The 71422-nt window shown below is 47.3% G+C and overlaps 3 protein-coding genes and 1 pseudogene across 3 annotated transcripts in view; 3 read left to right on the forward strand and 1 right to left on the reverse strand.

Annotated features, from left to right (window-relative positions):
- Window positions 1–12793, forward strand: part of LOC124005932 — a 28194-nt pseudogene extending 15401 nt beyond the window's left edge.
- Window positions 12794–23380: 10587 nt separating this feature from the next.
- On the forward strand, window positions 23381–23572 carry LOC124005933 (cortexin domain containing 2-like). The gene has a single exon (XM_046315576.1). It carries the CDS (start codon window positions 23381–23383, stop codon window positions 23570–23572), a length of 192 nt encoding a protein of 63 aa, XP_046171532.1.
- Window positions 23573–25805: 2233 nt separating this feature from the next.
- Window positions 25806–57177, forward strand: LOC124005934 (histone-lysine N-methyltransferase SETDB1-B-like). Its single transcript, XM_046315577.1, is given in 27 exon segments — window positions 25806–25947; window positions 26923–27126; window positions 29248–29417; window positions 29562–29605; window positions 31929–32034; window positions 32188–32361; window positions 32487–32691; window positions 35565–35638; window positions 35798–35988; window positions 36233–36362; window positions 36560–36713; window positions 39535–39678; window positions 39998–40334; window positions 45397–45658; window positions 46170–46260; window positions 46422–46538; window positions 46629–46798; window positions 51849–52106; window positions 52265–52426; window positions 52948–53120; window positions 53345–53364; window positions 53527–53651; window positions 55827–55994; window positions 55997–56085; window positions 56692–56780; window positions 57010–57095; window positions 57098–57177. Coding segments are annotated over 27 exon segments (3852 nt in total). The 5' UTR covers window positions 25806–25918.
- An 8407-nt stretch (window positions 57178–65584) lies between these two features.
- Window positions 65585–71422, reverse strand: part of LOC124005877 (NADH dehydrogenase [ubiquinone] flavoprotein 1, mitochondrial-like) — a 7057-nt gene continuing 1219 nt past the window's right edge. The window contains exons 4-11 of the mRNA XM_046315509.1: window positions 71369–71422; window positions 68797–68980; window positions 67797–67986; window positions 67262–67474; window positions 67018–67184; window positions 66840–66921; window positions 66507–66652; window positions 65585–65941 (exon numbers count right to left, since the gene is read on the reverse strand). The exon at window positions 71369–71422 is cut by the window's right edge and continues 117 nt beyond it. Coding sequence (XP_046171465.1) covers window positions 65846–65941; window positions 66507–66652; window positions 66840–66921; window positions 67018–67184; window positions 67262–67474; window positions 67797–67986; window positions 68797–68980; window positions 71369–71422 — 1132 coding nt within the window. The 3' untranslated portion in view covers window positions 65585–65845. The remainder of the gene's footprint in view (window positions 65942–66506; window positions 66653–66839; window positions 66922–67017; window positions 67185–67261; window positions 67475–67796; window positions 67987–68796; window positions 68981–71368) is intronic.

Consider the following 71422-nt stretch of genomic DNA (forward strand, 5'->3'; position numbering starts at 1 on the left):
CCATTCTGACTCCATCACTAACAACAGATAGGTAAGTACAGTAACCATGCTGACTCCATCACTAACAACATACAGGTAACTACAGCAATCAAGCTGACTCCATCACTAACAAAATACAGGTAACTACAGCAACCATGCTGACTCCATCACTAACAACATACATACAGGTAACTACAGCAACCATGCTGACTCCATCACTAACAACATACAGGTAACTACAGCAACCATGCTGACTCCATCACTAACAACATACAGGTAACTACAGCAACCATGCTGACTCCATCACTAACAACATACAGGTAACTACAGCAACCATTCTGACTCCATCACTAACAACATACATATAGGTAACTACAGCAACCATGCTGACTCCATCACTAACAACATACAGGTAACTACAGCAACCATGCTGACTCCATCACTAACAACATACATATAGGTAACTACAGCAACCATGCTGACTCCATCACTAACAACATACATACAGGTAACTACAGCAACCATTCTGACTCCATCACTAACAACATACATGCAGGTAACTACAGCGACCATTCTGACTCCATCACTAACAACAGATAGGTAAGTACAGCAACCATGCTGACTCCATCACTAACAACATACATACAGGTAACTACAGCAACCATTCTGACTTCATCACTAACAACATACAGGTAACTACAGCAATCATGCTGACTCCATCACTAACAACAGAAAGGTAAGTACAGCAACCATGCTGACTCCATCACTAACAACAGATAGGTAACTACAGCAATCATGCTGACTCCATCACTTACAACAGATAGGTAACTACAGAAACCATGATGACTCCATCACTAACAACAGATAGGTAACTACAGCAACCATGCTGACTCCATCACTAACAACAGATAGGTAACTACAGCAACCATGCTGACTCCATCAATAACAACAGAAAGGTAAGTACAGCAACCATGCTGACTCCATCACTAACAACAGATAGGTAACTACAGCAACCATGCTGATTCCATCACTAACAACATACATACAGGTAACTACAGCAACCATGCTGACTCCATTACTAACAACATACAGGTAACTACAGCAACCATGCTGACTCCATTACTAACAACATACATACAGGTAACTACAGTAACCATTCTGACTCCATCACTAACAACAGATAGGTAACTACAGCAACCATGCTGACTCCATCACTAACAACAGATAGGTAAGTACAGCAACCATGCTGACTCCATCACAAACAACAGATAGGTAACTACAGCAACCATGCTGACTCCATCACGAACAACAGATAGGTAACTACAGCAACCATGCTGACTCCATCACTTACAACAGATAGGTAACTACAGAAACCATGATGACTCCATCACTAACAACAGATAGGTAAGTACAGCAACCATGCTGACTCCATCACGAACAACAGATAGGTAAGTACAGCAACCATGCTGACTCCATCACTAACAACAGAAAGGTAAGTACAGCAACCATGCTGACTCCATCACTAACAACAGATAGGTAACTACAGCAACCATGCTGACTCCATCACTTACAACAGATAAGTAACTACAGAAACCATGATGACTCCATCACTAACAACAGATAGGTAACTACAGCAACCATGCTGACTCCATCACTAACAACAGATAGGTAACTACAGCAACCATGCTGACTCCATCAATAACAACAGAAAGGTAAGTACAGCAACCATGCTGACTCCATCACTAACAACAGATAGGTAACTACAGCAACCATGCTGACTCCATCACTAACAACATACATACAGGTAACTACAGCAACCATGCTGACTCCATCACTAACAACATACATACAGGTAACTACAGCAACCATGCTGACTCCATTACTAACAACATACAGGTAACTTCAGCAACCATGCTGACTCCATTACTAACAACATACATACAGGTAACTACAGCAACCATTCTGACTCCATCACTAACAACAGATAGGTAAGTACAGCAACCATGCTGACTCCATCATGAACAACATACATACAGGTATCTACAGCAACCATGCTGACTCCATCACTAACAACATACAGGTAACTACAGCAATCAAGCTGACTCCGTCACTAACAAAATACAGGTAACTACAGCAACCATGCTGACTCCATCACTAACAACATACATACAGGTAACTACAGCAACCATGCTGACTCCATCACTAACAACATACAGGTAACTACAGCAACCATGCTGACTCCATCACTAACAACATACACATAGGTAACTACAGCACCCATGCTGACTCCATCACTAACAACAGCCATACAGGTAACTACAGCAACCATGCTGACTCCATCACTAACAACATATATACAGGTAACTACAGCAACCATGCTGACTCCATCACTAACAACATACAGGTAACTACAGCAACCATGCTGACTCCATCACTAACAACATACATACAGGTAACTACAGCAACCATTCTGACTCCATCACTAACAACATACAGGTAACTACAGCAACCATGCTGACTCCATCACTAACAACATACAGGTAACTACAGCAACCATGCTGACTCCATCACTAACAACATACAGGTAACTACAGCAAACATGCTGACTCCATCACTAACAACATACATACAGGTAACTACAGCAACCATGCTGACTCCATCACTAACAACAGCCATACAGGTAACTACAGCAACCATGCTGACTCCATCACTAACAACATATATACAGGTAACTACAGCAACCATGCTGACTCTATCACTAACAACATACATACAGGTAACTACAGCAACCATGCTGACTCCATCACTAACAACATACATACAGGTAACTACAGCAACCATGCTGACTCCATCACTAACAACATACATACAGGTAACTACAGCAACCATGCTGACTCCATCACTAACAACATACAGGTAACTACAGCAACCATGCTTTCTCTCCATCACAGTGGTGGTTCCTCTCCCAGGCTGGATGGGTTTAGGGGGGCTGCCCTGGCAGTTCACGGCCGTCCAGATGCACCTGCACTGGGGCAATGGAGCCCCGGAGGCCGGGGGCAGCGAGCACACCATCAACGGTCAGAGATCCGCAGCAGAGGTGAGGGACTGTGTGTGTGTTTGTTGAGGGACTGTGTGTGTGTTTGTTGAGGGGACTGTGTGTGTGTTTGTTCAGTTGAGAAACCATACTATAATCCCATTAAATATTATACAGAAACACTAAACAGCAACCTCTTGGCTCATCTGGTTAACACTAGTCATAGTAGGAGAAAACAAACTATAATCCCATTAAATATTATACAGAAACACTAAACAGAAACCTCTCAGCTCATCTGGTTAACACTAGTCATAGTAGGAGAAAACTAACTTGAAAAGAAAGGTTATTGGAGAACAAGTGTTTGAATGATGTTAATCAAATGGGGAGTGGAATTAAATCTGATTGAAATTGTTGTAAAGATTTCAGGATTAGAAAGCATGTCAAATAAAAGCCTCTCAAACACCTACAGTATACATACATAGGAAGGGGAACCAACTTTCTCAGGTTAGCAGTGTATTTACTGTACCCCAAAACACACACACACATACACACTTTTGGAACTTGAAACACTGTCCAATTCTCTGTGTGAAGGGAATGTAGAACATGCAGTGGATCTGCAAAAATGGGTATATGAGAGAGAGAGAGAGAGAGAGAGAGAGAGAGAGAGAGAGAGAGAGAGAGAGAGAGAGAGAGAGAGAGTTAGTGAGAGTTTGTGAGTTTGAAAACATGAAGGAGACGCTCCATGCTCTGGTTACACACTATTACGTAAAGACAGACAATTCGTGTTTATCTCTCCACCCTCCCCTACTCCTTCCCTCTCAAAGAGTTTCAATGAGCCAGCATATCCCCCTCCCTTTCTCTATCACTCTCTCATTCCCTCTCCCTCACTAACTCTCTTTCGTTCATCTGAACGCTATGTAAATGAATGTAGCAGCACTTTTCATTCAAACTCAAGGGGATTTTCCAAAAATTAGACACTGCCACACACACACACACTCTCTCACACACACACACACACACACACACACACACACACACACACACACACACACACACACACACACACACACACACACACACACACACACACACACACACACACACACACACACACACACACACACACACACACACACACACACACACACACACACACACACACACTAACCATGTTCCCTCTCTGTGTAGCTGCATGTGGTGCACTACAACTCAGACCTGTACCCTAACATGTCAGTGGCTATGACCCAGCAGGATGGACTGGCAGTCCTGGGAGTCCTCATAGAGGTAGGACTGTTACATCATAACTGACAATCACATCAACCACTGGATACATTACATACTTCAAAAGAGTTGTATTTTTACAAATTCCCTTTATTTACGTTTTATTTCTTCAGTTGTAAAATGTACACATCACCAGATTAGTAAGAAAGGCTTTGTGAATGTATAGTAAAGCCTGCACACTTGACCTAAAGGGAAGATGTGTGATCTGTCAGACAGGTGAGGAGGCTAACCAGGCCTTTTGGAACATTCTCAACTACCTGGGTCGCATCAGACATGCAGGTGAGACAGCTGGTAATTATTATTGACCTTTATTTAACTAGGCAAGTCAGTTGAGAACAAATTCTTATTTTCAATGACAGCCTAGGAACAGTGGGTTAACTGCCTTGTTCAGAGGCAGAATGACAGATATTTATTTACCTTGTCAGCTCGGGGATTGGATCTTGCAAATGTTTGGTTATTAGTCCAACACCCTAACCGCTAGGCTACCTGCCGCCCCAGGTAGCTTAATCAAAGTACACCTTAGCCAATCAGCATTATTACTACAGCTACCTTCTAGTAATGTTACCACGACTACAGTAGTTTATGGGCATTCTCTGATTTCTTATGCAAGTGCCAAACAGCACCACTACATGCCCCCAGGAGTCAAACCCTGTACATCTCCTTTAACTGTCATCTGTCCATCCACCCCTCCATTGTCAGGTCAGAGTGTGTCCATCCCAGCCTTTGATGTCCAGGCCCTCCTGCCCTCTGACCTGGGGCGGTACTACCGATACAATGGCTCTCTCACCACTCCTCCCTGCTTCCAGAGTGTCCTCTGGACCCTCTTCACAGAGACTGTCAAAATCTCACACACACAGGTGAGGGAAGGTGTGTGGTGTGTGTGTGATGGTTATTATATTATATGCCATTTAGCAGACGCTTTTATCCAAAGCGACTTACAGTCATGTGTGCATACATTCTACGTATGGGTGGTCCCGGGGATCGAACCCACTACCCTGGCGTTACAAGCGCCATGCTCTACCAACTGAGCTACAGAAGGACCATGGTGATACACTTATGCTTGAATTCAAAGCATCACTATGTCCTCCTCTTCTTTTCTCCCCCTCTTCCCTCTTGTCTTCCTCCTCTTCACCATCTTTCCTCTCTTCCTCCCCTCTTTACTTCTCTCTTTCCTCTTCTCTTCCTCTCTGTCCTCCCTTCTTCCTCAGCTGATGAAGCTGGAGACAGTGCTGTATGCCAGTAAGGAGGACGCTGACCGCGTCGTCATGCAGGACAACTACCGTACACCCCAACCACTTAACGACCGGACCATCCTCTCATCCTTCCCATTAGGTCGGGGGGGTTCTCTAACACAACCAACAGCCTCGTAGCTAACAGCAGCATCAGCAGGAAGGGCATGGGGCGGGCTAGCCTCGTAGCTAACAGCAGCATCAGCAGGAAGGGCATGGGGCGGGCTAGCCTCGTAGCTAACAGCAGCATCAGCAGGAAGGGCATGGGGCGGGCTAGCCTCGTAGCTAACAGCAGCATCAGCAGGAAGGGCATGGGGTGGACTAGCCTCGTACCTAACAGCAGCATCAGCAGGAAGGGCATGAGGCAGGCTAGCCTCGTAGCTAACAGCAGCATCAGCAGGAAGGTCACGAGGCAGGCTAGCCTCGTACCTAACAGCAGCATCAGCAGGAAGGGCATGGGGCGGGCAAGCCTCGTACCTAACAGCAGCATCAGCAGGAAGGGCATGGGGCGGGCTAGCCTCGTAGCTAACAGCAGCATCAGCAGGAAGGGCATGGGGCGGGCTAGCCTCGTAGCTAACAGCAGCATCAGCAGGAAGGGCATGGGGCGGGCTAGCCTCGTAGCTAACAGCAGCATCAGCAGGAAGGGCATGAGGCAGGCTAGCCTCGTAGCTAACAGCAGCATCAGCAGGAAGGGCATGGGGCGGGCAAGCCTCGTACCTAACAGCAGCATCAGCAGGAAGGGCATGGGGCGGGCTAGCCTCGTAGCTAACAGCAGCATCAGCAGGAAGGGCATGGGGCGGGCTAGCCTCGTAGCTAACAGCAGCATCAGCAGGAAGGGCATGGGGCGGGCAAGCCTCGTACCTAACAGCAGCATCAGCAGGAAGGGCATGGGGCGGGCTAGCCTCGTAGCTAACAGCAGCATCAGCAGGAAGGGCATGGGGCGGGCTAGCCTCGTAGCTAACAGCAGCATCAGCAGGAAGGGCATGGGGCGGGCTAGCCTCGTAGCTAACAGCAGCATCAGCAGGAAGGGCATGAGGCAGGCTAGCCTCGTAGCTAACAGCAGCATCAGAAGGAAGGGCATGGGGCGGGCTAGCCTCGTAGCTAACAGCAGCATCAGCAGGAAGGGCATGGGGCGGGCTAGCCTCGTAGCTAACAGCAGCATCAGAAGGAAGGGCATGAGGCAGGCTAGCCTCGTAGCTAACAGCAGCATCAGCAGGAAGGGCATGGGGCGGGCAAGCCTTGTACCGTGACCATTAATAACATTTCACCAAACAGTATTAGTGGACACGGTGAGGGGCTCTCGGGGTGGACATGTGGAGGAAGGCTAGCGTTAAACACTAAAGAGAGGAATGTGGTGAGAACTGTGGGAATGTCAAGGGTTACTGACTGTGAAAGAGATAGAGAGGGGGATAGAGGGGGCAGGAGATAGGAAAAAGAGAGGGGATTTGAGGGAGTGATAGAGATAGAGAGAGAGTGGTAGTGGGGAAGAGAAAGAGGAGCTGTAAATGAGGGGGCGGTCTGTTTACGAGATGGCTGATTCGTTTTTGCAACATCTCTTCTCTAAACACTGACACTGTTGTTGTCACATGACAAGAGAGGAAGAAGAGAGAGGGACTGAGAGAGAAAGAGAGAGAGGAAGAGAGAGACAGAGAAAGAAAGGGAGAAATGGAGAGAGAGGGAGAGTGAGAGAGAAAGAAAGAAAGAAAGAAAGAAAGGGAGAGAGAGAGAGAAAAGGAGAGCGAGAAAATGAGAAAGGGAGAGCAAGAGAGAGAGAGTGGAACACAGACAAAGGAGAAAGAATTTGTGAAAAACTGATAGGGTGGCCTATGACAGCACCATAGGAGGCTGGTGAGAGGAGGACGGCTCATAATGATGGCTGGGGTGGAGTGAATGTAATGGTGTGTTTGATATCATTCCATTCCGCCCATCCTCCCCAATTAAGCTACCACCAGCCTCCTGTGGACAACACTCATTCCAAAGACTACAGAACACACTGTAGACTTATGATCATTTCCCTGTAGTTCTACTGGTAGACAACACTCATTCCAAAGACTACAGAACACACTGTAGACTTATGATCATTTCCCTGTAGTTCTACTGGTAGACAACACTCATTCCAAAGACTACAGAACACACTGTAGACGTATGATCATTTACCTGTAGTTCTACTGGTAGACAACACTCATTCCAAAGACTACAGAACACACTGTAGACGTACGATCATTTACCTGTAGTTCTACTGGTAGACAACACTCATTCCAAAGACTACAGAACACACTGTAGACGTACGATCATTTCCCTGTAGTTCTACTGGTAGACAACACTCATTCCAAAGACTACAGAACACACTGTAGACTTACGATCATTTCCCTGTAGTTCTACTGGTAGACAACACTCATTCCAAAGACTACAGAACACACTGTAGACGTACGATCATTTACCTGTAGTTCTACTAGATGTTGATTGAACATTAATTCCAACTGAATTATCGACTGCATAAACAAAGTAGCAGTATTTTTACATGAACCCTCTGTCATGACATCACGATCATGTCAAACCGTTATGATCATGTCAAGCCTGTTATTATGTAGGCCTTATGACAGACGTACAGGTAATAAGACAATCTCTAAATAACATGTTCCTTCTCCCACTTGCAGAATCAGTGAAGGTGTACACTGCCGGTAAGATGTGGACCTTCATAGCTGATTCATTATTAGAGTAGGCCTCTGGTCAATGGCTATCTCTTCATGTTTGATGTACTAGTTGGAATATTTCTCTGTCTGTCTCAGGAGAGATCACAGCGATAGTAATAGGAGCTCTGTGTGGCTGTGTTGGTGTGGCTGTCATCATTCGCTTCATAGTGAAGACTATACGGTAAGGCACTGAGCTGTTAAATGGGGTTTCTTAGCTTACTAGCCTGCCTGAGGGCTATTCTGTTTCTGATTAAACCAACTACTGTTACGGCCGTTAAAAGAAGAGGGAGTGGACCAAAGCACAGGGTGGTAAGTGTTCAACTGTTTAAAAAAAAAAAATCATGAACAAAATAACAAAGAGCAAAACAACAACGAACAGTTCTGTCAGGTGCAGAAACACAAAACAAAAAATAACTACCCACAAACCCAGGTGGGGAAAAGGTCACCTAAGTATGATTCTCAATCAGAGACAATGATAGACAGCTGCCTCTGATTGAGAACCACACCCGGTCAAACACAAAGATATCGAAAACATAGAAATAAAGAAACTAGAATGCCCACCCTAGTCACACCCTGGCCTAACCAAAATAGAGAATAAAAGCCTCTCTATGGCCAGGGCGTGACAACTACAGAGTTATCTGAAGTAGAAAACAGTATGGTCAACCAGATTTCTGTTGTGCTGGTTACCTGGTTACCTGTGTTTATCATATGAAACTGTGGTATGATTTGATCCAAAATGTCCTGGGTTTCTTTTTGTTCTTGGTGTCTCAATCTTCACATTTCTCTGGGCAGATTTTTCAAACACCTGCTTAATGAAAGGGTCTTGGTAAACAGGTGGAATCCTCCATAATACCTGATACCTACTGCGTCCATGTCCAATACTACATGTTCATAAACCAAATGAATACTACTGCCAGTGTTCTCTGTGACAGGGTTCTAATTACAGGGATGTCTGGAGATGCTAGCCATGCCTATACTAAAAGTTTCTCCCCAAAGTGTTTTGGCACCCCTTGAATTGTAAAAAAAGAAAACATCAACGTGGGCATCAGTGTACCTCCTAGAGTCAATGTGTAATTCCAACCCTGATCAAAAATAACATTACTATGTTAACCACCAGTGATTGGTAGATTCCTTGGCCTATGTGCTCATATCTAGGATCGGTTTGTTACTCCAATCCTAACCGTTAACCATGAGGTAAAAACAAAAAACTGACCTTAGATCAGTGATCAGGGGCAACTTCATCCTCTACCATCTGATTGTTGCTCTGACTGTGTGATAATTGCTCACTTCTTAATCGACCCTTTGTCCCTACATTATGCACTTTAGATTTAGAACCAACAGCCTCGCTTGCCAGGATTAATGCTAAAGACACATGGTTAGGAATGAGACTAAAGAGCTGAGATGATTGGCTAGGTGTAAGGAATATGGCAAAGGTTCAGCCAGCCCACACCATACTGCCAATAACTATCTCATTATTTCACATCTAGAAAACGTGCAGAGGAAAATGATAAAGGGTCGGTTCGGGGCATGATTGTTGCCCTTTTAACATGATTGTGTCTGTCTGTGATGTGATCGTTTGTGTTTCCTGGTCACATGACACTGTGTTTTCATCACAACAGCTCCACCTCTAGCTGGGACGTCCTGCCCAGTGTCCGGCCCGCCCCCGTGCCCAGGTCACCAATCAGATTATGACCTTTGACCTTCACCCCTTTAACCCAAATCCCTGATTCTACTCCCCATCATCTGCCTTCTGTCCCTGGCTAGAGATAACTCCTAGCACCCCTAAACGTAGGTGTGTAGCCTCCAGATCTGAAGAAAGCGCGTAGATGTATCGTTAAAATCGGGCTCAATTGAGCTCATTTTACTTTTAGCCATTTTACTTACTAATCTAATTCCTTAAGATCTGCAAACACCAAGGTGGTCTAGGAGTTGTTTTTGGACTGGGACTCTAGAAATTCCAACATCACGTGTTATCCTAAAGAATCCTAATCCATTCCTGTAATCCTGTTATTCTCTGAAATTTCACAACTCATTTGTTTAAAGTAGATTGTTGTGTCTTTAAATCCAGTGTTGTACTAATATAGCACATTTTCTCCCTCTCAATAGATTTTTAATGCTGTAACTTCCCACTGGGCACACACTGGTTGAATCAATGTTGTTTCCACGTGGACGTGGAACGTCGTCTGTGCCCAGTGGGTTTCTACGTCACACTCCTCTGTTGAGTCATTGATCTGTTCACTCCATCATTCCCTCCAGAACATTCACCAGGCATTACTCCTCGCTTGTTGTTTACTTGGACTTTTACTGTACTTTGAAGCCTATGAATTATTATTATAATAGATTATGGCTTTATTTCATTTGTTGACTTTTCTTCATTTTATTTTTAGTCTGTCTGTCTCTGTCAGTCAGTCTGTCAGTCAGTCTGTCTGTCAGTCAGTCAGTCTGTCAGTCTGTCTTTCAGTCTGTCTGTCAGTCAGTCTGTCAGTCAGTCAGTCTGTCTGTCAGTCAGTCTGTCTTTCAGTCTGTCTGTCTGTCAGTCAGTCTGTCAGTCAGTCAGTCCTTCTGTCAGTCAGTCAGTCAGTCAGTCAGTCAGTCAGTCAGTCAGTCTGTCTTTCAGTCAGTCAGTCAGTCTGTCTGTCTGTCTGTCTGTCTGTCTGTCTGTCTGTCTGTCTGTCTGTCTGTCTGTCTGTCTGTCTGTCTGTCTGTCTGTCTGTCTGTCTGTCAGTCAGTCAGTCTGTCTGTCTGTCTGTCTGTCTCTGTATGTCAGTCAGTCAGTCTGTCTGTCTGTCTCTGTATGTCTGTCTGTCTGTCTGTCTGTCAGTCTGTCTCTGTATGTCAGTCAGTCTGTCTCTGTATGTCAGTCTGTCTGTCTGTCTGTCTGTGTATGTCAGTCAGTCAGTCAGTCAGTCAGTCAGTCAGTCAGTCAGTCAGTCAGTCAGTCAGTCAGTCAGTCAGTCAGTCAGTCTGTCTGTCTGTCTGTCTGTCTGTCTGTCTGTCTGTCTGTCTGTCTGTCTGTCTGTCTGTCTGTCTGTCTGTCTGTCTGTCTGTCTCTGTATGTCAGTCTGTCTGTCTCTGTATGTCAGTCAGTCAGTCTGTCTGTCTGTCTCTGTATGTCTGTCTGTCTGTCAGTCTGTCTCTGTATGTCAGTCAGTCTGTCTCTGTATGTCAGTCTGTCTGTCTGTCTGTGTATGTCAGTCAGTCAGTCAGTCAGTCAGTCAGTCAGTCAGTCAGTCAGTCAGTCAGTCAGTCAGTCAGTCAGTCAGTCAGTCAGTCAGTCAGTCTGTCTGTCTGTCTGTCTGTCTGTCTGTCTGTCTGTCTGTCTGTCTGTCTGTCTGTCTGTCTGTCTGTCTGTCTGTCAGTCTGTCTCTGTATGTCAGTCAGTCTGTCTGTCTGTCTCTGTATGTCAGTCAGTCAGTCAGTCAGTCAGTCTGTTTGTCTGTCTGTCTGTAAGTCTGTCGTCTCCCTACCTTTATCCATTGTTGTCATTTGGTTCATTTACACATAGACCTACCATTGGGATGTTTACCAACAAGAACAAATCCATGCAGTTATTTAGTGTATCACTCTGCTGGATGGTTGAGTAAACTTCTACAAAATACAGTGCAAACAGGGAGAGTATGACATACAGCAGGATCAATGAGCTTTTATGCCATGTAGTTCCATTGATGAGTCGGACTGCCTGTGCCCTCTGACATGTAGGACTATGGAGCCAGGGAAGGAGCTGAAACAGGACGTGGCCCTCAACACGACCACTGAACCAGGAAAAAAAGAAGATCCTGTCCCCCCCTCAGTCTGAGACCAATCAGGAACCTCCATGAACGAACCCCCCCCCCCCCCCTCACCAACCACACTCCACCCTCCCTGCCAATGGGCTTGGATGAGTGCCTCTATGGCTCTGGTCCAGAGGAGGCTGGTCGGAGGAGCTATGGGAGGACAGGCTCATTATAATGGGTAGAATGGAATGATGGAGCGGTATCAAATGCATCAAACATATGGAGACCACATGTTTGACTACGTTCCATTTATTCCATTCCAGCCATTACAATACGCCTATAGCTCCTCCCACAAGCCTCCTCTGCTTTGGTCCATGTGTTTGTCTGCATGGCCTTTTGGGTGAATGCATGGTCTGTTATGGTCTACCTGTATGCTTGGTACTCTTTTCCATCCATGTTCTGCCCTTCCTGTCCTAACTTCAGGGCCTCATGGGCACAGCTGGACTGCGTTCAGGATGACATCATCACTTGCAACTGCCATGCGAGACACAACTCCAAACGAGAGGAAGGAATAGTAGAAACATGTCACACAATTTGTAATTGAAGACTGTATAGTCCAAACCATGTGATTCTGAAATCAGCCCTGCACATTCCTTGCCATTGGAAGGCCTGTGTGTGTGTGTGTGTGTGTGTGTGTGTGTGTGTGTGTGTGTGTGTGTGTGTGTGTGTGTGTGTGTGTGTGTGTGTGTGTGTGTGTGTGTGTGTGTGTGTGTGTGTGTGTGTGTGTGTGTGTGTGTGTGTGTGTGTGTGTGTGTTGCTTGTCTGAATTCAGCTGTAAATACATTAAGCATCAAAATAAAAGAGTTGAATGATGATGTTGCTTGGGTCAGTGTGATATTCACACTGGTGTAGTACACATGATGAACACTAGACACTGCTGTAGGACAAGTGGTGTAGTACACATGAAGAACACTAGACACTGCTGTAGGACAAGTGGTGTAGTACACATGAAGAACACTAGACACTGCTGTAGGACAAGTGGTGTAGTACACATGATGAACACTAGACACTGCTGTAGGACAAGTGGTGTAGTACACATGAAGAACACTAGACACTGCTGTAGGACAAGTGGTGTAGTACACATGATGAACACTAGACACTGCTGTAGGACAAGTGGTGTAGTACACATGATGAACACTAGACACTGCTGTAGGACAAGTGGTGTAGTACACATGAAGAACACTAGACACTGCTGTAGGACAAGTGGTGTAGTACACATGATGAACACTAGACACTGCTGTAGGACAAGTGGTGTAGTACACATGATGAACACTAGACACTGCTGTAGGACAAGTGGTGTAGTACACATGATGAACACTAGACACTGCTGTAGGACAAGTGGTGTAGTACACATGATGAACACTAGACACTGCTATAGGACAAGTGGTGTAGTACACATGAAGAACACTAGACACTGCTGTAGGACAAGTGGTGTAGTACACATGATGAACACTAGACACTGCTATAGGACAAGTGGTGTAGTACACATGATGAACACTAGACACTGCTGTAGGACAAGTGGTGTAGTACACATGATGAACACTAGACACTGCTGTAGGACAAGTGGTGTAGTACACATGATGAACACTAGACACTGCTGTAGGACAAGTGGTGTAGTACACATGATGAACACTAGACACTGCTGTAGGACAAGTGGTGTAGTACACATGATGAACACTAGACACTGCTGTAGGACAAGTGGTGTAGTACACATGATGAACACTAGACACTGCTGTAGGACAAGTGGTGTAGTACACATGATGAACACTAGACACTGCTGTAGGACAAGTGGTGTAGTACACATGATGAACACTAGACACTGCTGTAGGACAAGTGGTGTAGTACACATGATGAACACTAGACACTGCTGTAGGACAAGTGGTGTAGTACACATGATGAACACTAGACACTGCTGTAGGACAAGTGGTGTAGTACACATGATGAACACTAGACACTGCTGTAGGACAAGTGGTGTAGTACACATGATGAACACTAGACACTGCTATAGGACAAGTGGTGTAGTACACATGAAGAACACTAGACACTGCTGTAGGACAAGTGGTGTAGTACACATGATGAACACTAGACACTGCTGTAGGACAAGTGGTGTAGTACACATGATGAACACTAGACACTGCTGTAGGACAAGTGGTGTAGTACACATGATGAACACTAGACACTGCTGTAGGACAAGTGGTGTAGTACACATGATGAACACTAGACACTGCTGTAGAATTATTTCCCTACTCCTTCATTTTCTCGGTCTCTCTCTCACTTTCCTCCCTCTCTTCACCTCTCCTGGACACCACTCCCAACCCCCCTGGGGATGGACACCAGTGTCCCATGAATAGTTAAAGAGGGGTTTGGTGACTATCAGGCCGTAACTGAGATTAGAACAGCCAGCAGGACACAGTCCGTGGCATGATGTCTACCCTGTGGTGGAAACGTAGACTTGGGTGGAAGGGAGAAACAAAGCAAACAACACATGACTGTACATTAGACCTCTGTGCCTGTGTGTTCATCCAAAGGGATGTATATGTATATACAGTATGGAGAGGAGACGTTGTAGCTGTGTTGTGTGTTTTGCTGAGGTGTTTAAACACTGAAATGCACCTTCACCTTCCTATAGATATACCATTACCTGACACAGGTGTGAGTACACGTGTCCTCTGCATGCTGAAGCCCGTAGAATATCTGGCCTACGAGTAGAGTGGATTGGGTAGGGTGGTAGGGACATTGGGGAATAAAGTAGGGGCCATTGAGTAGGACTAGGGGAGAGAGAGAGAGAGAGAGAGAGAGAGAGAGAGAGAGAGAGAGAGAGAGAGAGAGAGAGAGAGAGAGAGAGAGAGAGAGAGAGAGAGAGAGAGAGAGAAAGGGAGAGCGAGAGAGCGAGAGAAGGAGAAAGGGAGAGGGAGAGGGAGAGAGAGAGAGAGAGAGAGAGAGAGAGAGAGAGAGAGAGAGAGAGAGAGAGAGAGAGAGAGAGAGAAAGGGAGAGCGAGAGAGCGAGAGAAGGAGAGAGAGAGAGAGAGAGAGAGAGAGAGAGAGAGAGAGAGAGAGAGAGAGAGAGAGAGAGAGAGAGAGAGAGAGAGAGAGAGAGAGAGAGAGAAAGGGAGAGTGAGAGAAGGAGGAGGAGAAAGGGAGAGAGAGAATATAGACTTAGTTTGACAACAAAACAAAACAATCAAAATGAAAGAAAAGCTGATCAGGACAAAATAAAGGCAGAGGAATTGAAAAAGGATATGATGCCTTGGTGGCAATTCACTTGAGACGGTGGTGGAAACTGATCCTGACCAAAAAGATGCAGATTGCTTCCTGTACTCTGATGCCACTAGAGAGACACTCACAAAAGTGGAGAGTACATCAACCCTATGCAAATAAGAGAGAGAGGGGGGGAGAGAGCAGAGAGAGAACGAAAGAGAGAGAGAGAGAGAGAGACAGAGAGTGAGAGGGGAGAAGAGAGAGAGAGACAGAGAGAGAGAGGGGATAGGAGAGAGAGAGCAGAGAGAGAACGAGAGAGAGAGAGAGAGAGAGAGAGAGAGAGGGAGAGGAGAGAGAGAGCAGAGAGAGAACGAAATAGAGAGAGAGAGAGACAGAGAGTGAGAGGGAGAGAGAGAGAGAGACAGAGAGAGAGAGAGGGGGATAGGAGAGAGAGAGCAGAGAGAGAACGAGAGAGAGAGAGAGAGAGAGAGAGAGAGAGGGAGAGGAGAGAGAGAGCAGAGAGAGAAGAGAGAGAGAGAGAGAGAGAGAGAGAGAGAGAGAGAGAGAGAGAGAGAGAGAGAGAAAGGGAGAGCGAGAGAGCGAGAGAAGGAGAAAGGGAGAGGGAGAGAGAGAGAGAGAGAGAGAGAGAGAGAGAGAGAGAGAGAGAGAGAGAGAGAGAGAGAGAGAGAGAGAGAGAGAGAGAGAGAGAGAGAGAGAGAAAGGGAGAGCGAGAGAGCGAGAGAGAGAGAGAGAGAGAGAGAGAGAGAGAGAGAGAGAGAGAGAGAGAGAGAGAGAAAGGGAGAGTGAGAGAAGGAGGAGGAGAAAGGGAGAGAGAGAATATAGACTTAGTTTGACAACAAAACAAAACAATCAAAATGAAAGAAAAGCTGATCAGGACAAAATAAAGGCAGAGGAATTGAAAAAGGATATGATGCCTTGGTGGCAATTCACTTGAGACGGTGGTGGAAACTGATCCTGACCAAAAAGATGCAGATTGCTTCCTGTACTCTGATGCCACTAGAGAGACACTCACAAAAGTGGAGAGTACATCAACCCTATGCAAATAAGAGAGAGAGGGGGAGAGAGAGAGCAGAGAGAGAACGAAAGAGAGAGAGAGAGAGAGAGACAGAGAGTGAGAGGGGAGAAGAGAGAGAGACAGAGAGAGAGGGGATAGAGAGAGAGAGCAGAGAGAACGAGAGAGAGAGAGAGAGAGAGGGAGAGGAGAGAGAGAGCAGAGAGAGAACGAAATAGAGAGAGAGAGAGACAGAGAGTGAGAGGGGAGAGAGAGAGAGAGACAGAGAGAGAGGGGATAGGAGAGAGAGAGCAGAGAGAGAACGAGAGAGAGAGAGAGAGAGAGAGAGAGAGAGAGAGAGGGGAGAGGGAGAGAGAGCAGAGAGAGAACGAGAGAGAGAGAGAGAGAGAGAGAGAGAGAGAGAGAGAGAGAGAGAGAGAGAGAGAGAGAGAGAGAGAGAGAGAGGAAGAGAGAGAGAGAGAGAGAGAGCAAGAGAGAGAGAGAAGGAGAAAGGGAGCGAGAGAGAGAGAGAGAGAGAGAGAAGGAGAAAGGGAGAGGGAGAGAGAGGGGAGAGAGAGAGAGAGAGAGGAGGAGCAGAGAGAGAACGAGAGAGAGAGAGAGAGAGAGAGAGAGAGAGAGAGAGAGAGAGAGAGAGAGAGGGGGCTGGACCCTGAGCAGTATGGTCCAGAGGGAAAGGCGTTGAAGCAAGAGGAGATTCACACAACTTAACTTAAACTGAACAGGAAAACAGATCCTAACACGACGTAGATAGAGAGTGTTGATAAAAGGATATGTAGAAGGGTGAGCCGGTTAAGGATCGATTCAGACAAGGTGGTAGATTGTACGACAAGCGACAGATTTATTCAGAGTGAGAATATCTGGTACACGTATATACGGCTCTCCCATTCGCTCGCACAGAACAGCAGGAAAAAAGAGAAAGAGTGAACCGTTACAATACAATTTATACAAAACAGAAAGTAGGTTGATCCTGGGAGATCGGATCTTTTGATTGGTTCAGCTGGGCCGTCCGTCTGTAGTCTTCCGCCATTGGCTCAGCTGGGCCGTCCGTCTGTAGTCTTCCGCCATTGGCTCAGCTGGGCCGTCCGTCACTCTCGAATCCCGCCGTCACATCCGTTCAGCTAAAGGGGACTGTGTGTGTGCTGGATGGGGGTGTGTGTGCGTGAGTTATCCTGTAGGGGGCCCCACATCCTTTACTGTGAGTTGTAGCCATGCATTTAGCAGTAGGCTGATCACTTGCATAAGAGAATAGCAATTCTTTACAAAACCCTCTCTTCACGTCTCACCAGAGACGTGACACAACCTAACTAGATCCAGACACAAAGAGAAACTTCTCCCTAATGGACTAAGAAATAAGGCACGGTATTAAACAGAAATAGACATATGTATATTACCATCATGTTCTCCATTCAATCCCACTATGTACTAAGTTGGCTACCAGCCACCTAGGAACTTACAACCCTCATTCAACAGAGCGGAGAACATCTCAAAATAAAAGTAAAATGATTGTCCACATATGCCAACTTTTTTCCAGCGGGAAAACGCTGTGATTCCCTCTCTTCACATCTCCTAAGAGATATGATATAGTCCAGAGACATTACTCCAAGCAAAACGAAAACATAATCCAAAAAGGAAAAATAGCCTATGCTAGGTAAGTCTATACGGAAATGGCCCACAAAGAAAAAATAATTTCCCCCTCTTCCCATCCCAGATGGGACACGACATACAATGGAGAAGCTTAATCAATATAAGCAACTGGATCCCCCTCCTAAAATGGCTGCAAACTGAAAGATGGGTCTCATGCTCCATACCATGAACAGCTCATTCAAAAACTGAACAAAAGAAAATAGTGTGAAATCTAAGTCCCCCTTTTGACACCCGCTAGGGTGTCACTCACTATCCTTTATTTCAGTAGTCATAGCATTTCATGAAAATAATAAAAAGTGTATTATTAATAAGAAGTGATATATGCCTTTGTTGTATGCTTTTGTTTCCCCCTTTTGTCACCCGCAAGGGTGTCACTTATCAAAAACAGGATAAAACTTTATTGTTATTGACATGTAAGATGTAGGATAAAACTTTGGTCATGGAAAACAGAGTAAAGAATTATTAGAAACCATCTGGTCCTCTCAGCTAATCCTATCCTGTACCAGGTGGGCTCCTTGCCACCCAGGGACTCCAAACCTTCACAACAGCATATCATGTGTCATCCTCAGTCAGTCCCATCCTCCCTGAATCCTTCATCACATCTGTAACAGACTTCTTAAAACACAGTATGATACAAGCAGCATATCAATAACAAATAATACAATAATTAGGGTCAGAAATCCAGTAACCATCATACCAGTGTACTTACCAAACCAGGCCAAGAGAACAGACTCCTCCACCCCCCCCGTGGACCTCATCTTAGCAGATAGTGTATCAAGCCCGCCTTAGATATATCACCATCTGGACTGGTATTATTATGAATATACGTGCAACATTGTTTACCGAACATCTTGCAGACGTCCCCTGACTGGCAAGAAGCATATCCAAGGCAAGTGTATTCTGTCTGGAAACCCCAAATGTGGCCTCAAGCTGTTCAGACATACCAGTGAGTGCATCACGGAGAGTAATTCACCAAACGCTGTTGATTATAGTAGATATAATTAATCCATGCAGTCTGTCTAGCATCCACCATGGCTGGACCCATACTAGGTAGTAAGTGCCAGAGTCCATCATTCCTACCCAAGGCCTGAAACTCATGAGGAACCCCCACTGGCACTCCCAACAGGTTAGTGTATGTCAACTACATCCTCTGTCCATGGAGCACTACGTCTATGTCTCCCATGGGATGGAATGTTCTCAGGTCCCCTGGATACAGAACTCAGCAGCTGTTCAGCAGTAACATCAACAATGGTCAGTGGAATTATCAAACTGGTCAGACCACACATACCTTGCCATTCTCCTCTAAGAATGGATCTCAGCACTCTTTTGGCTCCACACATCATCCACAAGTGGAATTAATGGTTATGTTACTGCTGCAATCAGCTCCAGGCAATCTCCCATAATCAATGCCATTACCTGTACCCGTGATGCAACTGTAATTGCCCCCATATGCCCCAACACCAAATGGGTGTGTAGCCAGAACAGGTCTAGCATGACTACAAATAATGCAGTCCTTTATTGTCAGGGATTTAGCTGTGTACCTCATATAAGACAGCCACAAATTGTCCCTACCATCAAAACCAGTCCCAGTTCCTAATTGATCAATAGCCGAATAGTCTCTAACATTAATTATCTGAATGGTATTTTTAACACAGTGGTGGTAGAGGAGTGTGTCCGATTACCTCTGGTCTTGGCAGTACCTTAATAGAAAACACACCCATCATGTCTGTCCTCGTCCTTTGTAGTCCGAGGTGTGAGTGCCTGCATCATAGAGCTTAATATTTTTTATGGTTAGTAGGATTTCATCACCTTTACAAAGTTCAACATTGCTCCCAGGTTTCCCCATATCATGGAAAACCTATCCACCCTTGTGGGACCCTCTATGCTATAAGGATACCCTCTTCTCCAATCCTAGAACAGTCCGAAGTCGGTTATCATGTAATCTCTACTCTAATTTCCTGTCTACCCAGATCTAGGGATCTCTTATGTTCATTTTGGAACAAAATACACATCACTTAGCCAGAGCCAGACACATCCTCACTCCTATGGACAAAAACAGGGGTGATAGGACAGGTAGGGTTACTTCATTCGGGAGTTAGCCCCCGGAATTCTGTTAATTCCAGTTCTTCTCCCGAACTCTGTTTATTGTCCGACAGTGATAAAGTGTCTTACCCTTCCGCCGTGCGATATGAATCTGGGCAGCTCTTTCAGCTAGCTGTCACCAGGGGTCTTCTATGGTCCCCAAGCCTCTGGGACTGGATTGAGTGACTTCACCTGTAGTTCACCTGTAATGCATAAAATCCTGGACATACAGGCTTGGTTAACAAACAATTTCTCATATGTTTTATCTGATTACATCTTTAACTTCTATGCCCAATTGTTAGCTTACATTTTTATTTTATTTTTTATTATTAGTTTCTTATCCAATAGTCCCCATTTTATTTTTTATTATTAGTTTCTTATCCAATAGTCCCCAAGCCTCTTTCATACCGATATTAGTCCCCGACTGAATATCAAACGTATTTCATGCACACGATTTGAGTCTCACAAATCTTCATTTACGCCAGTAAAAAACTTCAATTTACACCAGACACACACAGATCTTCATTCTCCCCAGCAAGCAGACCAGTAGGAGATGCAATAGCCCCACCTTCTGTCCATTCTCTGTACAGCTTCTCACCCAGTCTCCTCTACTCTTTGCCCTCTCTGCCTTTATTTAAATCTAGAGTGGACTTCGGCGTTCTCTACACCTTTTCCATTTCCAACGATATTGCATGTACACTACAATACTGCCAACAACCAATGTCTTTACTGAAACCCAAGTGATACCCTTTCCCTACGGCTAAATCGATCTCAAGTCCGAGTAATCAATTTAAATATCCGTCATTCACACTTGGCCCTGCCTAATACATCACGTTCGCATCATATGACTTTCTATTCGCACTTTGGCGATCACTCGTTGCTCACCACTCATACATGTAGTCCCAGACTATCCATTCAAGCTTTGGTGGCCACCCGTTACCCATCATTCATACACGTGGTAAGTGATCTCTGTTACCACCTACCAACCAGGCATACTAGTACATCCCATACACAATGCACCATTAAGTATGGTTGATCAATAATAAAATTGCTGTTGCCTATGGAGATATTACTTTCTCAACTATTTTCCAATCTCACACATCATAATAGTTTAAATTTAGTAACTTACATCAAACAGGTGTCTCACAAAACTAAATTTGTATAACTCCAATGTGCAGAACTTTAGTTTTCCACAACAGGTGTCTGCTTACCCTTTTTTAGTTGACCGGTCAGGATTTGTGAGACACACCGTCCAACGACAGTACTGGCCAATCGGCTGGCACACCAATGTCCAGCGATATCTTTTTACCAGACCACGTCAGGGTCACCGTTTGTCATGTATTGTATGTTTTAGTAATTATACATGTAGAGGGATTTGGCGCCATCTCCTGGTGGTAGCTCGTCTGTTCATCTGCCCCTCGTGGGGGAGTGGCAACCCCCATCATTTCAGGATATTTTTTTTAGTTGTGCTTTCTGCGCTTCTTCTATGGCCCAAGTTCCTATCTTTAGTTCCTCTTCTGCTCTCTCTCTCTCTGTTTGGTCCCTTGGTTCCTCAATAAATGGGCCTTGTTTCTTCCTATTTCCTTGTCTCTAGCTTCCTGCAACGTCTCCCTTAACCCACATTCCATTGTTTTCAACTGGACCCCGGTTGGCCGTCCCCCTCCTAGGTAACCTGCTTGCGTCCATCTTAACTTTACTCCCTCCCAGACTTTCTTTATATCCTTCCACTGTCTCTTTCCCCCTGATCTATATTCTATTTTTTTTTTATCTAGGAACTCATTAAACTTCAGCTTTGGAGTATTGGGGGTCGCCATTGTGAATTTTAAATCGTAATTCAATTTTAATTCAATCGGAAATTAATCGTAACTTAATCGGAAATTTTACCAGACTACTTGAATATAATTAGAATATGCTTAGCCCGTCGTTAGTTAATAACAACGATGTATTCGAGGAGACACTATTGCTCACACTCTGCCTTATCTCAGAGCTTTCCCTTGAATATTCAGTTCGAGAAAAACGATTGGGTTGGTATAGCTTTTGTGGAGCGCGCAACCAAGGGATCTATTCGACTATATAGTCACAATATTAAATATTATACTCAGATCTTATTTCAATTATACATCAGTCATTTTGTTCCTGATTATACATTTTACACAGAAGTTATAGATACATACAACATGGAAGTTTACATACAACATGGAAGTTTACATACAACATATAAGTTTCGGATTATCCAATAACCCTTCTTGAGTTCTCTCTCTCTCTCAAACCATCAACAATCTTGATGGAGACGATTACAACCACATTACATTTTATATGAACAGTTACAAATACACGTGTTCTCTCTAAACATTATCAGCCTATCTTTTGGACTACTTATCAGACTGGACTTCGACCGAGTCGCGGGACAAAGTTGCCAATCTTTTCCCCTATCGGCGCCAGGTTTAATGAATAGTAATTAACTATCCCCTTACTGATTTTTATCCCTAATCTCTACCGTGCTGAATCCAAATCCATGTCCGACCCCTATCAATCAACACCATCAGACTGGACTTCGACCGAGTCTCGGTACAAAATTACAATTTGTCCCCTCGGCGCCAGGTTTAATGAATAGTAATTAACTATTCACTTACTGACCTGTTATTAACCCCTATCGGAACTTATCTTATCCAAATCCATGTCCGTGTCCGACCCCTATCAATCAACACCATCAGACTGGACTTCGACCGAGTCTCGGTACAAAATTACAATTTGTCCCCTCGGCGCCAGGTTTAATGAATAGTAATTAACTATTCACTTACTGATCTGTTATTGACCCCTATCGGAACTAATCCAGGCCTCAAAAGTGATACCTCATCATTGAAAGCTATCAGACTGTGCTGACCGGGTCACGGGACAAAATTACAATTTATCCCCTCGGCGCCAGATTTAATGAATAGTAATTAACTACCCCCTTACTGATATCTCATCAATGATTTAATCACCCGGCCGTCGCCGGTTTGTACCACATATGTTCACTTCACTGTACTTTCAACTTGTCAGCAAATTATAAATTTACACAAGAATTCATACTTACTCGGAAATACTGATCAAAATTTAGACAGACTATACGACAATATGCAAAGTTTGATTTAACAGGTTTTGCTTACCTTGTTTATAGTGCACCTTTTAGATCAGTTTCCCGAGTTGAGCAGAATTGTTGTCCTCCCCCGAATTCCTTCACCCGTCTTCCTACAACCATTCTAGTGTTGTCCAACACCAAGCAGCAAAGGACACTTTAAAAAAGGCTTTCTACCTATATATATATATATATATATATATATATATATATATATATATATATATATATATATATATATATATATATATATATATATATACATTTGTTTTTACCTTTGTCAGTCTGCATCAGTCTCAATTGGATACGATAAGTCATGGACCCTCCTCTCCTGCCGGGGGCCAGGATGGAGGTGGATGTGGACCTGGGCTTTGCTCTCTTCTTTGTCTTCCTACTGTGTTCCTTCCTGCTGTTCACCATAGTGCGCTGTGCCCAGATGGTCCTGAACCCCTACAGCGCCATCTCTGTCGCCGCATACCAGAATACGGAGGAACAACCTGAGGAGTGACCTCACTCCACACTGGGCAGGAAATAATGTGAGCATAGTGGAGGAACCCCAGTCCAACTGTGGCTAGTGTGCTGAAGGTGGGAAGTTTGGTTTCATAGTTAGACTTGTGGGAATCAAGAGGAGCAGGAAGCACATGAAGGGAGTGGTACTTAAAAGTTTGGAGAATTCATCAGTCCACAGATCTGGAGATGAACATCACACACCATGATAACTTGGAAAACAGGAGCAAATGGGACCATGAGGATTTCAAATTGTTACAGTACAGTTTATGTTTAGGCAATGTGCTTTTGGGAAAGTCTACAGTTGTCAGCATGTCATGGACCAGAGTCAGATAAATGTAGGAATGACCACCATTTTAGTTTTTGTATTCCTAATCAGCCACTGCCATATCCACATCTGCTTTCCATTAAAACAAATAGGCGAAGCCATGAGAGAAGGTTTCATGACAATAAAAAACATACTTGAATGTCTTTAATTTGTGATGTTTTACAATATGCAGTCTAGGTTATAATAATACAAATGGATTACATTTCAAATCAAATCAAATCAAATGTATTTGTCACATACACATGGTTAGCAGATGTTAATGCGAGTGTAGCGAAATGCTTGTGCTTCTAGTTCCGACAATTTAGTAATAACCAATAATCTAACCTAACAATTCCAAAACTAGTACCTTATACACACAAGTGTAAGGGGATAAAGAATATGTACATAAAGATATATGAATGAGTGATGGTACAGAACGGCATAGGCAAGATACAGTAGATGGTATCGAGTGCAGTATATACATATGAGAGGAGTAATGTAGGGTATGTAAACAAAGTGGCATAGTTGAAAGTGGCTTGTGATACATGTATTACATAAAGATGCAGTAGATGATAGAGAGTACAGTATATACATATACATATGAGATGAGTAATGTAGGGTATGTAAACATTATATCAAGTAGCATTGATTAAAGTGGCTACTGACATATTTTCTATGGCGCTTTCCATAGTCTCAAAGCACTTGAAAAGCAAAAAACAAACTAGCAATATAATAACTAGCAATATAATATTATAATCCTTATAATATCATGACAGGTCAAGCAATAGAGGCCAAGTCTTTGAAAGCTGCAACTTCTGAAGAAGGAAAGGGTCAAATTCATTGGTTTTGAGCACAAGGAGCTGGTCAGAGGATGGTTGATGATTTCATGTCATTTTCAATAAACATAATACACCTTAATTGCCAATAATTAGTGAGAGTTAAAAGTAAGGGATGAGGTAATGGGAAGAACACAACCATTGACGAAGGATCCTACATGTATTCAGTCTGACTGAAAGCAGAGCATTGGTGGAGGGAAAGAGGTCCAGTCTACTTCTTTTCGGGAGGTATGATGATGCGATAGCATAAGAATTGCGCTGTTAAGATCAGAGGTATGTCTCCTGGGTATACACCTTCGTTCGAGGTGCACATACAGTGGGGCAAAAAAGTATTTAGTTAGCCACCAATTGTGCAAGTTCTCCCACTTAAAGCTACTACAGTACAATATTTCTGACTGCTATAGACTTTTGTTTTTTCCTATTGTGTTATTGACTGTATGCTTGTTTATTCCATGTTTAACTGTTTTGTTGTTTGTGTCGCACTGCTTTGCTTTATCTTGGCCCGGTCACAGTTGTAAATGAGAACTTGTTCTCAACTAGCCTACCTGGTTAAATAAAGGTGTTCTCAACCAGCCTACCTGGTTAAATAAAGGTGTTCTCAACTAGCCTGCCTGGTTAAATAAAGGTGTTCTCAACTAGCCTACCTGGTTAAATAAAGGTGTTCTCAACTAGCCTACCTGGTTAAATAAAGGTGTTCTCAACTAGCCTACCTGGTTAAATAAAGGTGTTCTCAACTAGCCTACCTGGTTAAATAAAGGTGTTCTCAACTAGTCTACCTGGTTAAATAAAGGTGTTCTCAACTAGCCTACCTGGTTAAATAAAGGTGAAATAAAACAATCACAAAAGATAGATGGTAGTTGCAGCAGCAGAGAAATATTTGTGTGTGAGATTTTAGTGCAGAAGATCGACAGGAAGTTTTGAGAGAAGGGTTCCATCCGACCAGGCTGACAGCTTGCAATGCTGTAGGATCGTTTTAGTGCCAAAGTAATGGGATGGGCTGATGGTTTTTGGGGATAGTGTATAGCAGGGTTTGATGGTGCAATTTAAGTTTTACCACATTCCCCTTTTTTGATCAAAATGTGCAATCCGCATTCCGACCTGCTAAGGGCAGCAATTCGTAACACAGCGTCTAGTCTGCCGGAAAGCCACAGGAAGAAGAAGTTGTATGCGGGGTATTGTGAGTGGTTTGTAGCTGTCTAGCTGAATGACTGGATACATGAACAATAATGATGGGTGAGTTCATTAACTTCCAATAAAAATTGTCTCGATTCATAAACAGTTTTTAGTTGCAGATGCATTATACGGTGAGCGGATATAGATTTAGAGAAGGCAACTACAAAAGACTGAACTGCTTAGTTAGTTAGTCTCCCTCCCCAGCTCAGTAACTTTCGAGTTAGCAAGATTGTTTGAATAAACTCAACTTGTCCGATAAATGAAGATCCACTGTGATTATGTGCACAAAATCACTTACTTTAAAAAGTGCATTTCCACGGGAATTTAATTTAAAGCTACTACAGTACAATATTTCTGACTGCTAAACGTGTCTTCTCCGCTCACCGCTGTGTGCTAACCTTTTCCCGTTGTGACGTTTGGGAGTTGTAGTTTAATTGTTCACTAAGAGGCTCTTTCCCCTATGTTAGTATGATATACAAATGGGGTAAAAGGTTTTTGATTACAATAGCTTTCATTCCAAATAACGAGTTTCAAATGTTTATTTTGATCTTCTAAGTTGAGTTAAATACGTTTATTTATAAGACTACAACTACCACGAGCACGGTCGATGTCCCTGAACAGTGGTCCCTCATTTCAAAACAATGCGACGATCACATGAAATTGAAAACACCAATGCACGACCTTTGTTACAATATAAACTACCTAGGGTGATATTTTAACCAGATTGTACAGGTGAGTTTTAGTCCCAACGTGTTTAATCGGCCCTGAAATTACAACAATGTTCAGAATACCGTGTAGTTAGCTAGTTAGCTAACACTAGCTTGATCAGTCACAATGTAATCTTAGCTAACTCTATAAAATCTCTCGCTTTCTTTGCCTCATCTTCACTCCGTTCTTTCTGTCTCTGCCTCCTCCCCTTCTACGCTACTCCCGTTGCTTTCTTACTCTCCCTCCCTGTATGTCTCAACCCCGGTCTCTCCATCGTGCTCTCTGCCTGACCCCCGTTCCATCTCTCTCACTCCTGTCTCCCCACAGGATGGAGGTGGAGGGCTGGGACTCTGGTCTGGAGGAGGAGCTGGGTGTGTCTCTGGAGGAGCTGAGTAAGTGGATTGAGGAGGAGGTGGAGAGGAGCGAGGCAGTCCGCCAGAGGAAGGCCCAGCTGGCTGAGCTCAAAGAATGGGTGGAGCAGAAAGAGAAGGAAGAGGAGGTGGTGGACAAACTCTTCAACAATGCCAACCAGTGAGTGTGTGTGTGTGTGTGTGTGTGTGTGTGTGTGTGTGTGTGTGTGTGTGTGTGTGTGTGTGTGTGTGTGTGTGTGTGTGTGTGTGTGTGTGTGTGTGTGTGTGTGTGTGTGTGTGTGGTGGGGGGGGCAGGGGATTATGTTTTGTTTCTTTCTTTCTCAGGTCTATAGTAGAGTGGAAGACTTTAGTGTGTGTGTGTCTCTGTGTCAGGTCTATAGAAGAATGTGAGGCCCGGCTTATTGTAAAATAGTGTAAAGGGTTGCGCTGATCGAATCTGGTATCAGGATAAGTATGAGACTGAGTCACCAATTTTATGCTATGAATTTTTTATTAGCTAAGCAATAAGTGGTAAATGCAATTTTTGTATATACGGGTCCGCTGTAACACCACGCAGGGCAAACAGAGAACTGGCCAACACCCTAAAGATATCTTCTGACAATACTCTGACAGTAGTAGTTCCTGCTTCCGAGCTGGCCTGTCAGAGTAGAGATCAAGTCTGGTTTAAATTTACTCGACCTATGTTGATTGTTGGCGCCCCAACTGGTCCCAGCCACCGGGCGCTCCCATTGGAAGGTGTAGTTGTTGCTGGGCAGAATATCTATGCGCTCATACCCTAAATACCGTACAGTTATCTCACATCTGGTTCTGGTTACTGCTAAGTTTGAGTTCTAACAAAATACAGTCTGTTTAACTGCCTACATGCTGTACGTGTCTCCCACAACTCATGATAACTGCCTACATGCTGTACGTGTCTCCCACAACTCATGATAACTGCCTACATGCTGTACGTGTCTCCCACAACTCATGATAACTGCCTACATGCTGTACGTGTCTCCCACAACTCATGATAACTGCCTACATGCTGTACGTGTCTCCCACAACTCATGATAACTGCCTCCCACAACTCATGCTGTACGTGTCTCCCACAACTCATGATAACTGCCTACATGCTGTACGTGTCTCCCACAACTCATGATAACTGCCTACATGCTGTACGTGTCTCCCACAACTCATGATAACTGCCTACATGCTGTACGTGTCTCCCACAACTCATGATAACTGCCTACATGCTGTACGTGTCTCCCACAACTCATGATAACTGCCTACATGCTGTACGTGTCTCCCACAACTCATGATAACTGCCTACATGCTGTACGTGTCTCCCACAACTCATGATAACTGCCTACATGCTGTACGTGTCTCCCACAACTCATGATAACTGCCTACATGCTGTACGTGTCTCCCACAACTCATGATAACTGCCTACATGCTGATAACTGCCTACATGTCTCCCACAACTCATGATAACTGCCTACATGCTGTACGTGTCTCCCACAACTCATGATAACTGCCTACATGCTGTACGTGTCTCCCACAACTCATGATAACTGCCTACATGCTGTACGTGTCTCCCACAACTCATGATAACTGCCTACATGCTGTACGTGTCTCCCACAACTCATGATAACTGCCTACATGTTGTACGTGTCTCCCACAACTCATGATAACTGCCTACATGCTGTACGTGTCTCCCACAACTCATGATAACTGCCTACATGCTGTACGTGTCTCCCACAACTCATGATAACTGCCTACATGCTGTACGTGTCTCCCACAACTCATGATAACTGCCTACATGCTGTACGTGTCTCCCACAACTCATGATAACTGCCTACATGCTGTACGTGTCTCCCACAACTCATGATAACTGCCTACATGCTGTACGTGTCTCCCACAACTCATGATAACTGCCTACATGCTGTACGTGTCTCCCACAACTCATGATAACTGCCTACATGCTGTACGTGTCTCCCACAACTCATGATAACTGCCTACATGCTGTACGTGTCTCCCACAACTCATGATAACTGCCTACATGTTGTACGTGTCTCCCACAACTCATGATAACTGCCTACATGCTGTACGTGTCTCCCACAACTCATGATAACTGCCTATACCTCAAGGCCACAGCGTTTCCGCTAGTCACATCATTCAAATGTTGCAAAATTTTGCTTTTAACATACACAGACTCCCTCATGATAGGCCAAGCATATTTTTAATCCTCACAATAGGACTGGTGTGTGTGTGTGATTCTCTCCATTGTGTGTGTGTGTTGCAGGTCCATAGTGGAGTGTGAGGCGCTGGTGAAGTCCACCTACAGTAAAATGGGTCTGGTCTACAAGGAGAGCTCTTCAGAGGATGAGGGTGGAGTGGGAGGGGTTCAGTCCTCTGATGTCATAGAAATTGACGATGATGATGATGATGATGATGTCATCGCTGTGGGCTTACGTACGTACTGCCACTTACTCCCAGTGAGCTAAACAATATGTTTACCAAAGGAAACCTGTTCAGAGGGGCAGCTCCAGGATAAGACACAGGAGTGAATGTCTAACCTGGTTTCTTTTCTCTCTTCTCTGACCTCTTTCCTCTCAGTGGTTCCACCCAAGAAACCTGGGATACCTGTCCATGATGCAATGGTGAGAACAAATAACTAGTCACACACACACTCGTGTTAATTGACCCTGTTATCTGCAGCTTTCCAGTGTTCCTCCCAGCCGGTGTTGAAGCTTGTCTCTCTCCCTTCGCTGTCTCTCTCTCCCTTCGCTGTCTCTCTCTCTCCTTTCGCTGTCTCTCTCTCTCCCTTCGCTGTCTCTCTCTCTCCCTTCGCTGTCTCTCTCTCTCCCTTCGCTGTCTCTCTCTCTCCCTTCGCTGTCTCTCTCTCTCCCTTCGCTGTCTCTCTCTCTCCCTTCGCTGTCTCTCTCTCTCCCTTCGCTGTCTCTCTCTCTCCCTTCGCTGTCTCTCTCTCTCCCTTCGCTGTCTCTCTCTCTCCCTTCGCTGTCTCTCTCTCTCCCTTCGCTGTCTCTCTCTCTCCCTTCGCTGTCTCTCTCTCCCGCCCCGTCTCTCTCTCTCCAGCCCTGTCTCTCTCTTCCCCATACATACATACATACATACATACATACATACATACATACATACATACATACATACATACATACATACATACATACATACATACATACATACATACATACATACATACATACATACATACATACATACATACATACATACATACATACATACATACAGTGGGGCAAAAAAGTATTTAGTCAGCCACCAATTGTGCAAGTTCTCCCACTTAAAAAGATGAGAGGCCTGTAATTTTCATCATAGGTAGACTTCAACTATGACAGACAAAATGGAGAGAAAAAATCTCCAGAAAATCACATTGTAGGATTTTTAATGAATTTATTTGCAAATTATGGTGGAAAATAAGTATTTGGTCAATAACAAAAGTTTATCTCATTACTTTGTCATTGCCAACAAAGGGTATATAACAAAGGTCAAACGTTTTCTGTAAGTCTTCATAAGGTTTTCACACACTGTTGCTGGTATTTAGCCCCATTCCTCCATGCAGATCTCCTCTAGAGCAGTGATGTTTTGGGGCTGTTGCTGGGCAACACGGAACTCCCTCCAAAGATGTTCTATGGGGTTGAGATCTGGAGACTGGCTAGGCCAATCCAAGACCTTGAAATGCTTCTTACGAAGCCACTCCTTCGTTGCCCGGGCGGTGTGTTTGGGATCATTGTCATGCTGAAAGACCCAGCCACGTTTCATCTTCAATGCCCTTGCTGATGGAAGGAGGTTTTCACTCAAAATCTCACGATACATGGCCCCATTCATTCTTTCCTTTACACGGATCAGTCGTCCTGGTCCCTTTGCAGAAAAACAGCCCCAAAGCATGATGTTTCCACCCCCATGCTTCACAGTAGGTATGGTGTTCTTTGGATGCAACTCAACATTCTTTGTCCTCCAAACACGACGAGTTGAGTTTTTACCAAAACGTATATGTATTTTGGTTTCATCTGACCATATGACATTCTCCCAATCTTCTTCTGGATCATCCAAATGCTCTCTAGCAAACTTCAGACGGGCCTGGACATGTACTGGCTTAAGCAGGGGGACACGTCTGGCACTGCAGGATTTGAGTCCCTGGCGGCGTAGTGTGTTACTGATGGTAGGCTTTGTTACTTTGGTCCCAGCTCTCTGCAGGTCATTCACTAGGTCCCCCGGTGTGGTTCTGGGATTTTTGCCCACTGTTCTTGTGATCATTTTGACCCCACGGGGTGAGATCTTGCGTGGAGCCCCAGATCGAGGGAGATTATCAGTGGTCTTGTATGTCTTCCATTTCCTAATAATTGCTCCCACAGTTGATTTCTTCAAACCAAGCTGCTTACCTATTGCAGATTCAGTCTTCCCAGCCTGGTGCAGGTCTACACTTTTATTTCTGGTGTCCTTTGACAGCTCTTTGGTCTTGGCCATAGTGGAGTTTGGATTGTGACTGTTTGAGGTTGTGGACAGGTGTCTTTTATACTGATAACAAGTTCAAACAGGTGCCATTAATACAGGTAACGAGTGGAGGACAGAGGAGCCTCTTAAAGGATAAGTTGCAGGTCTGTGAGAGCCAGACATCTTGCTTGTTTGTAGGTGACCAAATACTTATTTTCCACCATACTTTGCAAATAAATTCATAAAAAATCCTACAATGTGATTTTCTGGATTGTTTTTCTCATTTTGTCTGTCATAGTTGAAGTGTACCTATGATGAAAATTACAGGCCTCCCTCATCTTTTTAAGTGGGAGAACTTGCACAATTGGTGGCTGACTAAATATGTTTTTGCCCCACTGTATATACATGCATACATACATACGTACATACAAACACTGGTGGTGGTTAAAAATCAGAAAGAAGTTTGAACAATATCCACATGTATGTGTTAATTGTTTGTGTGTACTGTAGTTTAAGGAGGCGTCGGCAGCTCTCCAGCGTTCCTCCCAGCAGGTGTTGAAGCTGGCCCAGACAGTCAACAAGAACTCTTCTTCCGGGCCTGCTATACAACAGCCAGGTAATGGCACCAATGTGCAATTCTGTGTCTGTGATTGATGTATATCTCTGGGTCGCTAGGTGGCGTTCTCTCTTCAGTGTTGTCCATGATGGCAGTATCTTTGTGTGTGTACATACTGCACAAATGTTCATGTGCATTTTATATTTTGTGTAGGTGGCCCAGTGCCCATGCCAGCAGTGTTTGTGTCCCAGGCCACACCCAGGAACACACCCACCCAGCCTAACCCCTCCCTGAAGGATGATGAAATCAGACTGGAGATGAGTCTTCTGGGGAAAAAACGCACCAAGACCTGGCACAGCGGAATGCTCATCGCCATCAACCCTGTCGGTGAGACACACACACACACACACACACACTACACACTACACACTACACACTACACACTACACACTACACACACACACACACCTATGCACATGGTGAAGTTTGACATTGAATGTGTGTGTTTGTAGGTAATGGTTACAGTAAGTACAAGGTGAAGTTTGAGAACAAGGGGAAGAGTCTACTGTCTGGGAACCACATAGCGTTTCACTACCACCCCACCCTGGAGAGGCTATACGTGGGAGCCAGGGTGGTCGCCAAGTACAAGGACGGAAACCAGGTCTGGCTCTACGCTGGCATCGTGGCAGAGATGCCCAACAACAAGAACCGCATGAGGTGGGAAGCTGTGTGTGTGTGAGCATGTTTAAAATATCCTCTGTGTGTTTGGTGAAGGGTTGTGAAGCTGTTTCAAATATCCTCTGTGTGTCTGGTGAAGGGTTGTGAAACTGTTTCAAATATCCTCTGTGTGTCTGGTGAAGGGTTGTGAAGCTGTTTCAAATATCCTCTGTGTGTCTGGTGAAGGGTTGTGAAGCTGTTTCAAATATCCTCTGTGTGTCTGGTGTGAAACTGTTTCAAATATCCTCTGTGTGTCTGGTGAAGGGTTGTGAAGCTGTTTCAAATATCCTCTGTGTGTCTGGTGAAGGGTTGTGAAGCTGTTTCAAATATCCTCTGTGTGTCTGGTGAAGGGTTGTGAAGCTGTTTCTAATATCCTCTGTGTGTCTGGTGAAGGGTTGTGAAGCTGTTTCAAATATCCTCTGTGTGTCTGGTGAAGGCTTGTGAAGCTGTTTCAAATATCCTCTGTGTGTCTGGTGAAGGTCTGGTGAAGGGTTGTGAAGCTGTTTCAAATATCCTCTTGTGAAGCTGTTTCAAATATCCTCTGTGTGTCTGGTGAAGGGTTGTGAAGCTGTTTTATCCTCTGTGTGTCTGGTGAAGGGTTGTGAAGCTGTTTCTAATATCCTCTGTTTCTGGTGAATAGCTGTTTCTAATATCCTCTGTGTGTCTGGTGAAGGGTTGTGAAGCTGTTTCAAATATCCTCTGTGTGTCTGGCTGTTTCTAATAAGGGTTGTGAAGCTGTTTCTAATATCCTCTGTGTGTCTGGTGAAGGGTTTGTGTTTCTAAATCCTCTGTGTGTCTGTTTGAAGCTGTTTCTAATATCCTCTGTGTGTCTGAAGGGTTGTGAAGCTGTTTCTAATATCCTCTGTGTGTCTGGTGAAGGGTTGTGAAGCTGTTTCTAATATCCTCTGTGTGTTTGGTGAAGGGTTGTGAAGCTGTTTCTAATATCCTCTGTGTGTCTGGTGAAGGGTTGTGAAGCTGTTTCTAATATCCTCTGTGTGGTGAAGGGTTGTGAAGCTGTTTCTAATATCCTCTGTGTGTCTGGTGAAGGGTTGTGCTGTTTCTAATATCCTCTGTGTGTCTGGTGAAGGGTTGTGAAGCTGTTTCTAATATCCTCTGTGTGTCTGGTGAAGGGTTGTGAAGCTGTTTCTAATATCCTCTGTGTGTCTGGTGAAGGGTTGTGAAGCTGTTTCTAATATCCTCTGTGTGTCTGGTGAAGGGTTGTGAAGCTGTTTCTAATATCCTCTGTGTGTCTGGTGAAGGGTTGTGAAGCTGTTTCTAATATCCTCTGTGTGTCTGGTGAAGGGTTGTGAAGCTGTTTCTAATATCCTCTGTGTGTCTGTGAAGCTGTCTGTGTGTCTGGTGAAGGGTTGTGAAGCTGTTTCTAATATCCTCTGTGTGTCTGGTGAAGGGTTGTGAAGCTGTTTCTAATTTCTGTGTGTCTGGTGAAGGGTTGTGAAGCTGTTTCTAATATCCTCTGTGTGTCTGGTGAAGGGTTGTGAAGCTGTTTCTAATATCCTCTGTGTGTCTGGTGAAGGGTTGTGAAGCTGTTTCTAATATCCTCTGTGTGTCTGGTGAAGGGTTGTGAAGCTGTTTCTAATATCCTCTGTGTGTCTGGTGAAGGGTTGTGAAGCTGTTTCTAATATCCTCTGTGTGTCTGGTGAAGGGTTGTGAAGCTGTGTGTCTGGTGAAGGGTTGTGAAGCTGTTTCTAATATCCTGTTTCTAATATCCTCTGTGTGTCTGGTGAAGGGTTGTGAAGCTGTTTCTAATATCCTCTGTGTGTCTGGTGAAGGGTTGTGAAGCTGTTTCTAATATCCTCTGTGTGTCTGGTGAAGGGTTGTGAAGCTGTTTCTAATATCCTCTGGTGAAGGGTTGTGAAGCTGTTTCTAATATCCTCTGTGTGTCTGGTGAAGGGTTGTGAAGCTGTTTCTAATATCCTCTGTGTGTCTGGTGAAGGGTTGTGAAGCTGTTTCTAATATCCTCTGTGTGTCTGGTGAAGGGTTGTGAAGCTGTTTCTAATATCCTCTGTGTGTCTGGTGAAGGGTTGTGAAGCTGTTTCTAATATCCTCTGTGTGTCTGGTGAAGGGTTGTGAAGCTGTTTCTAATATCCTCTGTGTGTCTGGTGAAGGGTTGTGAAGCTGTTTCTAATATCCTCTGTGTGTCTGGTGAAGGGTTGTGAAGCTGTTTCTAATATCCTCTGTGTGTCTGGTGAAGGGTTGTGAAGCTGTTTCTAATATCCTCTGTGTGTTTGGTGAAGGGTTGTGAAGCTGTTTCTAATATCCTCTGTGTGTCTGGTGAAGGGTTGTGAAGCTGTTTCTAATATCCTCTGTGTGTCTGGTGAAGGGTTGTGAAGCTGTTTCTAATATCCTCTGTGTGTCTGGTGAAGGGTTGTGAAGCTGTTTCTAATATCCTCTGTGTGTCTGGTGAAGGGTTGTGAAGCTGTTTCTAATATCCTCTGTGTGTCTGGTGAAGGGTTGTGAAGCTGTTTCTAATATCCTCTGTGTGTCTGGTGAAGGGTTGTGAAGCTGTTTCTAATATCCTCTGTGTGTCTGGTGAAGGGTTTGAAGCTGTTTCTAATATCCTCTGTGTGTCTGGTGAAGGGTTGTGAAGCTGTTTCTAATATCCTCTGTGTGTCTGGTGAAGGGTTGTGAAGCTGTTTCTAATATCCTCTGTGTGTCTGGTGAAGGGTTGTGAAGCTGTTTCTAATATCCTCTGTGTGTCTGGTGAAGGGTTGTGAAGCTGTTTCTAATATCCTCTGTGTGTCTGGTGAAGGGTTGTGAAGCTGTTTCTAATATCCTCTGTGTGTCTGGTGAATCCTCTGTGTGTCTGGTGAAGAAGGTTGTGAAGCTGTTTCACCGTTGTCTGTGTGTTTCAGGTTCCTGATCTTCTTTGACGACGGTTATGCCTCCTACGTGACCCTGCCTGAGCTCTATCCTGTCTGCAGACCAAGTAAGAACCCTCCTTTCTGTCTTCATGTCCTCTCTTTCCTTTCAATATGCTCTCTTTTCTCCTATCAATCTGGTTTTGGGATGTGACCTCAGCTTACCCTCTTCACATCTTCTCTCACCATCTCTCCTCTTCCTCTCCCCATCATATTTTCTCCCCCAGTGAAGCGTACATGGGAGGACATAGAGGATGCATCGTGTAAAGACTTCATAGAGGAATATATAACGTCATACCCCAACAGGCCCATGGTGCTGCTGAAGGCAGGCCAGGTCATCAAGACAGAGTGGGAGGGGACATGGTGGAGGAGCAGAGTGGAGGAGGTGGACGGCAGCCTCGTCAAGATCCTCTTCCTGGTATGATGACATCATCACTGGGATTTGATTACCAGCCAATATTATTTATAGTCTGATTTAACATGACGGTCGCAGCATGTTATAAACGGGGATAGTTTAGTTTCTGGTTTTGAATCACATTTTTATACTACTTCTTCAGACACTCAACAAAATGTGAAAATAAGGTAGATAAGATAAAGCAATTAAATGACTGAAAAGTGGTCTCTGTGGTAATCCGTTTGTATGGTTATTTGTTCTCCTTCAGGATGACAAGCGTAGTGAGTGGATCTACCGCGGTTCAACCAGGCTGGAGCCCATGTTCAACCTGAAGACCAACTGTGCCAACACCCAGGAGAAGAAGATGGCTGGCCAGCAGAGGACACGCCCCAGCATGGGTAACACTCACTCTATTCAATCAATCATTTCATATATGAACAATCAAACCAATCACTTAACCAATCAATCCATCTTTAATAACCCAGCAGGATCACATATTATACTGTACATGACGGAACCTTGACCTGTCCTTCATTGGATAACTCTAGTCTCTACTTCATTGGGATGTCGTTAACCATTTTCTCTCTCTCTGTAGGAGCATTGAGGACCAAGGGCCCCGTGGTCCAGTATCACAGTGGGGGGAACACCATAACCCCCAGTGGGACCCCCACTAAATCCCCCCATCCCCTCTCCCCACCCTCCTCTATCCCTCCTACACCCTCCCAGCCCAATCAGCTTGCACGAACAGAGTGAGTATCACACACACAGTGTAAATCTTGTGACATTCCTTGAAAATGGACATCCTCTCTCCTCTCACTGCTACATTTACCCCTTTTCTCCCTGACCCCCCCTTCTTCCCTCCTGTTCCTCTCTCCTCTCACTGCTACATGTACCCCTTTTCTCCCTGACCCCCCCTTCTTCCCTCCTGTTCCTCTCTCCTCTCACTGCTACATTTACCCCTTTTCTCCCTGATCCCCCTTCTTCCCTCCTGTTCCTCTCTCCTCTCACTGCTACATTTACCCCTTTTCTCCCTGACCCCCCTTCTTCCCTCCTGTTCCTCTCTCCTCTCACTGCTACATTTACCCCTTTTCTCCCTGATCCCCCTTCTTCCCTCCTGTTCCTCTCTCCTCTCACTGCTACATTTACCCCTTTTCTCCCTGACCCCCCTTCTTCCCTCCTGTTCCTCTCTCTGCTACATTTACCCCTTTTCTCCCTGATCCCCCTTCTTCCCTCCTGTTCCTCTCTCCTCTCTCACTGCTACATTTACCCCTTTTCTCCCTGACCCCCCTTCTTCCCTCCTGTTCCTCTCTCTGCTACATTTACCCCTTTTCTCCCTGATCCCCCTTCTTCCCCCTGTTCCTTCTCCTCTCTCTGCTACATTTACCCCTTTTCTCCCTTCCCTCTTCTTCCCTCCTGTTCCTCTCCTCCTCTCACTGCTACATTTACCCCTTTTCTCCCTGACCCCCCCTTCTTCCCTCCTGTTCCTCTCTCCTCTCACTGCTACATTTACCCCTTTTCTCCCTGACCCCCCTTCTTCCCTCCTGTTTCCTCCTCTCACTGCTACATTTACCCCTTTTCTCCCTGACCCCCCTTCTTCCCTCCTGTTCCTCTCACTGCACTGCTACATTTACACCTTTTCTCCCTGATCCCCCTTCTTCCCTCCTGTTCCTCTCTCCTCTCACTGCTACATTTACACCTTTTCTCCCTGACCCCCCCTTCTTCCCTCCTGTTCCTCTCTCCTCTCACTGCTACATTTACCCCTTTTCTCCCTGACCCCCCTTCTTCCCTCCTGTTCCTCTCTCTGCTACATTTACACCTTTTCTCCCTGACCCCCCTTCTTCCCTCCTGTTCCTCTCTCCTCTCACTGCTACATTTACCCCTTTTCTCCCTGACCCCCCTTCTTCCCTCCTGTTCCTCTCTCTGCTACATTTACACCTTTTCTCCCTGATCCCCCCTTCTTCCCTCCTGTTCCTCTCTCTGCTACATTTACACCTTTTCTCCCTGATCCCCCCTTCTTCCCTCCTGTTCCTCTCACTGCTACATTTACCCCTTTTCTCCCTGATCCCCCTTCTTCCCTCCTGTTCCTCTCTCCTCTCACTGCTACATTTACCCCTTTTCTCCCTGACCCCCCTTCTTCCCTCCTGTTCCTCTCTCTGCTACATTTACACCTTTTCTCCCTGATCCCCCTTCTTCCCTCCTGTTCCTCTCTCTGCTACATTTACCCCTTTTCTCCCTGACCCCCCCTTCTTCCCTCCTGTTCCTCTCTCTGCTACATTTACCCCTTTTCTCCCTGACCCCCCTTCTTCCCTCCTGTTCCTCTCTCTGCTACATTTACCCCTTTTCTCCCTGATTCCCCCCTTCTTCCCTCCTGTTCCTCTCTCCTCTCACTGCTACATTTACCCCTTTTCTCCCTGATTCCCCCCTTCTTCCCTCCTGTTCCTCTCTCCTCTCACTGCTACATTTACCCCTTTTCTCCCTGACCCCCCTTCTTCCCTCCTGTTCCTCTCTCCTCTCACTGCTACATTTACCCCTTTTCTCCCTGACCCCCCTTCTTCCCTCCTGTTCCTCTCTCTGCTACATTTACACCTTTTCTCCCTGATCCCCCCTTCTTCCCTCCTGTTCCTCTCTCTGCTACATTTACCCCTTTTCTCCCTGACCCCCCTTCTTCCCTCCTGTTCCTCTCTCTGCTACATTTACCCCTTTTCTCCCTGATTCCCCCCTTCTTCCCTCCTGTTCCTCTCTCCTCTCACTGCTACATTTACCCCTTTTCTCCCTGACCCCCCTTCTTCCCTCCTGTTCCTCTCTCCTCTCACTGCTACATTTACATTTCCCCCCTGTTTTCTCTCCTGACCCCTTTTCTCCCCCCCCTTCTTCCCTCCTGTTCCTCTCTCCTCTCACTGCTACATTTACCCCTTTTCTCCCTGACCCCCCCTTCTTCCCTCCTGTTCCTCTCTCCTCTCACTGCTACATTTACCCCTTTTCTCCCTGACCCCCCTTCTTCCCTCCTGTTCCTCTCTCCTCTCACTGCTACATTTACCCCTTTTCTCCCTGATCCCCCCTTCTTCCCTCCTGTTCCTCTCTCTGCTACATTTACCCCTTTTCTCCCTGACCCCCCCTTCTTCCCTCTTGTTCCTCTTTTCATTTACCCCTTTTCTCCCTGATTCCCCCTTCTTCCCTCCTGTTCCTCTCTCCTCTCACTGCTACATTTACCCCTTTTCTCCCTGATTCCCCCCTTCTTCCCTCCTGTTCCTCTCTCCTCTCACTGCTACATTTACCCCTTTTCTCCCTGATCCCCCTTCTTCCCTCCTGTTCCTCTCTCCTCTCTCTGCTACATTTACCCCTTTTCTCCTTGACCCCCCTTCTTCCCTCCTGTTCCTCTCTCTGCTACATTTACCCCTTTTCTCCTTGACCCCCCCTTCTTCCCTCCTGTTCCTCTCTCTGCTACATTTACACCTTTTCTCCCTGATCCCCCCTTCTTCCCTCCTGTTCCTCTCTCTGCTACATTTACCCCTTTTCTCCCTGATCCCCCCTTCTTCCCTCCTGTTCCTCTGTCTCCCCCATCCTCAACAGTCCTAAGTATCAGATGGCGAAGAAGAGTACTTCTCCATACATTCCCACGCCAGGAGGCTCTCGCACTGGATTGGCCAGTAATAGCCACGCCCCTAAAGTCATGCAGCCCCAACCTCCAACTGGTTCTCCTGGAAACTCATCCAGGTGAGAGAGGGGACAGGAAATGTATGATCATAAAAAAAATAATCAAATCTGCATGAATTAGTTCCCTTCTCCTACTGCTATTAGCTCTGTTGGTAGAGCATGGCGCTTGTAACACCAGGGTATTGGGTTCGATCCCCGGGACCACCCATACGTAGAATGGATGCACACATGACTGTAAGTCGCTTTGGATAAAAGCGTCTGCTAAATGGCATATATTATTATATATATTATAATCTCTTACTAAAGAGCCACACTCACAAATATGCAGTTTTATAGGAATCTATTCGTAACTCTACTTCACTCTCGTACCCCCGTCCAGAATGTATGTCCTTCAGACTGGCAACATCCAGACTCTCACGTCCCTACAGCCTATCCAACACCAGCAGCAGTCTCTGCCCCCTCCTCCCCAAGCCCCTCCCACCGCCCCCGCACCTGCAGTGACCCCATACACCTTCAGTAATGACCGGATTCCCCACGAGCCCTCATACCGCGCCCCCACAGACCGTATCTTCTACCTGCCTCACACCTGCCAGCCTGCTTGTCTCAACCGTATCCGGCCCTCCAGACCAGATATGCACCGGGGCAGGAACCCCCTGCTCACCCCTCTACTGTACGAGTTCAGACGCATGACGGGCCGACGGAGAGTCAACCGCAAGGTAAAGACAGAAAAAGAGCTTTGAGAAGTATTTTATCTTTCAGGAAGCAGGAATTTGATTATTATAGAGGGGACAGATTTTGTATTAACTATCTTTTATTAACTCCATCTTTTCCCCCCCCCCGTCCATCTCTCTCTCTCCCCAACCGCTGCCCGTCCATCTCTCTCTCTCCCCAACCGCTGCCCGTCCATCTCTCTCACCCCAAACGCTGCCCGTCCATCTCTCTCTCTCTCCCCAACCGCTGCCCGTCCATCTCTCTCTCTCTCCCCAACCGCTGCCCGTCCATCTCTCTCTCTCTCCCCAACCGCTGCACGTCCATCTCTCTCTCTCCCCAACCGTCCATCTCTCTCTCTCTCTCCCCAACCGCTGCCCGTCCATCTCTCTCTCTCTCTCCCCAACCGCTGCCCGTCCATCTCTCTCTCTCTCTCTCTCCCCAACCGCTGCCCGTCCATCTCTCTCTCTCTCTCCCCAACCGCTGCCCGTCCTCTCTCTCTCTCTCTCTCTCTCTCTCTCTCTCTCTCTCTCTCTCTCTCCCCAACCGCTGCCCGTCCATCTCTCTCTCTCTCTCTCAACCGCTCTCCGTCCTCTCTCTCTCTCTCTCTCTCTCTCTCTCTCTCTCCCCAACCGCTGCCCGTCCATCTCTCTCTCTCTCTCTCTCTCTCTCTCTCTCTCTCCGTCCCCACCGCTGCCCGTCCATCTCTCTCTCTCTCTCCCCAACCGCTGCCCGTCCATCTCTCTCTCTCTCTCTCCCCAACCGCTGCCCGTCCATCTCTCTCTCTCTCTCTCTCTCTCTCTCTCTCTCCCCAACCGCTGCCCGTCCATCTCTCTCTCTCTCTCTCTCTCTCTCTCTCTCTCTCTCTCTCTCTCTCTCTCTCTCTCTCCCCAACCACTGCCCGTCCATCTATCTCTCTCTCTCTCTCTCTCTCCCCCAACCGCTGCCCGTCCATCTCTCTCTCTCTCTCTCTCTCTCTCTCTCTCTCTCTCTCTCTCCTCTCTCTCTCCCCAACCGTCCTCTCTCTCTCTCTCTCTCCCCAACCACTGCCCGTCCATCTCTCTGCCCTCCTCTCTCTCTCTCTCTCTCGTCCTCTCTCTCTCTCTCTCTCTCTCCCCAACCGCTGCCCGTCCATCTCTCTCTCCCCAACCACTGCCCGTCCATCTCTCTCTCTCCCCAACCGTCCATCTCTCTCTCTCTCTCTCTCCCCAACCCTGCCCGTCCATCTCTCTCTCCCCAACCGCTGCCCGTCCATCTCTCTCCCCAACCGCTCTCTCCCCTCTCTCTATCCCCAACCGCTGCCCGCTCCATCTCTCTCTCCCCATCTGCCCGTCCATCTCTCTCTCTCTCCCCAACCGCTGCCCGTCCATCTCTCTCTCTCTCTCCCCAACCGCTCTCCTCTCTCTCTCTCCCCAACCGCTGCCCGTCCATCTCTCTCTCTCTCTCCCCAACCGCTGCCCGTCCATCTCTCTCTCTCTCTCTCTCTCTCTCTCTCTCTCTCTCCCCAACCGTCCATCTCTCTCTCTCGTCCATCTATCTATCTCTCTCTCTCTCTCTCTCTCTCTCTCCCCAACCACTGCCCGTCCATCTGCCCGTCCATCTCTCTCTCTCTCTCTCTCTCTCTCTCTCTCTCTCTCTCTCTCTCTCTCTCTCTCTCTCTCTCTCTCTCTCTCTCTCTCTCTCTCTCTCTCTCTCTCTCTCTCTCTCTCTCTCTCTCCCCAACCACTGCCCGTCCGTCCATCTCTCTCTCTCCCCAACCACTGCCCGTCCATCTCTCTCTCCCCAACCACTGCCCGTCCATCTCTCTCTCTCCCTCCCCAACCACTGCCCGTCCATCCTCTCTCTCTCTCTCTCTCTCCACTGCCCGTCCACTCTCTCTCTCTCTCTCCCCAACCACTGCCCGTCCATCTATCTATCTCTCTCTCTCTCTCTCTCCCCAACCACTGCCCGTCCATCTCTCTCTCTCTCTCTCCCAACCACTGCCCGTCTCTCTCTCTCTCTCTCTCTCTCTCTCTCCCCAACCACTGCCCGTCCATCTCTCTCTCCCCAACCACTGCTCTCCATCTCTCCTCTGCAACCACTGCCCGTCCATCTCTCTCTCTCCCCCACCACCGCTCCCCAACCCATCTCTCTCTCCCCAACCACTGCCCGTCCATCTCTCTCTCTCTCTCTCTCCCCAACCACTGCCCGTCCATCTCTCTCTCTCTCCCCAACCACTGCCCGTCCATCTCTCTCTCTCTCTCCAACCACTGCCCGTCCATCTCTCTCTCTCCCCAACCACTGCCCGTCCATGCCCGTCCATCTCTCTCTCTCTCCCCAACCGCTGCCCGTCCATCTCTCTCTCTCCGTCCAACCGCTGCCCGTCCATCTCTCTCTCTCTCTCCCCAACCGCTCGTCCATCTCTCTCTCCCAACCGCTGCCCGTCCATCTCTCTCTCTCTCTCCCCAACCGCTGCCCGTCCATCTCTCTCTCTCTCCCCAATCTGCCCGTCCATCTCTCTCTCTCTCTCTCTCTCTCTCTCTCTCTCTCTCTCTCTCTCTCTCTCTCTCTCTCTCCCAACCACTGCCCGTCCATCTCTCTCTCTCTCTCTCTCCAACATCGCTCTCTCCGTCCATCTCTCTCTCTCTCCCCAACCGCTGCCCGTCCATCTCTCTCTCTCTCCAACCGCTCTCTCTCTCTCTCTCTCTCTCCCCAACCGCTGCCCGTCCATCTCTCTATCCCCAACCGCTGCCCGTCCCTCTCTCTCTCCCCAACCGCTGCCCGTCCATCTCTCTCTCTCTCCCCAACCGCTGCCCGTCCATCTCTCTCTCTCTCTCTCCCCAACCGCTGCCCGTCCATCTCTCTCTCTCTCTCCCCAACCGCTGCCCGTCCATCTCTCTCTCTCTCTCCCCAACCGCTGCCCGTCCATCTCTCTCTCTCTCTCTCTCTCTCTCTCTCTCTCTCTCTCTCTCTCTCCCCAACCACTGCCCGTCCATCTCTCTCTCTCTCTCTCTCTCTCTCTCTCTCTCCTCTCTCTCTCTCCCCAACCACTGCCCGTCCATCTCTCTCTCTCTCTCTCTCTCTCTCTCTCTCTCTCTCTCTCTCTCTCTCTCTCTCTCTCTCTCTCTCTCTCTCTCTCTCTCTCCTCTCTCTCTCTCCCAACCACTGCCCGTCCATCTCTCTCTCTCTCTCTCTCTCTCTCTCTCTCCAACCACTGTCCATCTCTCTCTCTCTCTCTCTCTCTCTCTCTCTCTCTCTCTCTCTCCAACCACTGCCCGTCCATCTCTCTCCATCTCTCTCTCTCTCCCCAACCACTGCCCGTCCTCTCTCTCTCTCTCTCTCCCAACCACTCTCCATCTCTCTCTCTCTCCCCAACCAACCACTGCCCGTCCATCTCTCTCTCTCCCCAACCACTGCCCGTCCATCTCTCTCTCTCCCCAACCACTGCCCGTCCATCTCTCTCTCTCTCTCAACCTCTCTCTCTCTCTCTCTCTCTCTCTCCCCAACCACTGCCCGTCCATCTCTCTCTCTCTCTCTCTCTCTCTCCCCAACCACTGCCCGTCCACTCTCTCTCTCTCTCTCTCTCTCTCTCTCTCTCTCTCTCTCTCTCTCTCTCTCCCCAACCACTGCCCGTCTCTCTCTCTCTCTCTCTCCCCAACCACTGCCCGTCCATCTCTCTCTCTCTCTCTCTCTCTCTCTCTCTCTCCTCCTCTCTCTCTCTCCCCAACCACTGTCCATCTCTCTCTCTCTCTCTCTCTCTCTCTCTCTCTCTCTCTCTCTCTCTCTCTCTCTCTCTCTCTCTCTCTCTCTCTCTCTCTCTCTCTCTCTCTCTCTCTCTCTCTCTCTCTCTCTCTCTCTCTCTCTCTCTCTCCCGTCCATCTCTCTCTCTCTCTCTCTCTCTCTCTCCCAACCACTGCCCGTCCAACCACTGCCCGTCCTCTCTCTCTCTCTCTCTCTCTCTCTCTCTCCCCAACCACTGCCCGTCCTCTCTCTCTCTCTCTCTCTCTCTCTCTCTCTCTCTCTCTCCCCAACCACTGCCCGTCCATCTCTCTCTCTCTCTCTCTCCAACCACTGCTCCGTCCTCTCTCTCTCTCTCTCTCTCTCTCTCTCTCTCTCTCTCTCTCTCTCTCTCCCCAACCACTGCCCGTCTCTCTCTCTCTCTCTCTCTCTCTCCCCAACCACTGCCCGTCCATCTCTCTCTCTCTCTCCAACCACTGCCCGTCCATCTCTCTCTCTCTCCCAACCACTGCCCGTCCATCTCTCTCTCTCTCCCCAACCACTGCCCGTCCATCTCTCTCTCTCTCCCCAACCACTGCCCGTCCATCTCTCTCTCTCTCTCTCTCTCTCTCTCTCCCCAACCACTCGTCCATCTCTCTCTCTCTCTCTCTCTCTCTCTCTCTCTCTCTCTCTCTCTCCCCAACCACTGCCCGTCCATCTCTCTCTCTCTCTCTCTCTCTCTCTCTCTCTCTCTCTCTCCAACCACTGCCCGTCCATCTCTCTCTCTCTCTCTCTCTCTCTCTCTCTCTCTCTCTCTCTCCCCAACCACTGCCCGTCCTCTCTCTCTCTCTCTCTCTCCCCAACCACTGCCCGTCCATCTCTCTCTCTCTCTCCCCAACCACTGCCCGTCCATCTCTCTCCCCAACCACTGCCCGTCCATCTCTCTCTCTCTCCCCAACCACTGCCCGTCCATCTCTCTCTCTCCCCAACCACTGCCCGTCCACCTCTCTCTCTCTCCCCAACCACTGCCCGTCCATCTCTCTCTCTCTCCCCAACCACTGCCCGTCCATCTCTCTCTCTCTCTCTCTCCCCAACCACTGCCCGTCCATCTCTCTCTCTCTCTCTCTCCCCAACCACTGCCCGTCCATTTCTCTCTCCCCAACCACTGCCCGTCCATTTCTCTCTCCCCAACCACTGCCCGTCCATTTCTCTCTCCCCAACCACTGCCCGTCCATCTCTCTCTCCCCAACCACTGCCCGTCCATCTCTCTCTCTCTCTCCCTCCCCAACCACTGCCCGTCCATCTCTCTCTCTCTGTCCCCAACCACTGCCCGTCCATCTCTCTCTCTCTCTCTCTCCCCAACCCCCCTGTCAGATGTCGTTCCATGTGATCTACAAGTCTCCGTGTGGGCTGTGTCTGCGCAGCATGGCAGAGATCCAGCGCTACCTGTTCCAGACGCGCTGTGACTTCATCTTCCTGGAGATGTTCTGCTTGGACCCCTATGTCCTGGTCGACCGGCGCTTCCAGCCCCAGAAGCCTTATTACTACATTCGAGACATCACCAACGGCCGCGAGGACATTCCCCTGTCCTGCGTCAACGAGATCGACATCACACCACCCCCCGACGTGGCCTACAGTGAGGAGAGGGATTCTCAATCAGTATATAGGCCTTGAGTTACTATAGAGGCCTCAATCAAACGATTACCCATCAGAGCGCTAGGTCTTCCTGTATAGTACAGGCCAATGGTGGTGCACTAGCTACACAACACGTAAGGAAAGGGGGATACCTAGTCAGTTGTACAACTGAATCCATTCAACTGAAATGTCTCTTCTGCATTTAACCCAACCCCTCTGAATCAGAGAGGTGCAGGGGGGCTGCCATAATTGGACATTCCACGTCTTTGGCGCCCGGGGAACAGTGGGTTAACTGCCTTGTTCAGGGGCAGAACGACAAATTTTTACCTTGTCAGCTCAGGGATTCGTTCTAGCAACCTTTCAGTTACTGACCCAACGCTCTAAACACTAGGCTACCTGGAATAGGGAGTCAATTGATATTCTGTTGAGATGAAGTCATAAAACTGGAGCATTAGTTGTAATTCTATGGTGAAGAATCCCTGAAGACGTCAGTGACTGATGTGTGTTCCCAGGTAAGGAGCGTATCCCTGAGGACGGAGTGTTCATCAACACCAGTCCTGAGTTCCTGGTGGGCTGTGACTGTACTGACGGCTGCAGGGACAAGTCAGTACTATGACTCTTGACCTTCCTGTGACCCCCTCATCTGGGCTCTGTCTTCTGCATGGCCTCCACTACATAGATTTCACCTGTCCAATTGTTAAATCAGGGATTCATTTATTTAGTCAATTGAAAGTGTTGAAATTGGGATTGTGTGTGTTGTGTAGGTCCAAGTGTTCGTGTCACCAGCTGACCCTGCAGGCCACAGCCTGTACCCCTGGAGCACAGATCAACCACACGGCTGGATACACACAAAAGAGACTGGAGGAGTGTTTGCCCACCGGGTGAGAGACGCACACAAGCAACACAAACAGCCACAAACACAGACATCCCTCTTACTAATCTCTCCCCCTCTCCGTCCTTCCCCCTCTCAGGATTTATGAGTGTAATAAGCGTTGTAAGTGCTGCAGTCAGATGTGTACTAACCGTCTGGTGCAGCACGGTCTGCAGGTGAGGCTGCAGCTCTTTAAGACCCAGAACAAAGGCTGGGGTATCCGCTGTCTGGACGACGTGGCCAAGGGGTCCTTCGTCTGTATCTACGCAGGTACGTCGCTGGGTGGTGTGGTGGAGGAGGGGACAGAGCGGTGTTATAGCAGGCGTTACACATGGATAACAGTATGTACTGGTATTCACATTGCATTACATGTAGGAAGTGGACTGCATAATAAGACCTGTCATTAACATTCAGAACAGCACATGGCTCCTTGTCAGTGTATATAATTGTTTAAATGCCTATAGATGAATGCAGAATGAATAGTAACGTAGAAGGTCTTGCCCTATTTCCTTTACTTCCCCTCTTCTCTTCTCTCTCCTCTCCTCTCAACTCAATTCAACTCAAAGGGCTTTAATGGCTTGGGAAACATGTTTTCATCGCCAAAGCAAGTGAAATAGATCATAAACAAAAGTAAAATAAACAATCAAAAATGAACAGTAATGGCCTCCCGGGTGGTGCAGTGGTTAAGGGCGCTGTACTGCAGCGCCAGCTGTGCCATCAGAGTCCCTGGGTTCGCGACCAGGCTCTGTCGTAACCGGCCGCGACCGGGAGGTCCGTGGGGCGACGCACAATCGGCCTAGCGTCACCCGGGTTAGGGAGGGCTTGGTTGGTAGGGGTGTCCTTGTCTCATCGCGCACCAGCGACTCCTGTGGCGGGCTTGGCGCAGTGCGCGCTAGCCAAGGTTGGTGTTTCCTCCAACACATTGGTGCGGCTGGCTTCCGGGTTGGAGGGCGCTGTGTTAAGAAGCAGTGCGGCTTGGTTGGGTTGGGTATCGGAGGACGCATGACTTTCAACCTTCGTCTCTCCCAAGCCCGTACGGGAGTTGCAGCGATGAGACAAGATAATAGCTACTACAACAATTGGATACCATGAAATTGGGGAGAAAAAGGGGTAAACAATTTTTTTTAATATATATTTTTTTACAGTAATATGATATTTCAAATGTCTCCAATCCTTTAACTGTAATTTCAAAGGATTGGAGACATTTGAAATATCATATTATGGCGATCTACAGTGTTCTAACAATGTACAGGGAAAATACATGTAAATATGGGTTGTATTTACAATGGTGTTTGTTTTTCACTGGCTGCCCTTTTCTTGTGACAACAGGTCACATCTTTCTGCTGTGGTGTCTCACTGTGGTAGTTCACCTAATAAATACAGGAGTTTATCCACATTTGATTTGTTTTCAAATTCTTTGTGGATCTGTGTAATCTGAGGGAAATGTGTCTCTATGGTCATACATTTGGCAGGAGGTCAGGAAATGCAGCTCAGTTTCCACCTCATTTTGTGGGCAGTGAGCACATATCCTGTCGTCTCTTAATAGCCAGGTCTGCCTACGGCGCCCTCTCAATAGCAAGGCTATGCTCACTGAGTCTGTATATAGTCAAAGCTTTCCTTAATTTTTGGTCACAGTGGTCAGGTATTCTGCCACTGTGTACTCTCTGTTTAGGGTCAGTCACAGTGGTCAGGTATTCTGCAGTGGTCAGGTATTCTGCCACTGTGTACTCTCTGTTTAGGGTCAGTCACAGTGGTCAGGTATTCTGCCACTGTGTACTCTCTGTTTAGGGACAGTCACAGTGGTCAGGTATTCTGCCACTGTGTACTCTCTGTTTAGGGACAGTCACAGTGGTCAGGTATTCTGCCACTGTGTACTCTCTGTTTAGGGACAGTCACAGTGGTCAGGTATTCTGCCACTGTGTACTCTCGGTTTAGGACCAAATAGCATTCTAGTTTGCTCTCTTTTTTGTTAATTCTTTCCAATGTGTTAAGTAATTATCTTTTTGTTTTCTCATGATTTGGTTGGGTGTAGTTGTGTTGTCCTGGGGTTTGTGAACAGAGCCCAATGACCAAAAATCAAATCAAATCAAAATCAAATCAAATCAAATGTATTTATATAGTCCTTCGTACATCAGCTGATATCTCAAAGTGCTGTACAGAAACCCAGCCTAAAACCCCAAACAGCACGCAATGCAGGTGTAGAAGCACGGTGGCTAGGAAAAACTCCCTAGAAAGGCCAAAACCTAGGAAGAAACCAGGCTATGTGGGGTGGCCAGTCCTCTTCTGGCTGTGCCGGGTGGAGATTATAACAGAACATGGCCAAGATGTTCAAATGTTCATAAATGACCAGCATGGTCGAATAATAGTAAGGCAGAACAGTTGAAACTGGAGCAGCAGCATGGCCAGGTGGACTGGGGACAGCAAGGAGTCATCAGGTCAGGTAGTCCTGGGGCATGGTCCTAGGGCTCAGGTCCTCCGAGAGAGAAAGAAAGAAGGAGAGAATTAGAGAACGCACACTTAGATTCACACAGGACACCGAATAGGACAGGAGAAGTACTCCAGATATAACAAACTGACCCTAGCCCCCCGACACATAAACTACTGCAGCATAAATACTGGAGGCTGAGACAGCTTGACCAGCTTTCTTAGGGGACTCTTGTCTAAGTTAATCTCTCTGTAAGTGATGGTTTTGTTATGGAAGGTTTGGGAATCGCTTCCCTTTAGGTGGTTGTAGAATTTAATGGCTCTTTTCTGGATTTTGATCATTAGTGGGTATCGGCCTAATTCTGCTCTGCATGCATCATTTGGATGAGTCTCAATTTGGTGTTTGTCCCATTTTGTGAATTCTTGGTTTGTGAGCGTACCCCAGACCTCACAACCATAAAGGGCAATGGGTTCTCTAACTGATCCAAGTGTTTTTAGACAGATCCTAATTAGGATGTCAAATTTTGTGTTCCTTTTGATGCCGTTGAAGGCACTTCTTGCCTTGTCTCTCAGTTCACAGCTTTGTGGTAGTTACCTGTGGTGCTGATATTTAGGCAGAGGTATGTATTGTTTTTTGTGTGTTCTAGAGCTACGGTGTCTAGGTGGAATTTGTCTTTGTGTTCTTGGCATCTGGACTTTTTTTGGAACAGCGTTTTTGTATTACTGAGATTTACTGTCAAGGCCCAGGTCAGATTCTAGTAGGGTGAGACCAGGTGCTGGGGTGCTGCAGACTGCCCTCGCCAATTCGTTGATATATATGATGGAGAGGGTGGGGCTCAAGCTGCATCCCCGCCAGGAGATGAGCTGTAGGTGTATCTACCTTAGGAGTCTCCTGGAAGCCAACCATTGACTATGTAGAGACCCAGCATGCGACAGAGCTGCAGGAGTTGTGACCCATGTTTGTTGGTTCAGTGGATGGGACTACCAGCTCTCTGTAACCTAGAAGGCAACCAGCGGGTTTGTCTCCTCTATACCATTTTTCTTGAAGATTACAATGTCTGTATTTCCACTTTATTTGTAGTCTGGGTTCCTGTTCTTTAGAACAAAGGCAGATGACCTCAGACATTGTATATTCCAGGATGAGATGGTAAAACCTTTGTGTTCCATAGTGTCTAGTGTTGTTTTTGTCTCTCCCTCTCCCTCCCTCTCTTCACTCTCTCCTCCCTCCCTCTCTTCACTCTCTCCTCCCTCCCTCTCTTCACTCTCTCCTCCCACCCTCTCTTCTCTCTCTCCTCCCACCCTCTCTTCTCTCTCTCCTCCCTCCCTCCCTCCCTCCCTCCCCCTCCCTCCCTCCCTCCCCTCCCTCCCTCGCTCTTCTCTCTCTCCTCCCTCTTCTCTCTCTCCTCCCTCTTCTCTCTCTCCTCCCTCTTCTCTCTCTCCTCCCTCTTCTCTCTCTCCTCCCTCTTCTCTCTCTCCTCCCTCTTCTCTCTCTCCTCCCCCTCTCTCTCTCTCTCTCTCCTCCCTCCCTCTCTTCTCTCTCTCCTCCCTCCCTCTCTTCTCTCTCTCCTCCCTGTCTTCTCTCTCTCCGCCCTCCCTGTCTTCGCCCTCTCCGCCCTCCCTGTCTTCGCCCTCCCTGTCTTCTCTCTCTTCTCTCTCTCCGCCCTCCCTCTCTTCTCTCTCTCCGCTCTCCCTGTCTTCTCTCTCTCCGCCCTCCCTGTCTTCTCTCTCCTCCCGCCCTCCCTGTCTTCTCTCTCTCCTCCGCCCTCCCTCTCTTCTCTCTCCTCCGCCCTCCCTGTCTTCTCTCTCCTCCGCCCTCCCTGTCTTTCTCTCTCTCCTCACGCCTCCCTGTCTTCTCTCTCTCCTCCGCCCTCCCTGTCTTCTCTCTCCTCCCGCCCTCCCTGTCTTCTCTCTCCTCCCGCCCTCCCTGTCTTCTCTCTCCCCCCGCCCTCCCTGTCTTCTCTCTCCTCCCGCCCTCCCTGTCTTCTCTCTCCTCCCTGTCTTCCCTCCCTGTCTTCTCTCTCCTCCCGCCCTCCCTGTCTTCTCTCTCTCCTCCCGCCCTCCCTGTCTTCTCTCTCTCCTCCCGCCCTCCCTGTCTCTCTCTCTCCTCCCGCCCTCCCTGTCTTCTCTCTCTCCCTCACGCCCTCCCTGTCTTCTCTCTCCTCCCGCCCTCCCTGTCTTTCTCTCTCCTCCCGCCCTCCCTGTCTTCTCTCTCCTCCCGCCCTCCCTGTCTTCTCTCTCCTCCCGCCCTCCCTGTCTGTCTTCTCTCTCTCCTCCCGCCCTCCCTGTCTTCTCTCTCTCCTCCCGCCCTCCCTGTCTTCTCTCTCTCCTCCCGCCCTCCCTGTCTTCTCTCTCTCCTCCCGCCCTCCCTGTCTTCTCTCTCTCCTCCCGCCCTCCCTGTCTTCTCTCTCTCCTCCGCCCTCCCTGTCTTCTCTCTCTCCTCCCGCCCTCCCTGTCTTCTCTCTCTCCTCACGCCCTCCCTGTCTTCTCTCTCTCCTCACGCCCTCCCTCTCTTCTCTCTCTCCTCACGCCCTCCCTGTCTTCTCTCTCTCCTCACGCCCTCCCTGTCTTCTCTCTCTCCTCCCCCGCCCTCCCTGTCTTCTCTCTCCTCCCGCCCTCCCTGTCTTCTCTCTCCTCCCGCCCTCCCTGTCTTCTCTCTCCTCCCGCCCTCCCTGTCTTCTCTCTCCTCCCGCCCTCCCTGTCTTCTCTCTCCTCCCGCCCTCCCTGTCTTCTCTCTCTCCTCCCGCCCTCCCTGTCTTCTCTCTCTCCTCACGCCCTCCCTGTCTTCTCTCTCTCCTCACGCCCTCCCTGTCTTCTCTCTCTCCTCACGCCCTCCCTGTCTTCTCTCTCCTCCCTCCCGCCCTCCCTGTCTTCTCTCTCACTCTTCTCTCTCTCCCAGGTAAGATTCTGACAGATGACTTTGCGGACAAGGAGGGTCTGGAGATGGGTGATGAGTACTTTGCTAACCTGGACCACATAGAGAGTGTGGAGAACTTCAAGGAAGGGTATGAGAGTGAGGCCCACTGTTCAGACAGTGACGGGAGCGGGGTGGACATGTCCAGGCTGAAGAACCCCCCCTCGTCCTCCCTGGCTTTGCAGAACAAGACCCTTCCCAAACCCCCCCAGAGAACCAATGCTGCCAACCCCGCTGGCAAAGGTGAGGGGTCACAATTTAGCAGTCTAGAAAGAGTCTGGCTTTTACTTTTGACCAGAGCCAAAGTAGTGCACTATATAGGGATTATGATGCCATTTAGGACTCACATTGGGTCTGAAATGACACCTTTTGCCGTTTTACAACTTCCTTCTCTCCGTCAGCGCGGGGTGCTGGTGGCGACTCCTCTAAGGATGGGGATAGTGATGAAGAGTCAAACAACGACAAAAGTTCAGACGACACGTTTGTGAAGGACCCCTACTACAGTTCCAGCTCTGTGTGGAGGAGCTACACCACCCGGCGCCAGGCCAAGGGCGTCATGGAAGGTGTGTGCGCACTTAACTGAACCCCCAGTTGTCACGCTGGGCCTGCAGTAGGAAGTTATGTTAAAGGCCCACTGAAGTCAATGTGATATATATATTTCCACACCGAGGTTGATGTAAGAGCTATTTGAAAAGACCTCCTGAAAGGTCAGCCTGTTGTGGTGGGATGGAGTTTAGTCCTGCCTGATGACATCACCAGGCGGTTAATGAGTTAATAAGAAAGAGTTCCAAACATCTCTGCCAATAACAGCTAGTTATCTGTTTCCTCCTCCCCACTTGACAGGATCAACTGGAGATCCTTAATAAATACACAAATACCCTCAGACATTCCTAGCAAGATTCATGCTTGAGAAATTGCCATTTTCTAGAAACTCTTATTACATTTTTTAGTATTTTAATTGAAAACAATCACAGTAAGATACTTAATTGTTACCCAAATATATTTGATATTGAGAAAAACAGCTGAACCTTTTTACATGTAGCAGCGTGATGTAAAATGATATTTATTTAACCCCCCCATCCAGGGAGCCAGGACAGTAAGGATGGGATGAGTGTGTCAGTGGGGGGGAAGGAGGACAGGAAGCCACCCCCCATGCCAGAGGAGAGTGGGAAGAGTAAAGTAGCATCCTGGCTCACCAACCAACCATCTACCTCCCAGGCCACCGTTAAGATGGAGGGACTGAAGATAGAGAAGAAGGTAAGGGGGGGGTAGCACATATCCATCTCAGCTACTTTGTGTGGATCCTATTGAATTATCCTAATATATGTAATCATCCTCGATCTCTTGCTTTCATTTCCTGGTGTTCTGATTGGACACCCTCTCGTGATGATTGATTCCTTCTCATGTTCATTAATGAGTGATTTGTGTTCCGGTGCTCTGATTGGATACTGATGCACCTTCTCCTGTGTTCTCTGTTCTAGGAGCCCGGAGACCAGAAAAGGTACGTAATGAATGATTGTGAAATGTAATTTCAACCTATTTAACTCTGGCTTGGCCCTTTTAGGCCTGTGTTGCACAATATCAAATATACCAGGTAGAATGTGCCATATGAATAACATTCGATAACGTTGAGTGACTCTGTGTGTTTTTGCGCCCTCCGCAGTCAACAATCAGTGAAGACGGAGGGAGGGAAGAGACAGGATGTGATGACGCTGTCGGACAGTGATGACGTCCAGACCATCAGCTCTGGATCTGATGACAACAAGGAGAGAGAGAAACGCACACAGGGTGAAGATGGGGGAGGTAGGGAGAGGAGAGGATGGGGGAGGTAGGGGGAGATGGGGGAGAGGATGGGGGAGGTAGGGAGAGGAGAGGAAGGGGAGGAGGGATGGGGGAGGTAGGGGGAGGAGATGGGGGGAGAGGAGAGGGAGGAGAGGATGGGGGAGGTAGGGAGAGGAGAGGATGGGGGAGGTAGGGAGAGGGAGGAGGGAGGATGGGGGGAGGTAGGGGAGGAGGAGGGGGATGGGGGGAGGTGGGGGGAGGAGGAGAGAGATGGGGGAGGTAGGGAGAGGAGGAGAGGATGGGGGAGGTAGGGAGAGGAGAGGATGGGGATGGGGGAGGTAGGGAGGAGGAGGAGGAAGAGAGAGGAGAGGATGGGGGAGGTAGGGGAGAGGAGAGGATGGGGGAGGTAGGGAGAGGAGAGGATGGGGGATGGGGGAGGTAGGGGGAGAGGATGGGGGTGGGGAGGAAGGGGGAGGAGAGGGTGGGGAGGATGGGGGAGGGAGGGAGGAGAGGGGGATGGGGGAGGAGGGAGGAGGATGGGAGGATGGGGGGGAGGAGGGAGAGGAGAGGATGGGGGAGGTAGGGAGAGGAGAGGATGGGGGAGGTAGGGAGAGGAGAGGATGGGGGAGGAAGGGGAGGAGAGGAGGGGAGGAAGGGGGGAGGAGATGGGGGAGGAGAGGTGGGGGAGGAAGGGAGAGGAGAGGATGGGGGGAGGGAGGAGAGGATAGGGTGGGGAGGGAGGGAGAGGGGGAGGGAGAGGGGGGAGGAGGGAGAGGAGAGATGGGGGAGGGTGGGGGGAGGTAGGGAGAGGAGAGGGGGGGAGGAAGGGAGAGGAGAGGATGGGGGAGGAGGGAGCGGAGAGGGGGAGGAAGGGGAGAGGATGGGGGAGGGTGGGGGGAGGAGGATGGGATGGGGGAGGAGGAGGAGAGGATGAGGGGGAGGAAGGGGAGGAGGGAGGGGAGGGAGGGGGGAGGGAGGGGAGAGGAGGGGGAGAGGGGGGGAGGGAGGATGGGGGAGGTAGGGAGAGGAGAGGGGGGGGAGGAAGGGAGAGGGAGGATGGGGAGGGAGGAAGGGAGAGGAGAGGATGGGGGAGGTAGGGAGGAGAGGGAGGAGGAGGGGGGAGAGGGGGGGAGGTAGGAGAGAGGAGAGGATGGGGGAGGTGGGGGGGAGAGGGAGGAGGAGGAGAGGGGGGAGAGGGAGGTAGGGGGAGGAGAGGGGGGGAGGAGGGGAGGGAGGGATGGGGGAGGAGGGAGGAGAGGGTGGGGAGGAAGGGAGAGGAGAGGATGGGGGGGAGGAGGGGGGAGGAGAGGAGGGGGAGGAGGAGGGAGAGGAGAGGATGGGGGGAGGAGGTAGAGGAGAGGAGAGGGTGGGGGAGGTGAGGAGAGGATGGGGAGGAAGGGAGAGGAGAGGGTGGGGAGGAAGGGAGAGGAGAGGAGAGGAGGGGGGGTGGGGGAGGAGGGAGAGGGAGGAGGGGGGGAGGAAGGGAGAGGAGAGGATGGGGGAGGAGGGAGGGAGGATGGGGGAGGAGAGGAGAGGAGAGAGGATGGGGGAGGGGGGAGGAGAGAGAGGGAGGGGGGAGAGGATGGGGGAGGTAGGGAGAGGAGGATGGGGGAGGAAGGGAGAGGATGGGGGGAGGGGGAGGAAGGATGGGGGAGGGGGAGGGAGAGGAGAGGATGGGGAGGAGGGGGAAGGGAGGAGAGGAGAGGATGGGGGAGGAAGGGAGAGGAGAGGATGGGGGAGGAAGGGAGAGGAGAGGATGGGGGAGGAAGGGGAGAGAGAGAGGATGGGGGAGGAAGGGAGAGGAGAGGGTGGGGGAGGTAGGGAGAGGAGAGGATGGGGGAGGTAGGGAGAGGAGAGGATGGGGGAGGTAGGGAGAGGAGAGGATGGGGGAGAAGGGAAGGCAGAGGAAAACGTGCAGGGAGAGGAGGCAAGGGTGGGGAGGAAGGGGAGGAAGAATGGGAGAAGGGAGCGAGGATGAGGGGGGAGGGGGAAGGAAGGGGAGGAATGGGTGGAGGGGAAAACACAGGTGAGGAGAGGGGGGAGAGTTGGGGCTGTGGGTTCATAGATCTGTGTTTTATCAGGTATTGCCAGACCTGTTCATGTGGTGCTTCTCCCTGAATTGACCCTTTCTCTTCTCCCCTTCGTCCTCCCTCTCCTCCCTCTCCTTGCCTCCTGTCTCAGGTGCGGTGAAGAGGCAGGTGGCTGTGAAGTCCACGCGAGGCATTGCTCTGAAGAACTCCCATGGCCTGATGGTGAAGACTGGAGGGGCTGGGATGGGGCCAGGGGGAGGCCCGGGGGGCCATGGAGGGGCACAGGGTAAGGGTGGGGATGGGGGAGGGGGAGACAGTGGGGGAAAAACACACGGCAGTTCTTTGATGGCGAGGAGTCCTGCTACATCATCGACGCCAAGCTGGAGGGCAACCTGGGGCGCTACCTCAACGTGAGTGTGATACGTGTGTCACTTTCCATTAACCGGTAATGGCTTGCTTTTGTCTGACTTAAAAATAAATGCATAAAGAAGCCGGTAACATTTCCGCCGGCCAATAGAGAAAATCCCAGTGCGAAGTTTTTGCCTCTTCATTGATGGAAATAGAGTTGACTGCTCATGCTTATCGGTTTATCACACGCGTACAGCATACAGGTACAGTCTTTTAGTGGAACATCTGTCAGACAGCGGAAGAGCTGCTGCTGCAGCATCTTGTGCTGCTTTCAAGTCACTTGGGAACTCGTAAAAATCATGACGTCCGTGAACTTCAGGTCGGAAAGTCGGAGCTCTAGAAAGAGACCCGAGTTGGAATTCCTTGTTGGATGACTATTCAAAACAATCGTTCCGAGTTGGATCTAATTTTTTCTCCGGTTCCCATTTATCTTGAACTCACTGAAGTCAGAGATTTCCTAGTTCCCAGTTGATTTGAATGATGGCATCAAACAGCAACAGAAGGCTTCATCAGCGCGCAACATTCCAGTTTGCAATGGAGACTATATGCATTTTGACAAAGGGAATTAAGCTCTCTGCTCTCTTCCCTCTCATCTCTCCCCCTTACAGCATAGCTGCAGTGCTAACCTGTTTGTCCAGAATGTGTTTGTAGACACACACGATCTGCGTTTCCCCTGGGTAGCCTTCTTCGCCAGCAAGTGAGTGTTCTGTATTAGACATGGTTACATAGACTTGGTAGAAGCCTGTTACTCTGATAAAGAAACATGTATTATTTGAAATGGTTTTGTGCTGAGCACTTGTGAATGTTGCCTGTTGACCACTGAGTCATCCACTAGTGTGTGTGTGTGTGTGTGTGTGTGTGTGTGTGTGTGTGTGTGTGTGTGTGTGTGTGTGTGTGTGTGTGTGTGTGTGTGTGTGTGTGTGCAGGCGTATCCGGGCGGGGACAGAGTTGACATGGGACTATAACTACGAGGTTGGCAGTGTGGAGGGAAAGGAGCTACTGTGCTGCTGTGGACAGAGTGCAGAGGAAGACACATGAGGAGAGACCACCCTCTACCTCCATCTCATCCCTCTATTTCTTCATCTTATCTCTGAGTGCAGAGGGAGTTCTGCTGGAAGAGACCACCCTCTACCTCCATCTCATCCCTCTATTTCTTCATCTTATCTCTGGAGGGGCTGGGATGGGGCTGTGGGGACTGGAAGGCGGAGTGCAGAGGGAGTTCTGCTGGAAGAGACCACCCTCTACCTCCATCTCATCCCTCTATTTCTTCATCTTATCTCTGAGTGCAGAGGGAGTTCTGCTGGAAGAGACCACCCTCTACCTCCATCTCATCCCTCTATTTCTTCATCTTATCTCTGAGTGCAGAGGGAGTTCTGCTGGAAGAGACCACCCTCTACCTCCATCTCATCCCTCTATTTCTTCATCTTATCTCTGAGTGCAGAGGAGTTCTGCTGGAAGAGACCACCCTCTACCTCCATCTCATCCCTCTATTTCTTCATCTTATTCTGAAGTGCAGAGGGAGTTCTGCTGGAAGAGACCACCCTCTACCTCCATCTCATCCCTCTATTTCTTCATCTTATCTCTGAGTGCAGAGGGAGTTCTGCTGGAAGAGACCACCCTCTACCTCCATCTCATCCCTCTATTTCTTCATCTTATCTCTGAGTGCAGAGGGAGTTCTGCTGGAAGAGACCATTTTTCTCCGGTTCCCTCTACCTCCAGTTGATTTGAATGATGGCATCAAACAGCAGAATCTCATCCCTCTATTTCTTCATCTTATCTCTGAGTGCAGAGGAGTTCTGCTGGAAGAAGACCACCCTCTATCCTCCATCTCATCCCTCTATTTCTTCATCTTATCTCTGAGTGCAGAGACATGGAGTTCTGCTGGAAAATGTATTATTTGACCACCCTGACTACCTCCATCTCATCCCTCTATTTCTTCATCTTATCTCTGAGTGCAGAGGGAGTTCTGCTGGAAGAGACCACCCTCTACCTCCATCTCATCCCTCTATTTCTTCATCTTATCTCTGAGTGCAGAGGGAGTTCTGCTGGAAGAGACCACCCTCTACCTCCATCTCATCCCTCTATTTCTTCATCTTATCTCTGAGTGCAGAGGGAGTTCTGCTGGAAGAGACCTCTAACTCCGTCTCCTCTCTGAGTGCAGAGGGAGTTCTGCTGGAAGAGACCTCTAACTCCGTCTCCTCTCTGAGTGCAGAGGGAGTTCTGCTGGAAGAGACCTCTAACTCCGTCTCCTCTCTGAGTGTAGAAGAAGCCTGCTGTAAGGACACACTATGCTAGATGGGACACCTGCACCCACGAGTCTCTGTCCATGTTTCTCTTTTCTTCCTCCCCCTCTATCTTTTTTTCTGAATTGTTTGGCTGCCTATTGCTGACGTATTGTAATTCTTTACTGCTTTGTCTGTATGCCCATTGTCTGTATGCCCAGTTGTCTGTATGCCCAGTTGTATTTGACTGTCTGTGAATTCAGACACAAACTGTGCTCTTCTCACAACTGAATAAAATCCTGTTTTCTACACATTCCACATAGTTTTTAATGTTTTATGCAGAAGGATTTCAGTGTACCTCAGGGCTAGATATCATTTACATTTACATTTAAGTCATTTAGCAGACGCTCTTATCCAGAGCGACTTACAAATTGGTGCATTCACCTTATGACATGCAGTGGAACAGCCACTTTACAATAGTGCAACTAAATCTTTTAAGGGGGGGGGGTGAGAAGGATTACTTTATCCTATCCTAGGTATTCCTTAAAGGTGAATGCACCAATTTGTAAGTCGCTCTGGATAAGAGCGTCTGCTAAATGACTTAAATGTAAATGTAAAGAGGTGGGGTTTCAGGTGTCTCCGGAAGGTGGTGATTGACTCCGCTGTCCTGGTGTCGTGAGGGAGTTTGTTCCACCATTGGGGGGCCAGAGCAGCGAACAGTTTTGACTGGGCTGAGCGGAAACTGTACTTCCTCAGTGGTAGGGAGGCGAGCAGGCCAGAGGTGGATGAACGCAGTGCCCTTGTTTGGGTGTAGGGCCTGATCATAGCCTGGAGGTACTGAGGTGCCGTTCCCCTCACAGCTCCGTAGGCAAGCACCATGGTCTTGTAGCGGATGCGAGCTTCAACTGGAAGCCAGTGGAGAGAGCGGAGGAGCGGGGTGACGTGAGAGAACTTGGGAAGGTTGAACACCAGACGGGCTGTGGCGTTCTGGATGAGTTGTAGGGGGTTAATGGCACAGGCAGGGAGCCCAGCCAACAGCGAGTTGCAGTAATCCAGACGGGAGATGACAAGTGCCTGGATTAGGACCTGCGCCGCTTCCTGTGTGAGGCAGGGTCGTACTCTGCGGATGTTGTAGAGCATGAACCTACAGGAACCGGCCACCGCCTTGATGTTAGTTGAGAACGACAGGGTGTTGTCCAGGATCACGCCAAGGTTCTTAGCGCTCTGGGAGGAGGACACAATGGAGTTGTCAACCGTGATGGCGAGATCATGGAACGGGCAGTCCTTCCCCGGGAGGAAGAGCAGCTCCGTCTTGCCGAGGTTCAGCTTGAGGTGGTGATCCGTCATCCACACTGATATGTCTGCCAGACATGCAGAGATGCGATTCGCCACCTGGTCATCAGAAGGGGGAAAGGAGAAGATTAATTGTGTGTCGTCTGCATAGCAATGATAGAAGAGACCATGTGAGGTTATGACGGAGCCAAGTGACTTGGTGTATAGCGAGAATAGGAGAGGGCCTAGAACAGAGCCCTGGGGGACACCAGTGGTGAGAGCGCGTGGTGAGGAGACAGATTCTCGCCACGCCACCTGGTAGGAGCGACCTGTCAGGTAGGACGCAATCCAAGCGAGGGCCGCGCCGGAGATGCCCAACTACTACAGCTGTAGTAGTGTTTCCCTCAGGAAAGCAGGAAGCCACTTTCATCGACACTGGAGTCAGTCTCTCAAAGCCACCAGACAGACACTGGAGCAGCCAGTGATGTTGGACTCAGTGATAGATGAGCCCCTGTGGACATGGGTCTTCATACATGTACACTGAGCAAAAATATAAACACAACAATTTAAAAGGTTCTACTGTTACAGTTCATATAAGAATCAGTCAATTGAAATAAATTCATTAGGCCATAATGTATGATTTCACATCACTGGGAATACAGATATGCATCGTTAGGTCACAGATACCTAAAAACCAAAAGGGGGGGTATGGATCAGAAAAGCAGTTGGTATCTGGGGTGACATTTACCTCATGCAGCGCGACACATCTCCTTTGCATAGAGTTGATCAGGCTGTTGATTTTGGAATGTTGTCCCACTCCTCTTCAATGGCTGTGCGAAGTTGCTGGATATTAATGGGAACGGGAACACACTGTCAATCCAGAGCATCCCAAACATGCTCAATGGGTGACATCTCTGGTGAGTATGAAGGCCATGGAAGAACTGGGACATTTTCAGCTGCCAGGAATTGTGCACAAATCCTTCCGATATGGGACTGTGCATTAACATGCTGAAACATGAGGTAATGGCAGCAGATGGATGGCACGACAACGGGCCTCAGGATCTCCTCACTATCGCTGTGGATTCAAATTGCAATTGTGTTTGTTGTCCATAGCTTATGCCTGCCCATACCATCACCCCACCGCCACCATGGGGCACTCTGTTCACAACGTTGACATAAGCAAACTGCTTGCCCACACGACGCCATTCGGTTGAAACTGGGATTTATCCGTGAAGAGCACACTTCTCCAGCGTACCAGTGGCCATCAAAGGTGAGTATTTCCCCACTGTAGTCAGTTACGATGCAGAACTGCAGTCAGGTCAAGACCCTGGTAGGGACAACGAGCACGCAGATGAGCTTCCCTGAGATGGTTTCTGGCAGTTTGTGCAGAAATTCTTTGGTTGTGCAAACCCACAGTTTCATCAGCTGTCCGGGTGGCTCATCTCAGACCATCCCACAGGTGAAGAAGCCGGATGTGGAGGTCTTGGGCTGGTGTAGTTACACGTGGTTGTGAGGCTGGTTGGACGTACTGTCAAATTCTCCAAAACGACTTTGGAGGCAGCTTATGGTAGAGAAACGAAAATGTAATTATCTGGCAACAGCTCTGGTGGACATTCCTGCAGTCAGCATGCCAATTGCACACTCCTTCAGAACTTGAGACATCTGTGGCATTGTGTTGTGTGACAAAACTGCATATTTTAGAGTGGCCTTTTGTTGCCCCCAGCACAAGGTGCACCTGTGTAATGATAATTCTGTTGAATCATCTTGATATTCCACACCTGTCAGGTGGATAGATTATCTTGGCAAAGGAGAAATGTTCACTAAACAGGAATGTAAACAAATTTGTGCACAACATTTGAGAGAAATAAGCTTTTTGTGCATTCGGGGATCTTTTATTTCAGCTCATGAAACATGGGACCAACCCTTTACATGTTGCGTTTGTATTTTTGTTCAGTGTATGTTGGTGTAAGCAGTACCTGTAACTGGGCTGTAGGTTTGGCTGATGTTGGTGATGACATTTGTGTGGACCAGGGTGGTGCCAGTATTGAATGGTCCCACAATGTTACTTAAACTAGCAAAGAAAGACACCTTTGGTCTCTGAACACCGGGGAGAAACATTATCATTCATTTGTGAGCATTGTTGAGAAAGGTATTCTATGCTCCCATTGCTATAAGAAATAGCAGGTACTGTTTTAGCAAGACAAGGTGACAGATGAGACTTCTCTGAACATCTGTTTTACCTGTGTAGGCCCAGACCTAACTTGTGTGCTCTCACCTCTGGCCGCATTGCAAATGGCCCAACAAAAAACAATATGGATGTATGATCTCTGTGGTAACTTGTAACTGTTTAAGGTCAACTCTCAACACTATGCAAAAAGGTTTTATTGTCTTTTTTATTATTAAATGTAGATTGTTAAATATTATTCACCACTACAGCTGCCTTTTCTCTCTAGCTCCACCTCTCTCTCTGGCTGTCATCCTGGTTCCCATGGCAGAGCATGGGGAATAAAACATCACTTCACCCTTATTTCAACCAATGAAAACCAATCCCTTGTTCATAGTCAGACATACTGTATGTTTGCTACCTGAATTCTCTTTCTTCAGCTCCTCCACCTCTCCCTCACTAGCTCTACCTCTGGTTCCAATGGTGGGCAGTTCTGCAGCTGCTTGAGTTGAAAACCCCCATCAATAAACATTAAGGTAATCAATTCATCAGTGTAATGTTATACTGTGTATAATGCTGTTTAAAAATACATATTGCCATCATAATGTTGAGAAACAACCTGGGCAAGAATCACGAGCAAGAACATGTTTGTTACAGCAATAAAACCTCTCCATGTAGGGAGAAACCTTGGGAGGAACCAGACTGGCGGAGGGAGTACTGTATATTCTGTTTGTCTGTGTATTCTGTTTGTCTGTATATTATTTTTATCGTCTATATTCTGTCTGTATATTCTGTTTATTGTCAGTTGTCGTGGAAATTCAACACCAGGGACACTTGAAGTCAAACTTAGATGAATCAGTATTTATTGTCAGCAAGCTGGAGAGGTCACAGTCAAACTTAGATGAATCAGTATTTATTGTCAGCAAGCTGGAGAGGTCACAGTCAAACTTAGATGAATCAGTATTTATTATCAGCAAGCTGGAGAGGTCACAGTCAAACTTAGATGAATCAGTATTTATTGTCAGCAAGCTGGAGAGATCACAGTCAAACTTAGATGAATCAGTATTTATTGTCAGCAAGATGGAGAGGTCACAGTCAATCTTAGATGAATCAGTATTTATTGTCAGCAAGCTGGAGAGGTCACAGTCAAACTTAGATGAATCAGTATTTATTGTCAGCAAGCTGGAGAGGTCACAGTCAAACTTAGATGAATCAGTATTTATTGTCAGCAAGCTGGAGAGGTCACAGTCAAACTTAGATGAATCAGTATTTGTCAGCAAGCTGGAGAGGTCACAGTCAAACTTAGATGCATAAAGTACCGGTCAGAAGTCAGCTCCGTCGGGCCAGCCCCATTTGATCTCTTAAATACTGCTTACACAGACAAGTTACATAGGCATGGTTCATAGGGTTGGTTCCTGCATGTGTCTGTCACCGTCTCCTAACTTAACCTATAGGCCATATTCTGGGCATTCTGACAGATGGTCCTAAGGAGGGGGTCATTTCCCCCCTGCCCCCCTCATACCTTTACCAAGCAAAGGCAGGAACCAAGTATCATTTATGACACGAGACAATATGAACATTTTCAGGGCTCTCTCTTCACATAACATTTTCAGGGCTCTCTCTTCACATAACATTTTCAGGGCTCTCTCTTCACATAACATTTTCAGGGCTCTCTTCACATAACATTTTCAGGGCTCTCTCTTCACATAACATTTTCAGGGCTCTCTCTTCACATAACATTTTCAGGGCTCTCTCTTCACATAACATTTTCAGGGCTCTCTCTTCACATAACATTTTCAGGGCTCTCTCTTCACATAACATTTTCAGGGCTCTCTCTTCACATAACATTTTCTTCACACTGTATATTCTGTTTATTGTCTATATATTCTGTTTATTGTGGCAGCACCATTTCACACAGTCAAATTCCTGTACATGCAAATGTATTTGAATAAAGGTGATTCTGGAAGGTCTAACACTGATGTGCCTGAGACAGACAGTACAGCAACACCAGTAGAGCTCCAACACCCCTCATTCTGAAACAATGTCTCTTCAGAACTAATGTAGTCTACTAGGCTCAGTCCCCTTCTTTATATAGACACTGGTCTCAGTGGACCAATACATGGGAATTTAACAGGTGTCCTCTGTGGAATATAGCCAAAGACTTTGTGATGTAATGGAACAAGGGAAAGTTTTAAAAAAACATTCACAGTTGGGGGTGTTTAAGGCCATGGGTCAATTCGAATCTGGTATCAGGATAAATATGAGCAATAAGTGGTAGATGCAATTTTCGTTCACCTCGCAGGGCAAACCGAGAACTGACTTGTTCTTGACAAAGATATCATAATATACTCTTGACAGAAATAGTTCCTGCTTCCGAGCCGGCCTGTCAGAGTAGAGACTGGGCGTGGTTTAGACTCACCCAGCCTATCGTTGATTGTTGGTGCAGAGCTGGTCCCGGCCCCCGGGCGCTCCAGTTGATAGATGTAACTGTTGCTGTGAAGAATATCTATGCGCTCATGCTCGATACCGTTATCTAGCACTTGGCTCCTGTTATCTAACAAAAGACTGTTCTCGCAACACTACGTTCTGAATGTCCCCCCCCAACTCATTGCACAGTTCCTGTCTTCATGTTATTCTGTATTTTTCCATCATGAGAAAGGCCCATGGCCCTGAAACTGTTAACAATGTTTCAAGTCAGCTATGTTGCATAACACATACAGTGGGGCAAAAAAGTATTTAGTCAGCCACCAATTGTGCAAGTTCTCCCACTTAAAAAGATGAGGCCTGTAATTTTCATCATAGGTACACTTCAACTATGACAGACAAAATTAGAAAAAAAATCCAGAAAATCACATTGTAGGATTTTTTATGAATTTATTTGAAAATTATGGTGGAAAATAAGTATTTGGTCAATAAACTTTTGTTATCTCAATACTTTGTTATACCCTTTGTTGGCAATAACAGAGGTCAAATGTTTTCTGTAAGACTTCACAAAGTTTCACACACTGTTGCTGGTATTTTGGCCCATTCCTCCATGCAGATCTCCTCTAGAGCAGTGATGTTTTGGGGCTATTGCTGGGCAACACAGACTTTCATCTCCCTCCAAAGATTTTCTATGGGGTTGAGATCTGGAGACTGGCTAGGCCACTCCAGGACCTTGAAATGCTTCTTACGAAGCCACTCCTTCGTTGCCCGGGCGGTGTGTTTGGGATCATTGTCATGCTGAAAGACCCAGCCACTTTTCATCTTCAATGCCCTTGCTGATGGAAGGAGGTTTTCATTCACTCAAAATCTCACGATACATGGCCCCATTCATTCTTTCCTTTATATGGAGCAGTCGTCCTGGTACCTTTGCAGAAAAACAGCCCCAAAGCATGATGTTTCCACCCCCATGCTTCACAGTAGGTATGGTGTTCTTTGGATACAACTCAGCATTCTTTGTCCTCCAAACACGAGTTGAGTTTTTACCAAAAAGTTGTATTTTGGTTTCATCTGACCATATGACATTCTCCCAATCTTCTTCTGGATCATCCAAATGCTCTCTAGTGTGACTCCAAATCCAGACCTCCATGGGTTGATACATTTGATTTCCATTGATAATTTTTGTGTGATTTTGGACTGCACTAATGTCACCACAAATACAGCCCAATTACAGGTACTGTTTACACACCTGTACATGCATTAACTCACATGTCCACATTGGGTAGCTACAGGCATTCACCCAAATGTTCCTCTCACAACCTGTCATTAAACATGATGTAAAATGACTCACCTCTCATCTTCTCTTGATGTTTGTAGATGATAAAAGTATAGAGTAGGCTACAGAAAACAACAAAATCAAGACCAGATTGATTGAACTTTATTAGTGTATGCACTTTCCTTGTATATTCAGTGGTCATCTGAAGTACATACATGAACACAATAACAACCATGCATGAAAACAAACAAAGTGGGTCGGTATTGAATAGGTGCTAGGTTCATTAACATACAGTAAATACCCAATAAAACGGAAGCAGCCATTGAGCAATGGAAATGATTTGAAGTGAGGAGTGATAAGATCGGCATGTTAGGAGCAGGGAGTTTAGTCTCAGTCTGATATTTGTCTCAGATCATCTCAATGTCAGCCTCCCTGGCAGGGTTCTTCTTGTGGTACTCCGAGATGCGGCTCTCCATGACCGGACGGAAGTGGCGAACCAGACCCTAAACAAGGAAAAGAAGGGTGGAGTGAGAGGAGGTCAGGGTGTTACTTCAACAGTTTTTCCAACTCCAATAGTCTCACCTAGCTAACCTTTGACCCCAGTAGTCTCACCTGTACCTGTCTAACCTCTGACCCAAGTAGTCTCACCTGTTCCTAACTAACCTGACCCGAGTAGTCTCACCTGTTCCTAACTAACCTGACCCTAGTAGTCTCACCTGTTCCTAACTAACCTGACCCTAGTAGTCTCACCTGTTCCTAACTAACCTCTGACCCCAGTAGTCTCACCTGTTCCTAACTAACCTCTGACCCAAGTAGTCTCACCTGTTCCTAACTAACCTCTGACCCCAGTAGTCTCACCTGTTCCTAACTAACCTCTGACCCAAGTAGTCACAGACCATGCAGCCCCGTCCCCCAGTAGTCTCACCTGTACAGGCCATGCAGCCCCGTCCACCAGTAGTCTCACCTATCTAACCTCCGACCCCAGTACTCACCTGTACAGGCCATGCAGCTCCGTCCCCCAGTAGTCTCACCTGTACAGGCCATGCAGCTCCGTCCCCCAGTACTCACCTGTACAGGCCATGCAGCTCCATCCCCCAGGGCACAGATGGTATGGCCCTCGATCTGTTTACTCAGCTCCCAGATCATATCAATCTCAGAGTTGGCCGCGTCGCCACGCACAAACCGCCACATCATCTTATCCATCCAGTCCACTCCTGGTGGGGGCGGGGGGATAGAACGAAATAGGGAGAGAGAGATGAGATCAACTTATCCACCCAGTCATTTTTGTGGCACTCAGATATCAGATTATCAGAAGTGGGATGGGGTTTTATGTTTGAGCAATAAGCTATGTAGGAGCAAAACCTGTGGACATTCAATTATAAAGACTGTGTAGTTCCTTACCTTCCCTGCAGGGGGTGCACTGGCCACAGCTCTCATGTTTATAGAACTCAACTAGGCGGGCAATGGCTCTGATTACATCAGTCTGGAGGAATAAATGCAACTATTTGTTTAGTTTGATGTGTCTTAAATATAATGTTCATCAATATAAAGTAAATAGAGTGTGTGAGTGCGTTCTTACAGATTTGTCCATGACGATGACGGCGGCGGTGCCCAGAGCGGACTCTGCGCGGACGAGGTCATCAAAATCCATCATGACATCATCACACACAGAGCGAGGGATAATGGGTGTGGAGGAGCCTCCAGGGATCACTCCCAGTAGGTTGTCCCAGCCGCCCCTCACACCTCCTGCACCAATCAGAGACGAGAGGAGGGTCAGGTGCACAAATATCAGCAGCACCAATACTATACACACTAATACACACCTGCGTGTCTGTCTATGAGTTCTCTGAGAGGAATGGACATCTCTTCCTCTACTGTGCACGGAGTGTTTACGTGACCAGAGATGTTGAACAGCTTTGTCCCAGCATTCCTCTCTCTCCCGAAGCTTGCAAACCACGCTCCACCTCGACGACAGATAGCAGGCGCCACGGCAACCGTCTCCACATTAGCAACCGTTGTTGGGCATCCGAACACCCCTGGAGACCCAAAGACAAGGTGGTACATTGAGGGAAAGTTATTAAGAAGAGCATTTATTTTCACAGTATAGTCTACAGAAAACAACTGAACTGTCAGAAATGCAATGTACACTTCCCTTACGGAAAAAATCACATGAACCAAGTTAATGTGATAACATGACAACATGTAAAGCAACGTGATAACATGAAACTACACATTTTCCACATGTGAAATCATATGGTTTTTCCGTTAGGGCTTTGGTAGACCATATTATCATTATTTTGATAGTTTATTTTTTGGTGAGATTTAGGTACATCCAAAGGTGGTAGGTAATTTCCTCACCTATGTCAGCGGGGAAGGGTGGTTTGAGTCTGGGTTTCCCCTGCTTGCCCTCCAGGGACTCGATGAGGGCCGTCTCCTCCCCACAGATGTAGGCTCCTGCCCCCCGCATCACAAACAAATCAAAGTCGTACCCAGAGCCACACGCGTTCTTGCCTATCAACCCTGCTGCATACGCCTCGTTTATCGCCACCTGGTGGTCAGGACATACTGTAAGTGTGTGTGTGTGTGTGTACTCGTTTGTTGAGGAGACAGGAGAGGACAGGACTCCAGCCAGCCTAAGCAGGTAGTCTGATCTGTGTATTGGAGGACTCGTTGTAGAGCTCTGACCTGTGTATTGGAGGACTCGTTGTAGAACTCTGACCTGTGTATTGAGGACTCGTTGTAGAACTCTGACCTGTGTATTGGAGGACTCGTTGTAGAACTCTGACCTGTGTATTGGAGGACTCGTTGTAGAACTCTGACCTGTGTATTGGAGGACTCGTTGTAGAACTCTGACCTGTCTATTGGAGGACTCGTTGTAGAGCTCTGACCTGTGTATTGGAGGACTCGTTGTAGAGCTCTGACCTGTGTATTGGAGGACTCGTTGTAGAACTCTGACCTGTGTATTGGAGGACTCGTTGTAGAACTCTGACCTGTGTATTGGAGGACTCGTTGTAGAACTCTGACCTGTGTATTGGAGGACTCGTTGTAGAACTCTGACCTGTGTATTGGAGGACTTGTTGTAGAACTGACCTGTGTATTGGAGGACTCGTTGTAGAACTGACCTGTGTATTGGAGGACTCGTTGTAGAACTCTGACCTATGTATTGGAGGACTCGTTGTAGAACTCTGACCTGTGTATTGGAGGACTCGTTGTAGAACTGACCTGTGTATTGGAGGACTCGTTGTAGAACTCTGACCTGTGTATTGGAGGACTCGTTGTAGAACTCTGACCTGTGTATTGGAGGACTCGTTGTAGAACTCTGACCTGTGTATTGGAGGACTCGTTGTAGAACTCTGACCTGTGTATTGGAGGACTCGTTGTAGAACTCTCCTCTGATGTAGATGTAAGCGGCGTGGGCTCCCATGGCCCTCCCAGCCACCAGGCAGCCCTCTACCAGCTTGTGAGGGTCGTGACGCATGATCTCTCTGTCCTTACACGTCCCTGGCTCTCCTTCATCTGCATTCACTACCAGGTACTTAGGTCTGAGATACACAGACACAGATACTGTATGTTACACACCAGTGGAGGCTCCTCGGGGGAGGAAGGAGAGGACCATCGTCCTCAGTGAATTTCAGAAAAATGTAAATAGTTAAACATTTAAAAAGTTGTCCTTTTTAGATACAACTATACTAAATATATTCACCTCACCAAATAATTGATTAAAACACAATGTTTTGCAATGAAGGTCTACTGTAGCCTCAACAGCACTCTGTAAAGTAGAGCCAAAGACATACCTGGAGGACAGCTAGTTTCCGTCATCCTCTGGGCACATTGACTTCAATACAAAACCTAGGAGGATTGTGGTTCTCACCCCCTTCCATAGACTTACACAGTAATTATGTCAACTTCCGGAGGATATCCTCCAACCTATAAGAGCTCTTGCAGCATGAACTGACATGTTGTCCATCCAATCAAAGGATCAAATAATTAATCTAGTACTGAAAGCATAAACTACAGCTAGCTAGCACTGCAGTGCATAATATGTTGTGAGTAGTTGACTCAAAGAGAAAGACAATAGTTGAACAGTTTTGAACAAATTAATTTATTCAAAAGTGAATGAGAGGCAAGAGAGAGAGATAGCTATATATATAGTTTTTTCTCACTTTTGAGCCACCTACTCAAACACCTGTGAGAGGTGCAAGCAGGATGAGGGGACGTTGACCCACTTATTCTGGACATGTCCTAAGTTACATGTTTACTGGGCTCTCATTTTTGATTACTTATCTAGAGCCTTTGATAGAGCTCTAGCCCCAGACCCATTGATCGCTCTGTTTGGTACAGTTGATGGGAATAACCAGGAAGGGAAAGCTGTCTCTCTTTGTACTCTATTAGCCAAAAGACTCATATTGCAATTTTGGAAATTGGAGATTGTACCTACCTTTGAAATGTGGTTGCGGGATTTAGGGAATGTAATACATGTGGAAAAGATTCGATACAATACCTCCAATAGAAGTCCAATGTTTTACACAATATGGCAGCCGATACTGGATAAATGGTCTAGTCCCGCTTCATAACTGGGTTGACGATCTGCTGCTACTCTGTGCTGTACTCCACTCAACATTTATTCTTGTCTTAACTACACTGCTTGTAATGACTATATGCTGTCTTCTTATACATGTACCACCTAATAGGATTTTGTTTTATTTTGTGTATGTGTGAGTTAAGTTTTGTTTTGTCCTCTAAATTGGCCATCCCATTAAACAGTACAATGAATGTCATTGTTAGTATTGCTGTCTTTTTTATTTGATTTTTTATTGGAAAATAATAAACATATTATAAAAATAAAAAAAGTAGTAGCCTAAACCTATCGATGTTACATTGAGATGGGTGAATGGAATATGAATGACAGTCATCCAATATGCTGTAATAGAAAACAGATGTTACATTGAGCTGGGTGAATGGAATATGAATGACAGTCATCCAATATGCTGTAATAGAAAACAGATGTTACATTGAGCTGGGTGAATGGAATATGAATGACAGTCATCCAATATGCTGTAATAGAAAACAGATGTTACATTGAGCTGGTGAATGGAATATGAATGACAGTCATCCAATATGCTGTAATAGAAAACAGATGTTACATTGAGCTGGGTGAATGGAATATGAATGACAGTCATCCAATATGCTGTAATAGAAAACAGATGTTACATTGAGCTGGGTGAATGGAATATGAATGACAGTCATCCAATATGCTGTAATAGAAAACAGATGTTACATTGAGCTGGGTGAATGGAATATGAATGACAGTCATCCAATATGCTGTAATAGAAAACAGATGTTACATTGAGCTGGGTGAATGGAATATGAATGACAGTCATCCAATATGCTGTAATAGAAAACAGATGTTACATTGAGCTGGGTGAATGGAATATGAATGACAGTCATCCAATATGCTGTAATAGAAAACAGATGTTACATTGAGCTGGGTGAATGGAATATGAATGACAGTCATCCAATATGCTGTAATAGAAAAAAGGCCATGCTCATACAAAAATGGTACCAACCGCCACTGTTACGCGCACCTACACTCACTCACTCACTCACTCACTCACTCACTCACTCACACAGACACACAGACACACAGACACACAGACACACAGACACACAGACACACAGACACACACACACACACACACACACACACACACTCTCTCTCTCTCTCTTGCCTGCCGTCGCTGGGTTTGTTCATGAAGCTCCACTTCATTCCGGTGGGGAAGCCAGCTCCTCCTCTCCCTCTCTCTCTCTCTCTCTTCTCTCTGTCTGTTGCTGCCTGCCCTGCTCCTGACTTGTCCTCCCTCCCTCTGTATTCCACTCTACCCTCTCTCTCTCTCTCTCTCTCTCTCTCTCTCTCTCTCTCTCTCTCTCACCTGCCGTCACTGGGTTTGTTCATGAAGCCCCACTTCATGCCGGTGGGGAAGCCA

The sequence above is a fragment of the Oncorhynchus gorbuscha genome, linkage group LG19 (genome assembly GCF_021184085.1).
Source record: "Oncorhynchus gorbuscha isolate QuinsamMale2020 ecotype Even-year linkage group LG19, OgorEven_v1.0, whole genome shotgun sequence".
In the NCBI taxonomy this organism is placed as follows: Eukaryota; Metazoa; Chordata; class Actinopteri; order Salmoniformes; family Salmonidae; genus Oncorhynchus; species Oncorhynchus gorbuscha.

Coding starts and splice junctions, on each gene's coding strand:
- LOC124005933 (XM_046315576.1), top strand. CDS start 23,381: ATGGACCCTCCTCTCCTGCCGGGGGCCAGGATGGAGGTGGATGTGGAC.